General features: G+C 34.2%; 4 protein-coding genes across 6 annotated transcripts; 1 reads left to right on the top strand and 3 right to left on the bottom strand.

Annotated features, from left to right (window-relative positions):
* Positions 1–14,827: 14,827 nt before the first annotated feature.
* On the bottom strand, positions 14,828–15,974 carry LOC107895173 (uncharacterized). Its single transcript, XM_016820432.2, has 2 exons — positions 15,217–15,974; positions 14,828–15,140 (listed from the first exon to the last, which is right to left on the bottom strand). The coding sequence occupies exons 1-2, from the start codon at positions 15,504–15,506 to the stop codon at positions 15,107–15,109; spliced, it is 324 nt and encodes a 107-aa protein (XP_016675921.1). The 5' UTR covers positions 15,507–15,974; the 3' UTR covers positions 14,828–15,106.
* A 21,982-nt stretch (positions 15,975–37,956) lies between these two features.
* Positions 37,957–42,964, top strand: LOC107895215 (65-kDa microtubule-associated protein 1). 3 transcript variants are annotated; one of them, XM_016820477.2, is made up of 11 exons: positions 37,957–38,139; positions 39,156–39,224; positions 39,323–39,417; positions 39,519–39,722; positions 39,826–40,080; positions 40,158–40,373; positions 40,604–40,759; positions 40,840–41,151; positions 41,630–41,717; positions 42,153–42,301; positions 42,440–42,964. In XM_016820477.2, the coding sequence occupies exons 3-11, from the start codon at positions 39,346–39,348 to the stop codon at positions 42,728–42,730; spliced, it is 1,743 nt and encodes a 580-aa protein (XP_016675966.1). In that variant the 5' UTR covers positions 37,957–38,139; positions 39,156–39,224; positions 39,323–39,345; the 3' UTR covers positions 42,731–42,964. The 3 variants fall into 3 exon arrangements, with proteins under 3 accessions (XP_016675966.1, XP_016675968.1, XP_016675967.1); XM_016820479.2 differs by having other exon boundaries at positions 37,986–38,139; positions 39,328–39,417; XM_016820478.2 differs by having other exon boundaries at positions 38,002–38,428.
* A 15-nt stretch (positions 42,965–42,979) lies between these two features.
* Positions 42,980–46,983, bottom strand: LOC107894377 (putative BPI/LBP family protein At1g04970). The gene is given in 8 exon segments (XM_016819657.2): positions 42,980–43,225; positions 43,565–43,748; positions 43,964–44,089; positions 44,221–44,466; positions 44,966–45,317; positions 45,644–45,783; positions 46,318–46,463; positions 46,466–46,983. Coding segments are annotated over 8 exon segments (1,518 nt in total). The 5' UTR covers positions 46,740–46,983; the 3' UTR covers positions 42,980–43,175.
* A 12,498-nt stretch (positions 46,984–59,481) lies between these two features.
* On the bottom strand, positions 59,482–62,728 carry LOC107895216 (serine/threonine-protein phosphatase PP-X isozyme 2). Its single transcript, XM_016820482.2, has 8 exons — positions 62,402–62,728; positions 61,448–61,600; positions 61,309–61,371; positions 61,146–61,231; positions 60,668–60,743; positions 60,319–60,587; positions 60,166–60,244; positions 59,482–59,936 (listed from the first exon to the last, which is right to left on the bottom strand). The coding sequence occupies exons 1-8, from the start codon at positions 62,540–62,542 to the stop codon at positions 59,886–59,888; spliced, it is 918 nt and encodes a 305-aa protein (XP_016675971.1). The 5' UTR covers positions 62,543–62,728; the 3' UTR covers positions 59,482–59,885.
* Between the last annotated feature and the right edge of the window lie 9,361 nt (positions 62,729–72,089).

The raw sequence follows: 72,089 nt of genomic DNA, 5'->3' as shown, positions 1-72,089 counted from the left end.
CTATGCTAAATTTTGTTAATGTGTTCATTTGATTTTCGGGAGTATATATAGGGGAAAAGTTAAGCACGTGTGGGCCCCACCACAACCATTTGCGCCTCTGAGGTAGGCACATTCATTTGCGCCTCTAAGAAAGGCTCAATTAGTCGCGCCTCTCAAGTAGGCGCAACCTGTATTCGTATTTATATTGTGACAGCCCTAATGTGACCCTAGTCGGGAAGTGGTTTCGGGACGACAAAACCGAGTCATAAAAATAATTAGCTGTCATATTTGATGCTTATTATATGTATAAATGCATGTGTGAAAATTTAATATTTGAATTTTTTTAATTGTAGGTGAATTTTAGTAAATAGGACTTATGTGAGAAAATTTAGAAATGTGCTAGGCAAATGTAAAGTGGCCTATTAATGCATGTTATAGAAATGATGGGTTTGCATGTCAAATTGCCCCAAAATTTGAGCTAGTGGCCGGCCATGCTATGGGTCATAGCATATTTTAAGCATGGTGTGTTAATGTTTCATGTTGGAAAGAATAAAATAAAAGAGTTAGTAATAAAATAAGGGATGAAGGGTGAAGAAAAGAAAAGAAAAGGTATCACCTTGTTCTTCTTAGCCGTACAAGAAGAAGAAAAAGAGGGGGCATTCGGCCTTTGAATGAAGAGAAGGTTAGTAAATTTTGTTAATCTTTCTTTTGAAATCTTAGTTTGTTCAGGTTAATCATCATGTTTTTCTTACCTAGCCATACTAAAATTTTGAATTTAGAGGGTTGGATGGAACTTTCGGTTATGGTATGTGTGAGAAGAACTTGATTTTTTTTCTTTCTTACCCTTAAGTTTTGATGGATAAAGAAACAAAAAGATTGTTGATGAAAGAAATTAATCTTGTTAAAACTTTAAACTAATAACACCCATGTGTGTGATAGCCGAACATAGACTTTGTTTAAAGTCTTGATCAAAGGCCGGTTAAGTGTTTTGAAATGGATATCTAAGGTGTTAAATAATAAAACTCTTGATGACTTGGGTTAAATAGGATTCGGTCATCTTAGGTTAATATTAAGGTAAGGAGCTTATACTAGTGATAGCCGAATTAAAGAATGCTTGATGTTATGAGTAAATGTTGTTCATGTTATTTGGATGAGAAATGGTAGTTAGGTGAAGTAGAGTCTAGCAAATGAGCACATATGTGCATTAGTTGCTAAATGGAGAAAAATCGGCTAACAAGTGTGTACTAAGGCCGAATATGACTTGGAATATTATTGAGTGATGTATGTGTTTTGAATTGATGGAATGGAGAGGATGCTTTAATTATGTTATGAACAATTATATGTTAAACTAAGGTTTGCTAAGCTGGCTATTAAGGTGAAGTGCAAATGTTAGTATTTGATTACTAGTGTATATATATGTGTATTCGCCGAGTTTTGAACTTGAAACAAAATGGTATTTAGTCAATACAAGTAACCATATTTGTGGAATGTATTAAGTAAATAATCGGCCTCAACATAGACATGCATATTCGGCCACATGAATGAATACATAGATTGATGTTGTACGTTCGGCTATAGGTAAGCATATTGATGGCCTTATCTTGACTTAGAAAATCGGTTAAAGGAGAATATTGGCTAAAATGTTGAATTTGATTCATGATTTCATACATATATGACTCTAATGCCTAATATATATATGGGCTAAGTACCTTAAATTCCTCCTTGATGTTCAAAATGATTAAATCAATTTATTTGTTAAATTAAGCTTAAGAGCAAAGGGGGACTAAATCCGATAAAGGAAAGGAAAAGGTGATCGAATAGCCGTTGAAATCATTCGACAGCATCCGAGGTAAGTTTTCGAGTAATAGAACTTAGATTATGACTCGATTAGATCATGTTATATAGCGAATCAAAACCATGCTCTTTGTATGTGGCTATTGAGCCGAAAATGGTAATGGTAGATAAGTGCCTTGTGTCTGAGTTCTAGTATTGATAACGAAATAAAAATGTGTTATGACTTGTGGACATATGTGCATGATTATTCGGATGATAACCGGGCTAAGACCCGAAGGCATTTGTGCGAGTTGCTATATCCGGGCTAAGACCCGAAGGCATTTGTGCGAGTTGCTATATCCGGGCTAAGACCCGAAGGCATTTGTGCGAGTTGCTGTAACCGGGCTAAGACCCGAAGGCATTTGTGCGAGTTGTTATATCCGGCTAAATCCCAAAGATACTTGGGTTTGGAAGTGAGCGATCGTACTGTAATAATTTCAATTAATACGCTCATAAAATCCAAACGATAAGGTATATTTCGTACATGCATCGGAAAAGTCGATTCGTTTTAAATAGTATCCGTTAAATTGATCAACGAATTTTCAGCCTTTAGATAGGTTTGATACCTTGTGTATGAATATGTTGGTTGAAGTGTAAAGTAAGTATGATTATGAAAATGTGCATATATGAATGTTATACCTTAGCCGAAACTAATTTCATTATTCAAAACTTACTAAGCATTAAATGCTTATTCCGTTTCTTTGATTCTCTGTTTCATAGATTTTGGTTCGTCAGCTATCGGACTCGGGATTGTCGAAGTCGAAGTCGTCCACACTATCAAAGCCCTTTTGGTACACTTTTGGTTGAACTCTGAAAATGGCATGTATAGGACTACCCTTTTAGTTGTTGGTCATGTACCCTTTGGTTTTGTATAAATTTGGATAGCCATGCGAAAATGGCTTATATATACTTTGAGTATAGCATTATAATCGTTTTGTATGTTGTTCATTGAGAGGTATGGAAATGTTTTGTAACGATTAGCCATTGGAATGGTTAATCATGATCATTTTGGTGCTTTGTATGACAAATTCTAGTTGATTCATGGAAAACCATGAAATAGGTAAAGTTTACCTTAAAAACAGATGCTGACAGCAGCAGTGGTGTGGATTTGAAAATCACTAAAAATAGTAGGAATGGAATTAAATAATGAATAAATTATGTAATCGAACCTTGATGAATCTACTTTCATATGGAAGAAACGAAACGATCATATGAGTCGTATTTTAAGAGATATTTAAGTTTTCATGGAACAGGGCCAGAGCGATTTCTAGATCCCCTGATCTAACTTTGGAAATTCACTATAAATTAACCAGAGATTAGAGGTCATGCCATATATGTATAGATTCCTTTTTGAGTCTAGTTTTGTTAGAAACAAACGGCATAAATAATGAAGCCCTGTACAGGAAGATATATAAGTCGTAATGCATGAAGGTCAGAACAGTCAAACCCTGAAACAGGAGAGACTTTAACTAATAAACTGTACTAATTGGCTTGACCAATAATTCTATAAACAAATTTGTAGATGGACATATGAGTCTAGTTTCAGGTAAAATTTACGAAACTGGTTTTCGAGTTTTGGAACTCAAGATATGATTGTTAAGGTAACAGCGACGCAGTTAGCCAGCTTGTCTGGAAATTTTTAAAATGGACTGTGAAAATAAATGAAATAAGTCCGTAAATACCTCGTGTTCGACTCTAGCAACGGTCTCGGGTACGGGGTTTTACAATTTTATTGGTATCATAGCTACGGTTTAGTCGATTCTAGGACTACCGTAATACGTTTGGGTCTAGCTATACATGCCATTATGTGATTATTTGATAGTGTGGTGATTTCTGACAATTGAAAATGTGTTTATTTATAGTAATGGATCCCGATCCCAACCGAGCGGTAGCTGATGATCTTGAGAGTGTAGCGCCTGCTCCCGCGCAAGGGATAGCACCGGCGGACTCTCAACCTATTGCTAGTAATCCGAACGATGAAGCTAGACAAGCTTTTTATAGCGTGATGAATAATTGGTTCAACCAATACATTCGAACTAATACGGCTGTTCCACAACCTCCATTCCCGACTAATACCACCCCCGCACCTACAATACCTCCGGTAACTGACCAAATAAGGTCAAATAAGCCCCCAGTTGATAGAATCCGAAAACACAGGGCTACTGAATTTAAAACTACGGACAGCGATGATGCCGAGCAAGCTGAATTTTGGTTGGACAACACTATTCGGGTACTCGATGAACTATCTTGCACACCCGATGAATGCCTAAAGTGTACTATCTCCTTGCTACGTGATTCTGCCTACTATTGGTGGAATACGTTGATTTCTGTTGTGCCCAGAGAGCAAGTAACTTGGGAGTTTTTCCAAGCCGAGTTTCGGAAAAAGTATATCAGTCAGAGATTCATCGATCAAAAACGGAAAGAATTTCTTGAACTTAAACAAGGTTCCATGTCGGTTACTAATTATGAACGAAAGTTTGTAAGGCTTAGCCGGTATGCTCGAGAATGCATTTCTTCAGAAGCCGTGATGTGTAAACATTTTGAGGATGGACTGAACGATGATATAAAGCTGTATGTTGGCATTTTAGAAATCCGAGAATTTGTGGTACTTGTCGAGCGAGCTTGCAAAGCCGAGGAGCTCAGTATGGAGAAAAGAAAAGCTGATATGGGAGCAAAGGAGTTTCGTAAGAGATCTTCGGGAAAGCCCTTTCAACAGTCATCGAAGAAATTTAGAGATGATTTAGGCCGATCTAGAGACACTTCGGGCTTTTCTAGACGAGATCGTGATCGACCCCCTGTGAGTGCACGAGTCACTTCGGTCGCCAGTATTAGAAATGATCGTCGAGACAGAACGGAGTGCCAGTATTGTGGTAAATGGCATTTGGGGAGTTGTAGATTCCATGACCGCTCCTGTTACAAGTGCGGATCAGCTGACCACTTTATTAAAGACTGCCCGAGATTGTCTGAACAGAATGTAGATCAGAGTGGGAAACCAGGTGCTACTACTGGTCGGGGTAGACCATCTAGAAATACGGGTAATGCTAGTGGCGGTCAGAGAGGATCTAGAGATCCTACAACCAGATCTGAGGCCTGTGCTCCTGCTAGAGCTTATGCTATACGCGCACGCGAGGATGCTTCCTCGCCAGATGTTATTACCGGTACTTTTACTCTCTTTGATACTAATGTGATTGCTTTGATTGACCCTGGTTCTACTCATTCTTATATATGTGAAACCTTAGCATCCAGTAAGACTTTACCTGTTGAGCCTACTGAGTTCGTAATTCGGGTGTCAAATCCCTTGGGTCATTATGTGCTTGTCGACAAGGTGTGTAAGAAATGCCCCTTAACAATCCGAGGCTCCTGTTTTCCGGCTGACCTGATGCTTTTACCGTTTGATGAATTTGATGTTATCCTCAGTATGGATTGGTTGACCGTACATGATGCAATTGTAAATTGCAAAAGGAAAACCATTGATTTGAGGTGTGTAAATAACGAGATAATCCGAGTTGAGTCTACTGACTTGAATGGGTTGCCAGCTATAATATCATCGATGTTGGCTCAGAAATATGTAAGAAAGGGGTGTGAAGCATACCTTGCGTATGTACTTGATGACAAAGAGTTCGAAAAGAAACCTGAATCTGTGCCGGTGGTTTGTGAATACCCGAATGTTTTTCCCGAAGAATTACCGGGTTTACCACCTGTTCGGGAGGTAGAGTTTGGTATTGAGCTCGTACCTGGGACTACACTGATTTCGATAGCTCCGTATCGTATGGCACCAATCGAGTTAAAATAGTTGAAAGCTCAGTTGCAAGAGTTGACGGATAGAGGTTTCGCTCGACCTAGTTTCTCACCTTGGGGTGCACCAGTATTGTTTGTGAAAAAGAAGGACGGAACCATAAGGTTGTGCATCGACTATCGTCAGCTGAATAAGGTGACAATAAAGAATAAATACCCGATACTGCGCATTGATGATTTGTTTGATCAACTAAAGGGAGCCTCAGTGTTTTCAAAGATAGATTTGAGATCGGGTTATTATCAGTTGCGAATTCGAGACTCGGATATACCCAAAACAGCTTTCAGAACGAGATACGGTCACTACGAGTTCTTAGTGATGCCGTTTGGGCTCACTAATGCCCCTGCGGTATTTATGGATCTGATGAATCGGGTCTTCAGACAGTATCTGGACCGGTTTGTAGTTGTGTTTATTGATGACATCTTGGTCTACTCAAGAGATGAAACCGAGCATGCTGAGCACCTGAGATTAGTGTTGCAGATTTTACGAGATAAGCAGTTATATGCTAAGTTCAGTAAGTGTGAGTTCTGGTTAAGAGAGGTGAGCTTCTTGGGTCATGTGGTATCCGCATCGGGTATTCGATTTGATCCAAGCAAAATTTCAGCCATACTTAACTGGAAGCCTCTGAGAAATATTACTGAGGTTCGGAGCTTTTTGGGACTTGCCGGTTACTACCGACGATTTGTAAAAGGTTTCTCGATGATAGCCACACCAATGATGAAACTACTTCAGAAAGATGTTAAGTTTGAATGGACAGAAAAGTGTCAGAAAAGTTTCGATCAATTGAAAACTCATTTGACGGAAGCTCCAGTACTAGTGCAGCCCGAATCAGGCAAAGAGTTCGTCATTTACAGTGATGCATCCTTACTTGGGTTGGGTTGTGTATTGATGCAAGAAGGTCGAGTTGTAGCTTATGCGTCGAGGCAACTGAAGCCACATGAGAAAAATTATCCAACCCATGATCTCGAACTGGCTGCCATCGTATTCGCTTTGAAAATATGGCAACATTACTTATTTGGTGAGAAGTGCCATGTATATTCGGATCACAAAAGTCTCAAATATTTGATGACTCAAAGAGACTTGAATCTGCGACAAAGACGTTGGCTCGAGTTGTTGAAAGATTATGAGCTTGTTATTGACTATCACCCGGGAAAGGCTAATGTGGTTGCGGATGCCTTAAGTCGTAAATCATTGTTTGCTTTACGAGCGATGAGTGTACACTTGTCTGTTCTATCCGACAATGTGTTAGTAGCAGAACTAAAGGCTAGACCATTGTTGATTCATCAAATTCGTGAAGCTCAGAAAGTCAATGATGAATTAGTTGCAAAACGGGCTGAACGTGTTTTGAATATGGAATCAGAGTTTCAAATTGATGATGACGATTGTTTGAGGTTCAGAAGTCGTTTGTGTGTTCCAAGAAATTCAAAACTTATTTCGACGATTCTGAATGAAGCTCATTGTAGCCGAATGTCAATTCACCCGGGGAGTACGAAAATGTACAACGATCTGAGACGTCAGTTTTGGTGGCATGGTATGAAACGAGACATTTCCGATTTTGTTTCGAAGTGCTTAGTATGTCAGCAAGTGAAGGCGGAACATCAAGTGCCTACGGGTTTACTTCAACCGATCGTGATACCTGAATGGAAATGGGATCAAGTCACGATGGATTTTGTATCTGGGTTGCCAGTGTCGGCAAGTAAGAAAGATGCGATTTGGGTTGTTGTTGATAGACTGACTAAGTCGGCTCACTTTATCCCCGTACGCACGGATTTTTCATTGGATAAACTAGCTGAATTGTATGTTTCTCAGATTGTGAGATTACACGGGGTACCTATTTCTATTGTGTCGGATAAAGATCCGAGATTCACCTCACGATTTTGGAAGAAATTACAAGAAGCTTTGGGTACCAAGTTGCATTTTAGCACCGCTTTTCACCCCCAAACCGATGGTCAATCCGAGCAGATAATTCAGATACTTGAGGATATGTTGAGATGTTGCATCCTTGAGTTTAGTGGTTCATGGGAGCAGTATTTACCTTTGATTGAATTCGCTTACAACAATAGTTTTCAATCAAGTATTAAGATGGCACCTTACGAGGCTTTGTACGGTCGTAAATGCCGTACACCATTGTTTTGGACCGAGCTCGGTGAAAGTAAAATTTTCGGAGTTGATTTGATTAAAGATGCTGAACAGAAAGTAAAAGTAATCCGTGAAAGTCTGAAGGCAGCCACAGATCGTCAGAAGTCGTACGCGGATTTGAAACGAAAAGACATTAGGTATCAGGTGGGAGACAAACTGTTTCTTAAAGTTTCACCTTGGAAAAAGATACTCAGATTTGGCCGTAAGGGCAAATTGAGTCCGAGATTCATTGGGCCGTATGAAATCTCCGAACGAGTTGGTCCAGTTGCATATAGGTTGCTTTTACCCCCTGAACTTGAAAGGATCCACAACGTTTTTCATGTTTTGATGCTTCGACGTTACAGATCTGATCCTTCGTACATAATAAGTCCCTCCGAGGTTGAAATTCAAGCCGATATGAGTTATGAAGAAGAACCAATTCGTATCCTAGCTCGTGAAGTGAAAGAGTTGCGAAACAAAAAGGTTCCGTTAGTAAAGGTGTTATGGCTCAAACACGGAATCGAAGAAGCTACTTGGGAAACCGAGAACTCTATGAGAGAACGATACCCAAACCTATTACCGGTAAGATTTTCGGGGACGAAAATTTCTTAAGTGGGGGAGAGTTGTGACAGCCCTAATGTGACCCTAGTCGGGAAGTGGTTTCGGGACGACAAAACCGAGTCATACAAATAATTAGCTGTCATATTTGATGCTTATTATATGTATATATGCATGTGTGAAAATTTCATATTTGAATTTTGTTAATTGTAGGTGAATTTTAGTAAATAGGACTTATGTGAGAAAATTTAGAAATGTGCTAGGCAAATGTAAAGTGGCCTATTAATGCATGTTATAGAAATGATGGGTTTGCATGTCAAATTGCCCCAAAATTTGAGCTAGTGGCTGGCCATGCTATGGGTCATAGCATATTTTAAGCATGGTGTGTTAATGTTTCATGTTGGAAAGAATAAAATAAAAGAGTTAGTAATAAAATAAGGGGATGAAGGGTGAAGAAAAGAAAAAAAAGGTATCACCTTGTTCTTCTTAGCCGTACAAGAAGAAGAAAAAGAGGGGGCCGTTCGGCCTTTTGAATGAAGAGAAGGTTAGTAAATTTTGTTAATCTTTCTTTTGAAATCTTAGTTTGTTCAGGTTAATCATCATGTTTTTCTTACCTAGCCATACTAAAATTTTGAATTTAGAGGGTTGGATGGAACTTTCGGTTATGGTATGTGTGAGAAGAACTTGATTTTTTTTCTTTCTTACCCTTAAGTTTTGATGGATAAAGAAACAAAAAGATTGTTGATGAAAGAAATTAATCTTGTTAAAACTTTAAACTAATAACACCCATGTGTGTGATAGCCGAACATAGACTTTGTTTAAAGTCTTAATCAAAGGCCGGTTAAGTGTTTTGAAATGGATATCTAAGGTGTTAAATAATAAAACTCTTGATGACTTGGGTTAAATAGGATTCGGTCATCTTAGGTTAATATTAAGGTAAGGAGCTTATACTAGTGATAGCCGAATTAAAGAATGCTTGATGTTATGAGTAAATGTTGTTCATGTTATTTGGATGAGAAATGGTAGTTAGGTGAAGTAGAGTCTAGCAAATGAGCACATATGTGCATTAGTTGCTAAATGGAGAAAAATCGGCTAACAAGTGTGTACTAAGGCCGAATATGACTTGGAATATTATTGAGTGATGTATGTGTTTTGAATTGATGGAATGGAGAGGATGCTTTAATTGTGTTATGAACAATTATATGTTAAACTAAGGTTTGCTAAGCTGGCTATTAAGGTGAAGTGCAAATGTTAGTATTTGATTACTAGTGTATATATATGTGTATTCGCCGAGTTTTGAACTTGAAACAAAATGGTATTTAGTCAATACAAGTAACCATATTTGTGGAATGTATTAAGTAAATAATCGGCCTCAACATAGACATGCATATTCGGCCATATGAATGAATACATAGATTGATGTTGTACGTTCGGCTATAGGTAAGCATATTGATGGCCTTATCTTGACTTAGAAAATCGGCTAAAGGAGAATATTGGCTAAAATGTTGAATTTGATTCATGATTTCATACATATATGACTCTAATGCCTAATATATATATGGGCTAAGTACCTTAAATTCCTCCTTGATGTTCAAAATGATTAAATCAATTTATTTGTTAAATTAAGCTTAAGAGCAAAGGGGGACTAAATCCGATAAAGGAAAGGAAAAGGTGATCGAATAGCCGTTGAAATCGTTCAACAGCATCCGAGGTAAGTTTTCGAGTAATAGAACTTAGATTATGACTCGATTAGATCATGTTATATAGCGAATCAAAACCATGCTCTTTGTATGTGGCTATTGAGCCGAAAATGGTAATGGTAGATAAGTGCCTTGTGTCTGAGTTCTAGTATTGATAACGAAATAAAAATGTGTTATGATTTGTGGACATATGTGCATGATTATTCGGATGATAACCGGGCTAAGACCCGAAGGCATTTGTGCGAGTTGCTATATCCGGGCTAAGACCCGAAGGCATTTGTGCGAGTTGCTGTAACCGGGCTAAGACCCGAAGGCATTTGTGCGAGTTGTTATATCCGGCTAAATCCCAAAGATACTTGGGTTTGGAAGTGAGCGATCGTGCTGTAATAATTTCAATTAATACGCTCATAAAATCCAAACGATAAGGTATATTTCGTACATGCATCGGAAAAGTCGATTCGTTTTAAATAGTATCCGTTAAATTGATCAACGAATTTTCAGCCTTTAGATAGGTTTGATACCTTGTGTATGAATATGTTGGTTGAAGTGTAAAGTAAGTATGATTATGAAAATGTGCATATATGAATGTTATACCTTAGCCGAAACTAATTTCATTATTCAAAACTTACTAAGCATTAAATGCTTATTCCGTTTCTTTGATTCTCTGTTTCATAGATTTTGGTTCATCAGCTATCGGACTCGGGATTGTCGAAGTCGAAGTCGTCCACACTATCAAATCCCTTTTGGTACACTTTTGGTTGAACTCTGAAAATGGCATGTATAGGACTACCCTTTTAGTTGTTGGTCATGTACCCTTTGGTTTTGTATAAATTTGGATAGCCATGCGAAAATGGCTTATATATACTTTGAGTATAGCATTATAATCGTTTTGTATGTTGTTCATTGAGAGGTATGGAAATGTTTGGTAACGATTAGCGATTGGAATGGTTAATCATGATCATTTTGGTGCTTTGTATGACAAATTCTAGTTGATTCATGGAAAACCATGAAATAGGTAAAGTTTACCTTAAAAACAGATGCTGACAGCAGCAGTGGTGTGGATTTGAAAAATCACTAAAAATAGTAGGAATGGGATTAAATAGTGAATAAATTATGTAATCGAACGTTGATGAATCTACTTTCATATGGAAGAAACGAAACGATCATATGAGTCGTATTTTAAGAGATATTTAAGTTTTCGTGGAACAGGGCGAGAGTGATTTCTGGATCCCCTGATCTGACTTTGGAAATTCACTATAAATTAACCAGAGATAATTATAGGTCATTCCATATATGTATAGATTCCTTTTTGAGTCTAGTTTTGTTAGAAACAAACGGCATAAGTAATGAAGCCCTGTACAGGAAGATATATAAGTCGTAATGCATGAAGGTCAGAGAAGTCAAACCCTAAAACAGAGGAGACTTTAACTAATAAACTATACTAATTGGCTCAACAAAAAATTCTAGAAAAAGTTTTTAGATGGAAGTATGAGTCTAGTTTCAGGTAAAATTTACGAAACTGGTTTTCGAGTTTTGGAACTCAAGATATGATTGTTAAGGTAACAGCGACGCAGTTAGCCAGCTTGTCTGGAAATTTTTAAAATGGACTATGAAAATAAATGAAATAAGTCCGTAAATACCTCGTGTTCGACTCCAGCAACGGTCTCGGATACGGGGTGTTACATATATGCGGGTCATACTAACCCGAAAATAAAAAAATAATATTTTATTTAAAAAAAACAAAAAAAATTAATATAAAATAATCATTTGCGCTTGTCAGATAGGCGCGAATGAAAAAAACACCCTATTTTTGTATATAATTGAGCTGACAACCTATTTTGATAAATAATTTTTTTTAATTTATTTTAGTAAAAAACCCAACTTCTACTGATACTTGGAGACTCTTCTATCGAAACTTTAGCACTTGTACCGGTAGACTTGTATCGATAATTCGGAACCCTTCTACTGATACAAGTAAGTTAGTGACATTTTTTGCTTCCCTGCACCTTCTACCGATATAACTATCAACACAAATCAAACCCTTTGAAACCCTTAGACATTTATCGATCCATTAGGCTCCAACTGTCACATTTTCAAAGACTTCTATTGACACAAGTCTGCAGTCTGCAAGTAATACTCGAATTTATTGGAGCAACAGACTTTAATTTGCTCTCAATATCTCTAAAGTTGTTAGAAGCCATAAATACAAGTCAATAGCTCCATATTGAAGACAAGAAACAAGTTTGTAAAGTCAATTGTACAAAAATCCAATCTTTTCTTTGTTCTTCGTACGCACACTTGGGTAATAATCTCTTTCATTCTTCCAAGTGTTATTTTGTTATTAACTGGACTTTATCATTGTAATATCTTCCTTTAAAAAGTGTTTTTAATCTTTATTCTTTTTTATCATGCTTGTAAGAGTTTACTTAAGGGGAGTGGCTCTATCTTGCTATGGTAAGCTAAGATAGTGGAGGTACACAATCAGAGCCAAACTAGTATAAATTCTTGAGTACGCCTTATTTTTCATTTTTTTTTATATCTTTTTAATCACCAATTCACCCCTCTTAACAAGTTAGATGGAAATATACAAATAAGCAAAAACAATTTTGTGTTTCTTTAAATTGTATAAAAAATCTAATGGTGGTAAAAGATTGACATAAATCTATAACTATACCATTTAATCAAATTTGCTTTTAACCTAACAACACACACTAGAGCTTTTTTTTTCTTTGTACTGTTGGTGAATTACCCAAAAACAAAAGCCAAAATCAGGCAAAGTCAAATTAGTTGAAGGAAGATTCTCATATTGGTGGAAACCATTTCTGAAATATATAATAAAAATATTTTACAATCAAAATTTTCTGTGGTGTCCTCTTCTCAGATTTTCATTTATTCAAATGAAAAATTGGTCTATCATTATCTTTCATATATTTTTTAAAGAATTTTTAACAAAAAGAAAAAGACATAGACATATAAAGGGGCTCATTAAACTAAATAAAAGACTAGAAGAGGCTGTCAACACCCAAATTGTTCTTATGTGATGTTCCATCAATTCTACATTGTGGGTTGACTACTCAAATAGGAAGGAAGGCAAGACTTTTTAGAAAAACAAGAAAAAGTTAAATGGAAAAGAAAGGGATTTTATAACTTATCAACATTGGACTTCAAATTTTTTACAGTATGTGAATAGTGATATTTATAAAAGTAGAATTTTAAAGAAAATTTCAAGAAATGGAAACCATCTCTGACAGCCATTGAGAGACATTCCATTCATCAAAACATGTTCATTAAAAAGTTCTCAAAATTTAAGTTGTGCTGATGATTTGATTATTTAAGGATTAAATATAAAATTAGTATTTAAATTTATTCATTTTTTTTAAATTGATATTTTTTGTTTTTCTTTTTTTGTTTCAGATTAGTTAACATTGTCATATCATTAAAAAATAAATGATATTAGAGAAAAATATTAATTTAGTTGATGAAAAAATTTCGAGTATCAATTTTAGATAAAAAAAATTTTAAATACCAATTAAAGAAAAGCAGATAAATTCAAGTACCAATTTTATATTTAAACTATTATTTATTTATAGAATTAGTACCCTCTTGTTGTTAAGTTGCGGATATTAAATAGCTTGTACTATGCTTTATGTTCTTTAAGAATCTTTTTCTAAACTATATAATCAAGTTTAGACTTTTTTTTATTCAAATTTTTTATTTTTCAAGTACATGACTAAACATTCAAGTCATACTCATATCCAATGTATATCAGTATATTCTTTTCATTTGTTCATAACTTTTTTTTATGGTTGAAGAAAATCATTAAATTTAATTTTGTTATATGCAACATGGATGATGATCAACCAAAGGGCAAATATATGGTAAGAATATATCTCAATGGCCATTTTCAATATGAGCTGAAGATTGTATACGTGAATGGCACAAGTAATAGTTTTCAAGTAGATCCTGAGATGCTATCTCTTTCTATTATATAAGGCTCTGTTAGAGATTTGGGGTATGTTGACGTGCCATTCATTTACCACTGACTTTACCCACAGTTTCATGTTGGTTAATGATGGTTACTGTGTAACTGACTTGATAGACGTTTTGGTTAAATGGGGCACTGTAGATCTGTATTTAGACCATGCTATTGATGTTCCGAAGCTGTTGGATGACAATCTTTTTAGTCCTTAAGAGGTGAAAACCTAGGAGGTAATATTGATGTTAACAATGTTGAGATTGAACTTGTGAGGCATGAGGAATGTGTATATCATGAAAAGCCTGGTAAATCCACTATTGTTGAGAGAGTATATGAGGTTGATGATGAAGATGATAACGCTGAAAGAGTGACCAATATAGAATCCGTAGACACTTTATTATTTGATGTTGTGTGTTTGAGTGAAAATGAAGATGAGGAGATTCGAGGAGTCAAATCAAAATTGAAGCAATACAAACAGAAAAAAACAAGTAATATAGGAAATGATTTGGAGGACTTGTATTCTCCAAATGCTATTGTGAATGATGGTGTTGAAACTGCCAGGATCGAAGGTCATTTAAAGGTTAGTGATGGTGTTCTGAATGATGGTTTTAGTAAAGGCATGGACTCTGATGATCCTGGAGATTATGATAGTGATGTGCAATCTGATGACGAGTTTTCCGTTAGGAGGAGTGTTGGACAGAAGTATGATGCTAATTGTATCTTGCCAATATGGGAACTAGGTATGAGGTTTAAGAGCAATAAAAAATTTAAAGAGGCAGTTACGAAATATGCATTTGCAAAGGGTGTTTGCAAAGAGTCAGGGTAGGTTGCGTTGGTAGTTGTCCACGGAGGTTGTTTGCAAGCTACTACTCTAGAGAACATGGCTTCTGTATTAAGACATACCATCACGAACATAGGTGTTTTAGGAGCAATAAGATTTCTCTGTTGTCTGCAGATTATATCACCAAGCATTTCATACATAAAATTTTGTCCCAACTAGGATTAAAGATTAGACAACTAAAGGAGTTATGTAGGGAAGAGTTGAAAGCTTATTCCACAATAAGCCTCTCGCCCTTAGCACCAAGTCACTGAGATGCAGGAGAAGACGCGTCTCATGGAAGAATAGCTTCTAGCCCAGCAGCGCCAGTTTCAAGAGCAACAAGAGAGCCAACGCCTGTTGGATCTGCAGAATGCTCATAACGAGCAATTAATTACAGAACTGCGAGCAACCAAGGATGCTACTAAGGATTCCAACTTACCCCCTCATCTGCATCTGAAAGGTTCGGCTCAGTCCACTGTTCGCAAGAATTAGAAGGACAATAACGATGATGAAGATATGGAAGAAGTTCAACCCACCAACCGTTCGGATCAGGGGACCCGTAACAAAGTAGCTTTCTTTGAGGAGCAAATAGCAACCCTCAAGTTGGAGTTGCTGCAAGAAGTCAAGGGTTCCAAGACTAACAAAGCCTCGGTTTTGACCCACAACCTCTCTGCCTCCTTCAAATTCCCCAAACTCTCTTACAATGGGGTGGGAGATCCGGAAGATCATCTTTCTCACTGCAATTACATGAATACCCGTGGGGCTTCCGATGCTGTCAAGTGCAGAGCTTCCCCATGACTCTATCCAACACTGCCCGACAGCGGTACTTGTCGCTTCCTCAAGGGTCCATTCGTAGCTTTGATCAGTTGGATAATTTATTCATGAGTAGATTTTAGGCCAACAAGATACGCCAACAGTCCTCAGCATATCCCATGTCCATCCGGTAGCGAGAAAATGAATCCCTCCGCGATTTTATGAAGAGATTTAATGCAACAACCATGATTATGAAGGGTGTGTCCGATGACTTAGCCATCCAAACCTTCATGAGATCACATGTGAGTTCCTTTGATTCCACATTATTAACAACCCCTTGTATAAACTGTGTCACTAATATGAGATGGTCCATCGCTTCATGAAGGGGGATCAGATGCACATTGGTCAAGCTAAACTTCGGCCCCTGTGACCTACAACTTCAACTTTTCAAGGTGCTCTTCTCCCCCCCGTCGATACCAACTTTTCAAGAGGTGAGACATAGTCTATTTATAATAAATCAAATACAAAATATTTATATTGTTTTGTTTTGTATTTTTAAAATGTTTAAATTTTATAACAAATTTAGTAAATATTTTAATTGATTATAATAGAAACTATAAATATTATAAATTATAAATTTTTATGTAATTTTGGTTTTACTTTTTTAATTATTGTATTTTTAAAATGATACAAATTTTGTAATAAATTTTTAAAAAGTAATAATAATATATTCTACTTCATACATAGAAACTTGTACATTGTATATGATAAGAAACTAATATTATATACAATACTGTGAGTATTCGGTACAGTTAATCTAAATTGAAAAGTAAAGACAATGTTGAATCTAAATGAAACGTTTAAAAAACATTTATGTTTTGCGGATGACATCCTCAAACAATTAAATCATATATTCAACCATTAATGAGGAGATATTATTGTAAATTTTGAATGACATAAAATAAGGACAAGAAACATGTGATGGGTTTAGGTGGTCCAATGCAACCAAAAATATCAAAGTATATATATTAAGCCCCATAACATATAGTCTTCATTATCATTACTCTCCCTTTCTCATAACATACAACTTATTAATGGTGAAAAGATGAAAATGCTTCCTGTTCCGTCACATGTTTCTGTCAATCATTGGTCCAATATCCAAATTTATAGTCAAACTTTGCTTTTTCAAATCCGACTTTTTTTAATATAAATAACTCAAAAACAATAAAAAATTTTACGAAAATAGCATGAGATATAAATTATTATTGTCCGATGCCTATAAAAAATTACCTCAACCATTACATAATTATTCAATTTTATAATAAAATAAATAAAATATACTTGACCTGGTTCGTGTTTCTCATAAATTTTGTTTCGAAAAAATACATGAAAGACAGACTCCTATATTTAATTTATTATATATTTAATAACTATAAAATAATTAAGTTATTTTTTATTGGTTTCGTATACTCCATGTACAACAATGCAAAATATTATACAAAACATGTGATTTTGATAATTAATTTGTAAGTCATGTTATTTTCATAATTTTTTTTATTTTTGTGTTATTTATATAAAAACCCCAAATCCTTAAACTAGTTATGAAATTTTAATTAAAAATGTTTTTAAATATTTTTGTTTCATAAAAATAACATTTGGATAAAGTTAGATTTTTTTTAAGTTAAAAAAGATAAATAATTGTTCTTTGTAAGTTAAAGGTGATATCTAAAAGTAAAAAACATGATAGGTTTTTTTTAGATAATTGAGGGAATAAGATTTGTTGGAGACGAATCTAAACTCTTATGTTTAAAATATAATATTTTTACAATTAGAATAAAAACTATATAGATATATTTTATTTTTAGATTCGTTCGGTTAATATTTACTCAAATCCACTTTGAATGAAGAAAAAAAAAGCCATTTTTGATTTTTTTTTCAGAAAATGTAAGAAATTAAAGAACACATATTTTGTTAAAATTTTGAAAAATATATTACTTTTTATTTTAAAAAATTAATTTTTATTTTCTATTTTTTAAAAATTCATAAAACGCATTTTTCACTTATTTTTCTTATAATAGAAATAAAAAATAAAAAATAAACTATTCTTACATTATATGGACTTGAATCAGGGTAACAGTTTTTACATTTAAAAATTATTAAATAATATTTTTACTTTATACGAGTTTGAACTAACATGAGCTTTTAACTTTAAATTCAAATAATAAAATAACCCATATAAATATAAAAATATTTTAAATAATTTTTAAATATCAAATCTTTTATGTAGTTAATTTAAATCTATATAAATGTAATAAATTTTTTAAAAAAAATTATAAGAAAATAGATGCTAAACATATATTCGTTATTTAAAACAAAATCGTTTTTCAATTTTATAAAATAATAAAAAAATCATTTTCTCAAAATAAAATAAAAAAGATTTCAGAATCAGAAGCAAAGTTTGAATCTATAACTATCTTCCCACTTTCAACTGTTTGTTTTCCCTATATCTTAATTTTGCATGCAAAGTTTGAAAAAGTTACAATATAATGATTATTGTCTTTATACCCACTTAAAACCATGGGCAAAAAAGATACCTAATCTACTTCACAAGCTACATGAACACACATTAAATTAAACTAGTCAAAACCTTACCTAAAAAATGTTTTGTTCTTCAAAAAAGTCTTTAATACAAGTTTCATTTAGAACAATCTTTACAACTCCCACTTCTCCATCTTGTTTTTTCTATGAAATTGGGATTAGACAAATAATGATATAATTATCCTACCTAAAACATACACAATGAAAATTTTATGCCACCTAAAAGTGTTTTAATAATATATTATTTGTATGAAATATTCTATACCTTACTTAGTGATCTTGGAAATTTAATTCCATCATCTTTACAGCTTTATTTTAAGCTAGAAAAGAAAAGATTTAATATGGTCATATGGGAAGGTAGTGAGTGAGGCTAAAAGGGAAAAAAAATATTGGGATTTTTTAGGAAAATATAGCCATATGGGGAGACAAATCAAAGTATGTAACAACAGAAAATATTAAGACAATTAAAGAAGGCCTATGAGAGTTTTAATTATGATGGCAATATCTAAGAACTGAAGTTATTAATAAATAGCAACACCTTTTTGCATGGTGATGATGCTTTACTATTTGTGTAAGATTGAGACTTGTTTGATTCTTGATGCCCATCTAACAACAACCCATTACCTTTGCCTTCGCTTTGTTGTTTTCTCGCCATTTTTCATTTGCCCTCTTTCTTCAACTTAACTACCAAATATGCCCATCTTTATTTCCTTTTCTTTAGGATTTTTTTTTATAATAATTCATTACATCTATTGCTTAGATTCGCTTTATGTTATAAAAATTATTTTTATTTAAATTTAATTATAAATATTAAAATAAAAAATTATCTTTTTTAAATAATAAAATCATAATTCAAATTAGTTAAGATAAACTCGAATAAAAATGTAAACAAATTCTACCGGTTTTCATCCGATAACAAAGCCAAATATACCAATTGTGGGGTCCGTAAAAAGAAAAAAATAAAAAAATTTACTTATAATTTTTATTACAATTTTTCAAATTTGGGCAATTGATATGTCCCATAGCCTATTTTTTAATTGCCGTGTACGAACCCTCCTAATTAGGTGCTATTTTACCTTGTTGTCTAGCATGAAGACTAAATTTCATGTTTTTCATTACTAATTCGTCAACTTACAATTACTTTGTAACAACTCGATATTTGACCCAATCATTGAAACCAAGCTATAAGATGCAACATTCGTTGTTGGAGTAACTACAATCAACAATATACAAGTAAATCATGTACTTTAAACATTGTGTTATCATTTTCGAGTCTTATACAAGCTTACAAAAGCTCTTTTGTTAATCTAGGGTAGAAATGGATCGAATTGAAAAGATTACAAAACTTTGGATTGACATTGCAACTTTGAGGATTTTCTCATCGCGGCATGAGTCTCTAACTAGGGTTCATCATGACTTCAAGCTACGTCAGTGCAAAGTGAACCCTGCTCTGTTTCTCGTCGCAATGTCAGGGGTTTTATCGTTAGGACATGACAACCTATTCCTTCGAAAATTAGCTTATTACAAGTTTAGGTGACCTGAAAACACATATATTTAGTCCCATGCAACCAAAACATCAACTTACAAAATGATACTAAGTGAAAATGTGACAAAATGGTAGACTCCAAAAATATTACCTATCAAAACTAGCTTCAATCATTTATACTTCAAAAACCAACCAAAAACTCACTAAAATGCATAATCTTAAACCTTAAGACTCCAAACCAACTATATGAACATCTTTAAACATAATTTCTAAACATTTGCATACAATCGTTTCATATACAACTTAACCATTTGAAACATTTAACTAAAAGTCCCTAAGTATATACCACAAAACCAAAACGAATGAACTATACAAACTTTGTTGAGTCGAAAACGTAGGTACTATATTATATTATTAATCTATTTCATTACCTTTTTAAATTTTCCAATTTCAAATATAATGTTAAGCCTGATGAAACCCTAATTAAACGAACTCGGATACACAGGTAAACTACACCACACCAGAGCACCGAAGTGCAAAGCTCATAGGAATCAAATGTGTTCTTATATACATATGCATCCCTCCACCACACCAGGGTCTTCGTAGAGACATATAATACTCGATAATTCGTAGCAAATATTGAATCCCGATATAATCTGTAATGATCTCCGTATAATCACATACCCCGCACAAGCACATATAAAACCCTGTTGATATGTTAATCGTATCCTAACTTTTTACTAAGTTTACATAGGCATCAATTATTTATATATATAAGCATTTCCATAATTGTAATCATCTTACTCGCATATTCATACTTTGTGTTTGGTCACTATGTATTTTCGTACCCTATACATTATTCTATCGAATAACAATTATTTTGCAATTTAGTACATATATCGTTTCTCGGTCAAATTCACAATCACAATCCCATTTCATCATCAAACACACATATTTCATACTATAAAATATATTTCGACCCCTTCCCCGAAAAAATTTCTAACTTCACCCTTGTTTTGGAGTTGTAATACTTGGCAACTTGTTGGGCTTTTGCTACTAGTTTTGTCTCAACATAATCTCTTGTTTCCTCTAGTAGGTTTAGGCTTGCTCTAAAAGATTCATTATTTTGTTGATTGTCAAAATAGGGTACCTTAGAAGTGCTTAGACCTATCTTAGCAGGGAACATTTGGCCCAAACATGAGGTTGAAGGGAGTCTTACCAATGCTCGTGTGAAAGGTTGTTCTTAGCATTTATAAGGTTCTTACTAGCTATTCCAAACATGCTCCATTCACGTCATCAGCCTTCTTCTTTGAGGCTTGTAGTATCTTTTTGTTGGTCTTCTCTATTTGACCATTGGCTTGTGTTATCACTGAGATTTGAGCAAGAAAAATATGAAGATTATTACAAAAATATTGAATATTTCCTTAAAATTGGGGATTATTCAAGGTGTTAATGGGTCAGGCTTAGGTATAATATTAACATACTTTATATTTTTCCAAGCGCAGCGCGACGTGAAATATGGGTTTAACGTGAAATATGGGTTTAAAATTTTACCCAAGCCTACCATCTTTGTAAATAGCTAACCCAAGCCTAGTATAGGCTTGTTAATATTATTTTTTAAAAATATATATTTATATCAGTTTTAATTTAATATTTAATATATTTTTCTTATATAATTTTTATATATAGTCATCTTAACATTTTTTAATGTTTACATAAGAGAAATTATTTGGTACACTATCAATGAAGTTTTTAGACTTCATAAGCAATGTTAGGAGGTTGAAAAGTGTCTTATAGAGGTAGTAAAATACTAAAAAATAAATATTTTTTAAAAAAGGGACACATGCCAATTTTTTAAAGCTATTTGTGGAAAAAAAAGTATGTTGCGAGTGTACTAAATACTAACCCATTTACATAATAGTAGTATTATATATTTAAACTTTAGCTGTTATAAATTATGTACTGCATAAAAATAACATAATAGAAAATATTACAAACTTAAAAAAATAAAATGGTACATGCTGAGCTTGGGCCTCGAACGTTCAAGCTCAAGACTAGCCTATATTTTAAACTAGCCTAATTTTTTGCCCAAGTCCATTTTTCAAGCATAATATTTTTGTCCAAACCTTCCCAAATTTCAGGCAAGCCTTGGGGCTTGTATGGGTAGCCCAACCCATGAACAGGGTTAGGAGTTATCCGAATTATTAAGTTGTTGCATAATTGGGTTGTTTTGTGTACTCCAACAATCTCATTGTTATATTTCATTAAAGGAAATGAGCTTGAAAAGCAACTTTGCTTTTGAAACTTTTGCTCTAGTAATTTGCTAAATATTGACCCTTTTTAACTTGACTAGCAAACCTGCAACAAGTTTGTGATACTTGGTTAAGGTAGGCTCTCTAACCTTATATTCTTCCTAAATTTTCTTGGCCATAAGCTGAGAGTAGATATATATCTGTAAGTTTCTTACTCTTATTTTTCGGGCTAGTTACAACCTTACCATAAATCTTCATACTTTGTTGTATTATTGGAAGCATTGAAAGCGAATGTCAAGCAAATTATCATACATTCTTCTCTAGTTTAATAAAAAAAAACTTACACCAAACCCATTCGTCCCAAATGATCAATCAACATAATAGTTCCTTTAGTAGAGAGGTTTCATTGGCTACGATGATTTGTTGTTTATTCTATTAGGTATGAACTTCACTTGTGCTCTCCTTTAGTTGGGTCTGTTGATAGGTTTTTTCGGTTATTCTTAAGAAAAAAAATATTCTATTATGAAGTTTGCTAGGGCTTGGGTCTTAATCACCCTCTACGACAACAATTCTAAGCCCAATTTGCTTAATTCCATACTCTATTTCACTATTCGTCTAGAAGAGTCAACCTTATTCAATATATCTCTCAAGGGTTGATATGATTATATATAGGGTGGGCCTAGAAATATCTACAAAGCTTTATCGTTGTGACTACCAAAGTAAGGGTTATTTTCTTTATTCTTATGTAGTTCAGTTCGCCACCTTGCAAGGCCTTATTAACATAGTAGACAAGGTTTTGGTGGGCTACCTCTTTCTTGACTAAAATTGATGCTCTTGTCTCTTCTGATGCAACAAGATAATGATGTAGTGTCACACTTGATTATCTCTTATGTCCTAAAATTTAAGGAAAGATAGGAATTAGTTGAATGGATTGGCGAATTGGCGTGCTTCACTAGGAAATTCAAAAATTTTAATGGCTGAATTGTGAATAGTTAGATCTTAATTCTGGTTTAGTTAGTTTGGAACTAGCTATCTCCTTATTAAGAGATAATATAATTAGCAATGAATGGCTAAATCGGACCAAGGAGACCATGCAAAATTTTGATATATATATATATATATGCGTGGAAAGGAAATAATTCTCTTGAATTAACTAGTAACCTCCCTCTCATCTGCAACATCTTCTTTGGTTACTCTGAAGAGGAAGAAAAAAAATTCAAGAAGGCTTTGCATGAGGCAATAAACGTGAGGTTCGAGTTTGGGAAGAAGAGAACTTGATAAGCTGGTAAGCCTTTAAGCCTCTCTATACTTGTGGATTAGAGGAAAAGGAAGTGATAATTCTTAAAAAGTTTCTGTATAATTATGGATTCTGGGTTTTAAGGTTGAATACTTTTGTATTAACAGACAAATGGTTGTCATGCTTAGCTGTCAAGATGAAGGAGGATCTAGCGTTTGGACAAGCTAAGCTGACGAAGATAAAGGAATTCGGGTGAGTTTTTGTACTCTACTCTTAGGTGGTTGACGAATGTGTGTTGTGATTATTCTGAGTTATTTGAATATATTGTTGTGAGTGAGTATATTGTGGATGCATAACTTTGTATAAGTATGATTGTTGAATGATAACTGGTAATCACATGGTGATCGAGTAATTGGTGTACTGTGTATCTATAAAAAGTACCTCACTTGTGTGTGTAATGCATGTTTATATTATATGTAGAGTATAGAGGAAATTTACCTTGACAGGGTAGATGAAGTTAGGAATAATAGGCGAAATGGAGGAATGTGTGGATTGTTAAAGGAATACAAGGGAGTTTGGTAGGGACATGGAATGTTATTGATTGGCTCGCTAAAGCGATACCGTGATGACAATTTATCGACTTTAGTGAGTGATACCACGATGACGATATTCTACAAGTCATTCGGGGTAATACCATGGAGCCCGTCAGGACATTAAACATAGGTTCATAATGTGTAAGACCATAGTTAGACAATGACAACACATGGAGTCCACCAAGACATTAAACATGGGTTCATAATGTGTAAGACCATAATTAGGCTATGGCAACATATGGAGTCCGCCAGGACATTAAACATGGGGTCATAAAATGTAAGACCTTAGTTAGGTTATGGAGTCAGATAAAATACCAAAATGTTAATCCAAGAAGTTGACAGGATAAGAAGAGGGAGATCAACGTATAACATCGAGCGGATAGTAGCATAATCGAATGAATACGACATGTCTAAGAACATAGGTAAACGAGATAGTCAAAGAATCCACCAAATTGTTTTGGAAAAAGGAATTAGTATATGCGATTCCTGACAATGCTGGAGAAATAGAACGGATAACTTATTCGAGGTAAGAAGCATATGCTGGTATAAGTTTGTCAATGCCTGGCGAGTAAACTGGTATTTGGGGGTGATAATGAGAAGATTAGAGGAACCTAAACCTAAGAGTCTGCGAGTAAAAAGGCAGGCAGAGACAGGTAAGTTCACCAAGGTCCACTTGGAGGTGATGATCACCTAAAAAGTTTAACTGGTAGAGTCTACCAGAGGTCTACAACAAGAAAGGATTTATGACTAGAACTACTTAACGCGGGATAATCCACAAGGGCTATCAGTCGAGGAAGTTAGCCAAGGGCTATGCTGGGCGAACAGTCTGTTGAAAAGTAACGGAAGAGACAGTTGTTGAGAGCTATCCATTAAATTCAACTTCTCAGAAGATTGGACTAAGAGCGAATAACACCTTAGGGCTACTGTGAAAAAATAAAATAAAATAAAAGACACACAGATTTTTAGGTGGAAACCCTTTCGGGAAAAAATCACGGGCAGAGGAGAAGAAAATTCACTATGTCGAATTCCAATTATTTACAAAAGGAATAAACTATGTCTATTTATAGGCTTGTAAATCCATATTCTAGTAAAACTAAAATACCTTATTCTAATCAATATAAAATAGATGGAGTTTAATAAGGTTTAAAAAACCTTATTCTAAAATAAAATAAAAGAAGTGTAATTCTATATGGATTTTACTTTTATTTTATTTTACCACTGTAGTTTATTTAAATAAGGATTTGGGTCATTTAATTCTAACAATCTCCACCTTGACACGAATTCTCAATGAACAAGTTCTTCATCGCAAACTCTCAACAAATAAGTTCTCCACCTCTTTCATAAAATCGTTTAAGGGTTTAACTTCAACAATGGACATCAACCAAGTCTAAGCAATGCTCAAACTTGGTTATAGGAAGTGACTTAGTCATCATATCTGCAAGATTTTCATGAGTACTAATGTTGCTCACAACAATATCACCACGAGCAATAATATCACGAACAAAATGATACCAAACATTAATGTGTCTTGTTCTCTCATGAAACATTTGATCTTTTGTAAGGAGAATTGCACTCTGACTGTCACAAAATACTATACTAATTTGAAGGTCTTCATTGAGTTTACTAAAGAGTCCCTTCAACCAGATAGCTTCTTTACAAGCCTCAGTAATTGCTATGTACTCAGCTTCAGTGGTAGACAAAGCGACTGTAGTTTGCAAAGTGGCTTTCCAACCGATTGCACAACCTCCGATTGTAAAAACATAACCTGTGAGAGATCTTCTTCTATCAAGGTCTCCAGTAAAATCAGCATCAACAAACCCAATGACTCCATCTCTAGTTCTTCCAAACTGTAAGCAGAAATCAGTAGTACCTCGTAAGTATCTTAAAATCCACTAAACTATTTTCCAGTGTTCTTTACCGAGATTCGTCATGTATCTGCTAACTGCACTGACTGCATATGATAAATCTGGACGTGAACAAATCATAGCATACATGAGAGATCCCACTGCACTAGAGTATGGAACATGTGACATGTACTCAAACTCATCATCTGATTATGGAGAGAAAGCCGATAAAAGTCTGAAATAGGCTGCTAAATGAGTACTAACAGGCTTAGCACTCTACATATTGAACTTGCAAAGAACTTTCTCAATGTACCCATTCTGACTTGGTACAATTTACTTGCTTTTCTATCTCTGAGAATCTCCATACCAAGTATCTTCTTTGCTGGTCCCAAATTTTTCATATCAAATTCTTCACTTAGTTGGGCTTTAACCTTTCTTATCTCTCCTTTATTTGTTGCTACTATTAACATGTCATCAACATAAAGAAGTATATACACGAAAGAACCATTACTGTTTTTCTTAAAGTAAACACAACTGTCAAAACTACTTCTTTTGAAATCGTGAGAAGTCATAAAGGAATCAAACTTCTTGTACCATTGTCTTGGTGACTGTTTCAAACTGTAAAGAGACTTTTTCAACAAGAAAACGTAGTACTCTTTTTCTGATACTGTAAAACCATCTGGTTGTTACATGTAAATGTCCTCCTCAAGTTCTCCATGCAAAAATACAGTTTTTACATCGAACTGCTCAAGCTCCAAATCATACATGGCTACAATACCAAGCAAAGCTCGAATCGAACTATGCTTCACAACTAGGGAGAACACATCTGTGAAGTTCACTCCTAGAATTTGACTGTAACCCTTTGCAACAAACCTTGCTTTATATCTGGGTTCTTTACAACGAACAGCCTTTTTACCTTTAAGAAGTTTCACAAGATCTCATGTTCTGTTTTTGTGGAGTGATTCCATCTCCTTTTTCATAGCAAACACCCACTTTTCTGAGTATTCACAGGTAACTGCCTCAGAATAATTAGATGGCTCTTGATTCGCATTTATATCTTCAGCCACATTTAAAGCATAAGCAACTAGATCAGCCTCGACATACTTCTTTAGAGGTTTAATTTCTCTTCTGGTTCTGTTTTTGGCGATAGAGTATTACGGTGAAGAAGCAACTCTATTCTCAATTTTTTGTACTGGCTTGAAGAGTCGACTCTGTATTAATCTGATGCTCCACTTGCTTTTGATTTTCTTTATTGGAAGAGTCTTTAAGAGATAAGTTAGGTAGCATAGCAGTCTCATCAAAAACAACATCTCTGCTAATTACAACTTTTCTATTTTCAGGACACCATAATTTATACCCTTTTACACAAGCTTTATAAACAAGAAAAACACATTTAATGGATATTGGTTCCAATTTTCCATTATCAACCTGAGCATACGCAGTACACCCAAAGATCTTTAAATCAAAATAATTAGTAGGATTACCAGACCATACCTCTTATGGAGTCTTTTTTTCAATGGCAACAAATGGAGATCGGTTGATCAAAAAACATGCAGTAGAGGCTCCTTCGGCCCAAAACGACTTTGGTAAGTTGGCATTTGACAACATACATCGAACCTTCTCCAAGATCATTTTGTTCATTCGTTCTGCAATGCCGTTTTGTTGTGGAGTATGACAAACTGTCAAGTGTCTCACGAACCCTTCTTACTTGCACAGTTTATTAAACTCATCAAAACAAAACTCTAAGCCATTATATGTGCAGAGGTATTTTATTTGCTTTCCTGTCTGTTTTTCAATCATAGTTTTCCAAGACTTAAATGCGGAAAACACATCATTTTTCTGCTTCAGGAAGAATGCCCAAACTTTTCTGGAAAAATCATCAATAAAAGTTAGCATATAATTAGTTCCACCTCTCGAAGGCACTCTGGATAGCCCCCACAGATCAGAATGAATATATTCCAATGTTCCCTTCGTGTTATGGATTCCTTTGATGAATCGAACTCTCTTTTGCTTCCCAAAAACATAGTGCTCACAAAAATTCAGTTTGCAAATTCCTTGTCCATCAAGAAGTCCTTTTTTGCTCAATTCTGCCATGCCATTCTCACTCATATGCCTTAGGCGCATATGCCAAAGTTTAGTAATATCATAATCTGCCAAGGAAGAGGAAGCGACAGTTGCATCACCAGTAACAGTAGAACCCTGTAAAACATATAAATTGGCAGCCTTTCTCTTTCCTTTCATCACGACAAAGGAACCTTTAGAAATCTTTAAAACCCTACTTTTAGCTATGTATCTCTACCCTTTTAAATCAAGAGTACTTAATGAAATTAAATTTCTCTTTAATTCTGGAACATGTCGTACATCCCTAAGTGTTCTGACAACTCCATCAAACATCTTAACTTTAATTGTTTCAACACCTACGATTTTACGCATCAAAATAACACCTTCAGACACTATTTCGTAAGTTGTAAACCAATCTCGATTAGAACTCATATGGAAAGTGTAGCCTGAATCAAGTATCCATTCCTCGCTTACTTTAGAATCATTAACAGAAGCGACTTGAAGTTTGCCATCGCTGTAGTCTTCTACAACATCAGCTTCACCGAAATTTTCTGGTTGTTTTCCCTTTTGATTCGCAGCCTCTCTTTTAATCTTGTTCTATAGCTTATAGCACTTAGATTTAATGTGCCCTTTCTTCTTGCAGAAGTTACAAGTTTTACCTCTGTTTGAAGACTTCGATCTACCCTTAGATTTACCGCGAGAATTTCATTCCTGTGTCCTTCCACGATTATCATTAGCATTCCGATCTTGTCTCCCACGAACAATGAGACCCTTTCCCTGAGAGTCGGATTTAACCACAAGATGTTTCATCTTATCATACAAGGTCAAAGAATCATAAACCTCATCAATTGTGAGAGACTCGAGGCTATATAAAATCGTGTCTCTAAAGGTTGAATAAGACGGGGGCAACGAACAAAGTAGAATCAACCCTAGATCTTCCTTATCATACTGAACCTCCATGGCCTCCAAGTTTGAGAGAATTTCTTTAAACACTGTTAAGTTTTCGTGTACAGACGCACCTTTAATTTCTTTAAACACTGTTAAGTTTTCGTGTACAGACGCACCTTTCTCCAAACGATGAGCATAAAGACGCTACTTCATATGCAACTTGCTTGTTAGAGTTTTCGACATACATATTTGTTCTAGCCCCTTCCATAATGCAATGGCGGTCTTCTCTTTCATTACATCTTACAAAATTTTGTTAGAAAAATACAGATATAATTTTGTTAACGTCTTTCCATCCTTACGCTTCTTCTCTTCATCTGTTAATGTCGAAGACATCTTATCTATCCCTAGCAGGGCATTCTCCAGATCCATCTGCGCAAGAACTGCTTGCATCTTAATCTGTACAACGCAAATCTGGTGTTGCAATCCAACAGTGGAATTTCATACTTCAAAGACACCATTACCGTGATCGAGGTAAACAACTCGGATGCTCTGATACCAATTTATGAAAAAATAAAATAAAATAAAGAACACACAGATTTTTACATAGAAACCCTTTCGAGAAAAAAACTACGGGCAGAGGAGAAGAAAATTCACTATGTCGAATTCAAATTATTTACAAGAGGAATAAATTATGTTTATTTATAGACTTGTAAAGCCATATTCTAGTAAGACTAAAACACCTTATTCAAATCAATATAAAATAGATGGAGTTTAATAAGGTTTAAAAAACCTTATTCTAAAATAAAATAAAAGAAGTGTAGTTCTATATGGATTTTACTTTTATTTTATTTCACCACTGTATTTTATTTAAATAAGGATTCGGGTCATTTAATTCTAATAGCTACATTGTAAGGTACAAATCTGTCAGGAAAATGATGCGCCTATTTAGTCAGCTTATTATCAAGTTAGAACTATGAATTTGGACTAGAGAAAATATCCTCGCATAAGGACGAATCACGTTAGGACTAAGGAAAAAGGAGATGTTCGTTTGAGTAAGACGGTAGATCCTAAGTTTAGTCTAGAATTGGATGAACGGATCAGGGTAAGGATCCAAAATCAATGTGAACATAAATGAACAACAGCCAATGGTGGTTAACGAACTTTGTAACCAAGTGTATAGTTAAACTGTAAAAGTTAAGCTTGCTAAATAGAAAATGAATCTGGAATGAGGTGAAATCAGGCCAAGATCATGGGTAACCATTTTCGTAAAAAGATGCATTTACGTCTAAAGTAATTGATAAACCCACCAATGGTGAACATCATGAAAGGGCAATGCTTTGACCATGCTGGTAAATCTGCGGAATGCCCAAGGATAGACAAGGGGTTTAAAATTTATGTCTCTTTATTTTATTTCCTGTCAAACATGAAAATATTTTCGTCACACTGTTCCACAAAACCTCACTAAGTTCATTTGAACTTACGAATTTACTGTTTGTTTGCAAGGTAAATGTTTTGATTCGAAAACTGAGTGAAGGGCCTAAGCTAGACTCTGCCAAATTTAAGGGATTGGTGTGAAAGTCGTTCATGTGTATAGAGGGGCATCCCTAGAGGCCACGCCTCAGGGTTTAAGTTGATTATATTTGTATTCGAATCTTAACTTTAAATTTGTAATTAATTGTTGGAAGCAAAGTTGTAAGAATTTATCACTAGGTCTATATGAGTTTTGTTAACAATTAGATTTTGAAATTTGAAATTGTCTAAGCATGTAATTAAATTAGAATCAGAACTATCATTAAGTTATTGGGTTATTGTATTATCCAGTACCCAAACCTAGCGGTCGGGTTGAGTATAGGGTGTTACATGTAGTCTCCTGATGAGCAAATATATATATGTATGTATATTTACATATTTTAGGCCTTAATTCACTCACATTTACATTGTTCTTAAGTGATTTTAAGTTAGTTTTTAGTCAATAGGTCTATTTTCAATTAGTTATTATAAGTAAGTTTTAGATTACTTTTATTATGTTATTTTTAATGTTTTTTAATTATTTAGAATAAATAATATTTTTCAAGATCTTCTTATAAGAATTATATTGAGTTTGAGAAAGGAAAAGTATATTCGGAAGAGGTGAAGTGAGGAAAATGAAGAAATCACAATCTACCTAAGAAGGTTGTGATGTGGATTCTTCGAGTCACGTGTCATTTTATGTACTTTAGAATTAATACATGAACACAAATAAGAAAATTAAATCGTGATTAGTCCTAAATCGAGTTTTACTCCTATTTCTATCAATCATCTTTGTGAAGTGGCAAGTAATAAGGGGTTGAACTTAGATAGTCCTTCAATTATTCAAATGATCTTTAATAAGCCTTAGTCCATTTGAACAATGCTTTGAGTGTAACACCCCCAACACCTGACCAGACGACCAACCAACGGGGATGTTACACGAAACTAAATTCTAACTTGAAGTGTTATCATGTGCATACAAACCATTTGTAGAATATTATACAATATTCGAAATTCAATAAAATCTAGCCAAAAAAAATACTTCACATATTAGAACGAGATATACTCCAAGAAAAAAAAAGAGAAGAAATCCATCTCTTATATCATCCATGACATTTAAAAATAATACATTATTTTCATAGTTAAAAAACAAAACAAGTATGAGCATAAGAACTTGAGTCTACAGGTTGCCCTAATATGTACATGCTACAAGTGAAAGAAAACAGGCTTACAACAGTTCTAAGGATTTGGGCTTAGTCCTCCCTCCATGTCTCAAAATAGCTTCTATACCTGAAAAGACAAAAACAAAGAAATGAAGTTCAATAAAAACTTAATGAGTGTTGGAAAAAATCTAGTTTGAAAATGATTTTCTTGCACAACAGAAAATTAAAATTTTGAAAAGCGACTCGATTTGTGATATTTATAGCAATAGACCTTAGAAAGAAACCGTACCTATGTTTTTGGATAAGTGGATCCTTATTTTTTTGGCTTTCAAGCAAATGATCTTCTCCACTATTCTCGTACCACAAACTGCTTCGAGTGTGGGCTCGAACCAATTGAATCAAAATAAAGAACTAGAAAAAGTTTTCTTTTTCTTTTGGGGTGAAAACAAAAATTCTCTCTTCTTTAATAAAAACCAGTAGAATTGCTATTCTGGAAAAATATATTTAATAGTTGAGAATAAATTCTCTTTATTATTTGACAGAGTAACAATCTCTTAAAGTTGAGTAAATAGCTCTACTGGTGCTATCTATTTAAAGAGAGAGAAGTAAAATCCTTGTTTAATTGTAGAGATTTATTTCAAATAGAAAAATAACTTCTCAGTCCAACTAAAAGAGGGGGGATAATAGGGTGTGTTTCTGCTAATATGTATTATGATGGGGATTCAAGCCTCTTATTGTATTAGGCCCAATTATATGTGTTTTCTAGACATTTAACCTAACACTTTATAATTTAATCCAACCTAATACATATTTTTTTTCTATTTTCATAATAAACATTAATTTTCTAATTAAATAATATTCTCATCTCAATTTTACCCCCGATAAAATTATGAAGATTTTACCCATGGTAAAATCTCCAAGAAAATATATTTAATATTTCACAACTCAACTTGTTTACTATAACCGAACAGTTTATTTTTATTTTTGGGGCATTAAAACTGCTCAAAAATATAAACTCATTTTTCTGACCATTTTTTAGTAATCCATGTACATTTGCAAATGAAGCATTTTTCATTTTCATTTTTATTTTCATTTTCATTTCTATTTTTAGAAAACCACATTCATTTCCAAATGATTCCATTTCTCCATTTCAAAGAAAACCATAATCATTTCTGAATGTTTTCCATTTCTTTATTTTTATTCATTCTGTTTATTTTCAATTCATCACTCAATTCATTTCTAGTTTCAATGAGCTAGCGAAAGGACCAATTGGACATATGTAATTAGGGCTCAAATGATTTATAATTAAGTTCCAAATTTTTGCCTATTAATTATAAACTCATTTAGTCACAATGTCATTCCACTATAGCATCGTGACTGAGTTCTCCTAATGACATACCATTACGAAAGCATCTACTCAAAACTCATTCAATGATCTTGTCATAAGTGTGTTACCCTCATAGGATATCCTTAATCTCTTTGGGTAATATTTGCTCTCCCAATATGATATTATTTTATCTTATAGTAACCATTACATCTTTCTTCATGAAAAATAGAGATCAAGTCATTCATGACAAAGACGAATGATCTGTGACCATGTTTACTTTTCATCAACCATGTAATGCCAATGAGAGGATATCATTTACCCATATCTCGAGCTACGAATTCCACTGTTGTGAATGATGCTACGTACTGCAGAAGTCGTACACCCAACACACCAGTTTTTGGTTCTTTATCTATTTGAACTCAGGCTTTTACTTACTTCAAAGTGTACTAGTCATGCATACATAGTTTGCTATCCACTCAAGATTTAGGTATGTCACACTATGACCGTCACAAGTGAATAAGTCTATAAATGAATTTAAGATCTATTCTACTTGGTCATGTCTGATATACTGTTAGTACAGTCAGTCACATCAATGTCTCTATCTTCTACGAGTTATTCACCCCGATGCCTAAGATAATGCATCTCCCTTATTGAACTTGATAGATGGGTATTAGTCTTTCAATTGGTTTGCTAATTTTCAATTAGGCTAAGAAAATGTTTAGGTTCATCTACTAATACAAGTTGTCTTTTCATATTACGATCCAACCACATGATACTACTTAGTAATAGTTAAACATTAGACAACCAATGAGCAACATTTGCTTCCATTTTGCTTTGTGTACGAAACCATTTGACAATAATACAAAGCATATTAATTGTAATTAATGAATTTATTTTATTAACCAATCTATTTGAAAAAATTACAAGTTTACAAAGGAATATACTACACTCAGGGCACCGAGTCCAATAATGAGCTCATTAACATAACCTGCCTAACATGATATTATAGTATGATTACTCCACTACACTGGCTAGTCTAGGTATTTGCCACAGTTGGATCATGGACAAGTCTGCACATTGATATTGCACGCTCATTGTCATTATTTGCATATTGGTACAATTCATATGTTAGCATAGCTTGCATGGGATTTAACTTGTACACATAAGCGGTTCGCACAACCAATATTTTACACTATACAGTAAGTTCGCATGACATATACTCGTATGATAATAGGCTTACACATGTAGAAAAATCGCGCATATAAACATCCCGCACATGACGGTTAAGTTTGCAAACATACTTATTGCTATAGCCTTGTGTATAAACATGTTTTGGATAGTCTTGGATAACCTACAAATAGACTATAGCAATCTGACTTAGTGGACAATCTTGTATACTGTCATAGCAAAAAGACTTGGTGGATAGTCCCACGGACTATCAAAGCACAAAGACATGGTGGACTCATACATGTGGATTCATACTTGGTGGACTCGTATATGTGGATTCATACTTGGTGGACTCATACACGAGGATTCATACTTGGTGAACTCATACATAAGGACTCATACTTACAATTAGTTCCTGCGGACTCTTGCTTGAAAGATAGCCCTACGGACTCTTGCATGAAAGATGGTCCTTGTGAACTCTTGCTTGAAAGATAGTCTCTACGGACTCCTGCTTGAAAGATAGTCATTGCAGAATCTTGCATAAAAGATAGTCCTTGCAGACTCTTGCTTGAAAGATAGTCCCTACGAACTTTTGCATGAAAGATAGTCTCTGCGAACTTTTGCTTAAAAGATAAAGATAGTCCTTGCAGGCTCTTGCATGAAAGATAATCCCTACGGACTATTGCTTGAAAGATAATCCCTGCGGACTCTTGTATTAATGATAGTCTCTATGGACTCTTGCTTGAAAGATAGTCCCCGTAGACTTTTGCATGAAAGATAGTCCCTACGGACTGTCATAACTTACGTATGCCCATGGCCATAGGACTTGCATACATACATGAGGCTTAAAGTCATAAACTCCTTAGAGTCTCATACTTGTAACTTGAGCATGCTTAGCCATTCTCCATACCATCCACCCGAACCTCTGCAAAGCCAAATAACATAGGGCACAAAGTACACAACATGGCATCCTTCATTCTTTCATCTCCAGTTATCACATACCTCCCATGCTCCGCAGACAAATCATTCACATCAAAATGTCACTTATCTAACATTCAACAAGTTCACACATTTAACTAGTCATATTGTTTACTAGCACAAATAGAACATACCAATCATTCCACCACAATCACTTAATAAACATCTCATCAATATCACAAGCTTATGCTCACAACCAGACATGCATATACATACCAACACTTAACATACATCATCTTACAATGATCTCACAACAGAGCCACATTTCAACATCAGTAGAGCATGCAACATAATTTTCCAAGAACCACAATCCAAATCGCCACACTGAAACATGCAAGACAAAAATTGAAGGTTTGAGTTCAGGAACTCATCGACAGAATACCAGGAAGTTGAATCATTCCCCATACAATTAAATTTTCCTTTGATGCTTGGACCTCCTCCTTCGCTTTAATAACTAAACATAATTAGCTAGTTATAATAAAAAACGAAAGCATGCACGAATAACATAATTGTAGTACAATAACATGCAGATCCATTTCCAAAGTTAAATAAGGCTTCATTCTTCAAAATCTACAGTCGTCTTTTTACCAAAAATATAAAATCTTTCTTTCATTTATCCATAAACGACTATACAGAAGATAAAGAAAGATTAGCAATTCACAAATTTGATAATTTATCTAGCTAGATCATAAATCTCTATCTATATGTAGAACGATTTCTCCACACTTCTCTATTTATTGCCCGAAACAACCAAAGAAGAGAATGGAGGAAAAGAAGAACGAGAAAATGAATGAATAAGAAGAATGTCCCCCGATTCTTTCTCATATTCCTAAATCTTCACTGTCCACCACCTCCTCACATAACACACACAAAAGAAATTTAAAATCATAATCATGATATCTTCCATTCATTAACCATCTTGCTCTAGTGCAAGGAAATATAGTCAAATTTTGACTAAGCTAGTTCCTTCCCAATTAATTCCCAACCGGCCACACCAAGATTCAATAATTAAGTCTAATGCCCGCTTTAACCTAAAAATTTACAATTTAGTCCAAATATAATGTTGTAGGATCAAATTGGAAATTTTAAGTAAAACAGGGTCATTGATTCAATTGTGACTAAGTAATGGTTAGAAATTTGGGTGTGACATTGAGGGCTTTGAAGAAGGGTAAGCACTAATCTCCCATCTTCAATACAAATTTTTTAAGCGTTATTATCTTGTTTTTTAATCTTTATATTTCTTTTGTATTCTTTAGAGGAGTAAGATATAGAGTGGCTTGAATTTTCTCAATGTTTGCTTGTATGTCTTTGTTGGATATCATAAATCCTAAGAACTTTCCATCTCTTATGCCAAAAGCACACTTGGCAAGATTCAATCTTATATTATGTGCCTTCAATACGGTGAATACCTTATGCAAGTCTTGTATATGTTGATCCATGAATACGCTCTTAATCAACATGTTGTCAACATAAACTTGACACTGTATCAAGTCTAGGATTTAAAGAACTTATTGGCTATGCGTTGAAAGTAGTGTTAGTGTTCTTTAGTCCAAAAGACATAACTTTGTAACAAAAAAAAATTATCCTCTATGATGAAAATTTCTCCTAATAATATTTTATCATCATTATTTGATTATAACTGAAAATTTAATCCAAAATGCATCAATGAATTCATATGCTTGTGTCTTGTTGATGCATCTACTAACATATTTATACGAGGGATATGGAAATTGTTTTGGGTAGACTTTTTTAGGTTGGTGAAACCTACATACATTCTCCATTTATGGTTGGACTTTTTTTTTTACCACAACTTTGTTAAAGATCCAATCTAGATAGGTAACTTATTGATAAAGTCAGTTGCTAAGAATTTTCTACTTATTGTATGATTGCCTCAATAGTAATATGCGCAAATATACTCTCTTTTTGTTATTTGAAATTAAAATTTTCACAAAGATGATTGTTTTAATATAAATATCTATATTAAAACTTGCAAGGCCTTTTTAATAGATACTAATGAATTTTAAATATAATATCATTAAATGTAAACTAAAGTTTAGTTTTACTAAAAAAATTAAAAAGGCAAAAGACTCGTGCAGAAATCACATGTTAAAATTGCAGTACTTTTATTTTTAATTAGATTTATATTTTATTGATTAAAAGGATAAAATTGTTTAAAATTTCAGATTTTGAACTAAATAGAATGTTTTTTTTATATAGATAACACCCAAATTAATTACAGTATTATTTCAAAATCATCATGCATTAAACGACTATATATCCTTAATTGATTAAGAATGTCTTTCGGGGATTCTTGGAAAACTATTGGGAAGTAAGGGTATGCTTTCATCCTTCTTGCTAACATATGTGTAACTACATTGACTTCTTGATGATCACCCTCCATTATCTTCTACAAAGCTCAAGAATTCTCGAAGGGATGTCCGTTTATAGTTGCCCACACAATCTAACGAAAATGGTTTCCATAGCTTGTGCACAATCAGTTTCGACCATAATATTCACCAATTATTCTCCCATGCCATAAGTAATCCATCATAGATTGCCTAGAGTTATTTTAACCTAAATAGAATGTTAAAGACTCCGTGAACAAACCAACATTTTTCATTTTTCATTTTTTTTTTACAATCAAAACTTACATTACAATCTAAAAGAGGGTAGATGTTAACACCAAAACTTAAATCATGTACCTTAAAATTCTAACACAAATCTTTTAATCACTTACTCTTCTAATGAAGCATTTGGTTCGCTGAATCTTCCATTATGGCCCATAATGTTACATTTCGGAATGAGATTACAATGTTTGGATTCTTAACATTTAGGTCATCTCATAATCTCATATTCCTGAAAAGTGTTAAGATGTTGTAATATAGGGTGTAATTTCATTGCAACCTCTTTCTTAGTTTATCTAAGATTTTAGGTGGAATCATATGATAAAATCGATATAAATAAATTATTATAAATAATTATAAATCATATAAAGAAATTATTATAATTAGATTCAAATTAAATTCATATGATAAAATTAATGTATAATAAAAATAAGTTATTATAATTTTATGAAAATTTTAACACTAAAAATATTGAACTTGTAGAAAAACCTATATGAAAGACAATTCAATAAAATTTGCTTTCAAATAATCTTATATTCTAAACCCAAGGGGTTTGAGATGTATTTTCACATTGTTTGGTCACTGTAATTTTTAGTCCCAAAAGTCAGAAAGAGACGAACAAGTAAAATATTTAAAGGATTAGAAGCTGACAGTGTCATCTTCGTAAATAACACAAGAAAGACGGGTACTTAACGATCAGAATAATTTATCAAGACAATTAGATATGTTATAGGGCCCCACAGCCCGCATTTATCGTTTCTGTTCTCTGCATCAAAATCAAAGCTTCCTCACTCTCACAAACTCCACTCTCTGCAAAGATCAAAAGCTTTAGATCTGAAGTAAAGTAAAAGCCCAGAAATCTTTGCTTAAAATAAGATCTGGGTATGGCTTATTTACTCTTCTCCTCAGTTTCATTGTTCTCTCTCCTGCATTTTCAGCTTTGTTTACTCTTGTTTTGATCTTTATGTGAACAAAGTATGCTTTTCTTTTTTGGTTGTAGTTGGGTTTAAGAAAGATCTGAGGTTATCTTGTAGTTGGTTTCATGAAGTGTGTTTTAGTGATATTGAGCTTGAGTGTTTTTAGTATGTTTAGTGAATTTTGAGAAAGAAATGAAATTGTGAAGCTGGGTCGTTTTTGTTCAAGGCCGGTTGCCTGGCTTCGGTCAATCAAGGTACGGGTTTCATTGTTTGTTGAGGAATGTGAGGTAAATAACCTAAAAACTTGTTTTAAAAATGTTGATGGTTTGGCCAGTGTGTTTCAAATTTCTAATAAATTTTGTTTTATGTTACATTTGGCTAACATATTGGAAGCTCAATAGATCAAAACTGATATCTCTATCATACTTAAGGCTTTGTTTACATTGGTTCTTGATCTGAGATACAAAAATATTCATGTTTTTTTTCCTTGTAAATTCCCATCAGATTCATTTTTTATTGGTTTTGGATTAAGATATTCAAGAGAACTTTCCCTTGCTTCTTGCAAGAAGTCGTTGAGCATTCCTTTGTCCTTCTTGTAAATTTCAATGTTTGAGCAAGAGCAACCAAATTTTCTGCAAGTTTACTTGATTGATCAATTGCACTTTGGTCCAATATGTATGATAAGTCTTTTCTTTTTACTTCTTTTGTACTATAATCTGAACTCAGTGATACTTCCTACTAGCCTGCTTATTGCAATTTCCGAAGACAAACTTCAGAAACATTGTCTAGTGTGCTTACTAAATACCATGGTTGCATCTTCATTTTTTTTACTGCCTAAGATATTCTTTTATATCATTTCAATATTCCAATCCCTTACCAATTCATATCTTTTTACATTTCAAGTTTATCTTGTTTATTGCCATGAGATTCTTCAGTTAATCTAATTCTTGATACTTCTCCAAACTTAATGATATTCCATAGGTTGCGACTTCTGCTGCTAGGTGTATGTCATTTAGTCTGGTAAAGTGCTGTTTCTAGCTGGTCAAGAAGGTATATACTCATAATTCTCTAGTTCTGGATTGTTCTTTCCTTTTAAATTGCAAGATTTAAAATAAATGTCTTAATGTCTATTAAATGCTCTGGTGTAGGCTAGGTTGAAGTGGTCGAGTAAATGGCAGTAATGGATGCACAAAACCCTCTTCTAGGAGAAACCACTTGTGGCACTTTACTGCAGAAACTGCAAGTAATGTGGCTTCTAACTTGTTCTCTCCCATAAATTCTTTGTTTCTGGTGCATATCTGAATGTAGAAATATAGGAGGTAAAATGTTCTGCATTGATTGAAGGAAATATGGGATGAAGTTGGTGAAAGTGATGAAGAGAGAGACAAGATGCTTCTTCAGATAGAGCAAGAGTGCTTGGATGTGTATAAAAGGAAGGTTGAGCAGGCTGCAAAATCAAGAGCAGAACTTCTTGTGACCTTGTCAGATGCCAAACTAGAACTTTCCACACTTGTATCAGCTCTTGGAGACAAAAGTTTTCTTGGTGTTGTGAGTAATCACTTAATATCTTGTTATAATCATATATGCTCTAGATAATAGGAAGTTATTACTCTTGGTATGCAAATCAATGTTGTTTATAAGTTTGCTGTAGGATACTGTGAAGGCATCGGGGACAATCAAGGAGCAACTTGCTGCTATAGCACCAGCGCTTGAACAGCTGTGGAAACAGAAAGAGGAGAGAGTTAAGGAGTTTTCTGATGTACAATCACAGATTCAGAAGATATGTGGGGAAATTACTGGGAGTGCCAATGAGCAGGCTGGTGCTCCTGCAGTGGATGAGTCCGACTTGTCCCTAAAGAAGTTGAATGAGTATCAAGTAAAGCTCCAAGAACTTCAAAAGGAGAAGGTAAATTCATTGTCTTACGTATTCTGGCATCAAGTCTTTACATGCATCAATGCCACTAACTTCTCATTGCATTGCAGAGTGATCGGCTGCATAAAGTCCTTGAATTTGTTGGCACTGTGCATGATCTTTGTGCTGTACTTGGAATGGACTTCTTTAGTACTATAACTGAAGTTCATCCAAGCTTAGATGATAAAACATGTGTGCAGTCAAAAAGCATAAGCAATGATACACTATTAAGGTTGGCTGAGACAGTCTCAGCTTTACATGAAGATAAGAAGCAGAGGCTTCATAAGGTATTTCTATTGAATGTAGTAGTTCTTTTTTTCTTTTTTTTTTCTTCTTCTTTTCTGGTGAAAATGTACTCCCCATTTCTCTTCTTGATACGTTAGCATCAGACACAGATATATGACCAGATTGGCACATCTTTATTACGGACATAAATATGAGCTTTGTAATATATTCAACTTTTATACTTCTATTCCAATAGTTTAAAATATGAAATCAGCATGTTCCTCTTTGACAGCTTCAAGAGTTAGCAACTAAGCTAACAGATCTGTGGAATTTGATGGACACTCCTGAAGAAGAAAGGAGATTATTCGACCATGTTACCTGCAACATCTCTGCATCAGTTGATGAAGTGACTGTTCCTGGTGCTCTTGCTCTGGATCTGATTGAACAAGTAATCAAGTTTCTTAGTTGCTTGTTTAGGTATGAGTGAGAAGAGTTGCTAACTTGTCTTTATTTTCTATTGTCCTGAAGGCAGAGGTAGAAGTTGAAAGGCTTGATCAGCTAAAGTCAAGCAGAATGAAGGAACTTGCTTTCAAAAGGCAAGTGGAGCTTGAGGAGATATTTGCCCATGCTCATATAGACATAGATCCAGAGGCTGCTAGGGAGAAAATTATGGCTCTGATTGATTCCGGGAATGTTGAGCCTGCTGAGTTACTAGCTGACATGGATAATCAGATAGCAAAAGCGAAAGAAGAAGCCCTTAGCAGGAAAGAAATATTGGATAGGGTTGAAAAATGGATGTCAGCTTGTGAAGAAGAAAGTTGGCTTGATGACTATAATCGGGTACTTATCTCTTCTTCAACCTCGTTTTCTCTTTGGCTTCTTGCTCTGATTTCTCTCTCCCTTTTTGGCGGGACTGGTGAGTGTATTGATTTGCAATATTGCATTGAAGATACCAGGAACAACTCTGATAATGTGGCCATGATATTTTTGCGCAACCTTGTTATCCTAACATGATCTAATTGAGAACATGGCCTGGAGTGCTGTGGTTTGATATATACCCTTAATGGTGTTCCTTGAATCCATCAACTTATTTATTCCGATATTGCCTGATAAAAGTTTTGGATTTGACATTTATGAGTGACTGCTAGCTCCTCAGCATGTTTAAGATGTATACCCCTGTACCTCTATGTAGGGAAAAGTACTATCATGGTACTACAGATGCAGATTTGATGGTGATCTTCCCTGCAAATGCTCTTAGCTTATTACCTGTAACTGACGCTGAGTATTTGGTTCCACTAATATTTTCCTGCTGGAACAGGATGATAACAGATACAATGCAAGCAGGGGGGCACATTTAAACCTCAAGCGTGCTGAGAAAGCTCGTATTCTGGTAAACAAAATTCCAGGTAGGACCATATAGAGTCATATGTCCATATTAATCTCCCTGAACCATCGTTAGGAATTCAATTTCTGGTCATGAAGTTCCTTTCAATCTACTTTATCCGCTGCTGAGTTGATAAATTTTGTTATCTTCAGCTCTACTGATTTAGAATTAGTAATCAAACTAAAATTTTAAATCTCATTTGATTTGGAAGAAATTTATTGTGTATATACGACAAGGATGGTCACCACTCACCATCGCTAATGCACCTATTTCAAGAGAGTAAATAAAATGATCTCCTGAAACTAATAAGTTCTAGTTTCCAGCCATCCATGGCATATTTGTCTTTAACATCTACGTGGTAGAGGAGAACTTATATGATGCTACAACTCTAGATCTGCTTAGCATGCATGTATAGCCTGACATTTTCTGTATTAATTGCCTTTATTGGCCTGTTTAGGTATGGTTGACACTTTGGTTGCCAAAACTCGAGCTTGGGAGGAAGATCGTGGCATATCATTTAAGTACGATGGTGTTCCGCTCCTTGCCATGCTAGATGAATATGCTATGCTCAGGCAAGAAAGGGAAGAAGAGAAAAGGAGGCTTAGGGTAAATTTTCTATTCATTATCAGTTCCAACTATTTTTAAACTTCAAGCATGAACCTAGATTTAGACATGAAGAAGGTGAACTTAAATGGTCTCTCGTTGTACTAAATGCGGTAACTGGTAAACCTATAAAACCTACAGGATCAGAAGAAGTTCGGTGAGCAGCAAAACACAGAACAAGAACCCATATTCGGTTCAAGGTCAACCCCAGCTCGACCGGCTAGTACAAAGAAGGTGGTGGGACCTCGGACCAATGGAACCCCCAGCAGACGCTTGTCTTTAAGTGCCAGTCAAAATGGAAGCAGATCTGCAGCTAAAGAAGGGAAGCGGGACAGCATGAGGCTGGCAGCTCCTGCCAACTTTGTTGCCATAACAAAGGAGGATGCCGCCCCCCATGTTTCTGGAACCGATAGATCACCAGCATCACCCTAATAATAAATAAATTTAGTGGTTTACACCCTTTGTCTTGTGACTAGTGTTATTACCTGATATTGTTTACTATATCGAAGAGCTGTTGTAGCAATATAGTGTGTGAGTAGAGAGTATACTGTTATTAGTGTGTAACATTGTGATATTTGACATTTTAAAGCTGGTTTTCTATTCATGTTGTCCCATGAGCCGATACAGTAAACTCTATTTATAATAATAACATTCACTTTTCATCTATAATAGCAACAATTCTTTACTAAATTAATTCTTATATCAACTCCTTGTCCCAATACAATATAAATCTCACTAATTAATACTATTAATTAATATTATTAATGTGTTATAATTTGAATCACAAATACTATTATAAATCTCTAACAACCACTTCAATGAGACCGGATCTTGCATTTTCAAGCTGATTCTTGACTCATGCTTCATCATCATTGCTTTAGCCAGATTTGTAAGGAGTCCAGGAAAAAAGGGATAAAAACAATGTTTCTGGCAAAAGGTAGAAGGTAGGGATTAGTATATTAGATATAAAAACTCCCAACCCAGAATCCAAATTTGATCGATGGCAGTAGGTGAGACAAACCCCCCATCTTTTATTGCCTTAAGACTCTTGACACTGTATTTAAATAAGAAACAAATCATTTTTACTTCTCCCAATCTCTTTGAAATTTACAAACCGAAAAAGCTAAAAAGCTTCAACTCAAGTATAAACTATGTACTATGTAATATACTTTCGGGGCTTTCACTTGTACATAATTTTAGGTATATAACAGTAGTTAATTTTAGCATGATCATCAAGCATTCAAGCTGTTGCTAAAAAATTTATACCTGGTCGAGAGATCATATCCTCTGTGTAGCTCAAATCACTACGAACCATAACCTTCGAATTGAGTTGGACAATTTCAGCATTCTGAAGTGTAAAACCATGGGGAAGCGGCAAAGGGAACCCATTTCTAAGATGTAAGTTCAGATCTGGCATGAAGAAGTTTTCGAGGACTGTTGACATTGCAGCCTAAAACAATATTCACCGCACTTTTCATTAGATGCATAAAAATGATCTTGCTCGGAATGGTTTGAATATGATTCATTAATAGTGCTTCCATGCATGTTTATACTTAATGAAGTATCGAATGCATATAATTTGGCAACTATTTTTATGTCTAAGTTGTATCAGAAACACAAATGCAAACACTAATGGATTGAAAAGAGGCTTGAAATGGATAATACCTGAAGGAGATGCATGTTAAGATTACCAATATTACTCCATGCCAAAGATGATGTGAAGTTGGTTAGCTTAATGCCACCAGTAAGATTGTTCCTATGAATTTCTGCAGAACATGATGCACTTATCACCTGCATATAATTATTACAATCGTTACCATTCAAAAGCTTGTAAAAAGATCAAAACAGAAACTGGCTTCCCGAGTTAAGAGAGGATATGAATAAATGAATTAAAAGACGATAATCATATCAACTAAGCATACCAATGAGATGCAAGCGATGGAGACGACTTCACTGGAATCTAAGACCTCGAAAGTCAAATCTGCATAAATAGTGGTGTCCACGTCATGATCTGCAATTCGTATGACTGGTGGAGAAGTCACCGTTACATGAAGCTTCATATCATCATTTGGATATTGCTCATACAATTGAGGTATAATATATCTCCATCCAGCAGTGTTCGTCAGTGACTCAGGTATTTTGTTGAGAGTCCAATGCATATGATCTGCCTGACCACCAAAAGAACATATATGCATAACTATCAAATTGACATTAAGGAGTGCTTGATTGGGTGGAAAAGTGAAGGATGGGAGGAGGAAGTGAAAAAGTGAAAAGAAAAGCGAGAGGAAAGAAAATAGAAGGGTTGATAATTTCACATCCTAATGCATAAAAACCAATCCTTCCAAATTGGAATCAGAAGAGGAGAGAAAATAGAAGAGAACTGTATGTTAGTTCAAATTATACATTTTCCTTTTATGGTTCAACTCTACCAAGCAATGAAGGGAAAGAAAATTGCTTGTTCTTTCTATTTTTCCGTCTTTCCTACCAACCAAGTACACTATGAAAAGAAAATTTATATTTTCATCCTGCTAGTTTTCCACCCCTTCGGAAAGCCTAAATTACATTTTAGATGCAATTTTCTGCAATCTCAATATAACCTTCAATCAAACCGAAGTTAACTCTAGGAAATTTGAGGATGATTGCAGGTTTCATACTGTGGAAACTTACATGGAAGTATACTGATGCAGCAGATTGAAAAACTTTTTCATGCAATGAGATTTCAACCATCTTTGCTAAACCATTGCAGGAAAGGAAATTCTGTGCTCTTTTACTGTAATAGTTTGAAACTGAAATTTCATCTGCTCCGTTGAATAAACCATTAATTTCAAGCTCTACGGAAGAATTAGTTAACAAAGGGTCATCCATGAAAGTCACATTCAATGCAACAACACTATTAACTTGCAGTTGTTTTGGAAGCGACTGCAACAATGAGTCAAGCTTTATTATTCCTTCTTTGATCTTCTTGATAATCGCATCTTCAACTTCAGACATGATTTTCCCTCGGAAAGCATCAATGATCCTGGATGATAAGTTGAATAAATACAATAAGTATCATAACAGGAAAGATACGGATCTCAAGCAGAATCTAAAGAACAAAATGGTAAACCTAAAAGATTCATGTATGTGATTTTTAACTGATGCATAATTTAGTTTTGTAGAATACTATTAACAAGCTATAAAAAAAATCCTTTGTTTAATGACAGAATAATGACTGATTCTATGTATTTGGAGGGTCCTTGAAGGATCATATCCCCATTCTTACGTCTGAACGTATGTGGGACGTGGATGCTTCAATAAAAATGAGTTGGATTAGCATTGTTGTCCGAATAGGCAACGATAGCATACCCTTGATAAAGCCAAGAAGCTCCACCATCTACATTTATGGAGATATCTTTCACATGACATTCATATTCCGATAATAATAGCTTGAGAGTTCCTTCTTCGTTTATAACAGCCGCTTTAAGCCACACCACCATGCCTAGAACCTATGAACCAGCAAATATAAACATCAAGTCTACAAACCATCCTAACAATCAAAATTTTAAATAGACGTTAGTTTGTTACTGGTTCTTTTAATATACTTATTATTTGATAAATACCAAACTATGACAAGGCAAAGGTTAACATAATGGATAAGCACAAGGTTCTTTGATGCAAGATGATATGAACCAAAACCAGTACCATATAAAGAGGGGCTTAATAATGGGCATATGCATCTCAAATAACCATGAAAAAACTATGTAAATTTCCCAACTATAAAACTTCAAAACACTATAACATGGACAGGTTAAAACATACAAATTATAAATTATTCAAGCAGAACCGTCTTTCGAGCTTAACAAAAGTGAAACAACTATGGGAATTTTGTTAAATTTTTCAAAAGTTTTTTCACCTTTGAAAGATTATATCTCTGTACTCATGAATATTTAAACAAAAATGAAAAGTGAAAGCCAAAACAGAACCAAATCAACAGTATCAATTACTTTGTTCTTTCAAAGTTCCCAACTGTTATCCCATACCTCAACAGTGGCAGTTCCTTGATCAGAAATAGTGACTATCCATGTTTTGTAAGAATACTTCCACTTCATATTCAAATTAGCAGTAGCACCAGAAGCAACTAAAACAATACCGGAGTCTCCAGTTGCAATCGATGAAAAGGAAAATCGACACTGTAAATTACGATATCAGAAAGACCCATACGAACTTTCCCAACAACCGGGATTTTTGCAGACTTTTCGATATCAGACAGTTGAAGTGGAATTATAGAAGAAACAGCTTTCTCAATCAGCAAATCTTTAGCAAAATCAAGACCTTTAGTGGATATAACAGCAGATATGTATCCTTTTTGGTTGGATTCAAGTTGGGTATTTGCAGGAATGAGCAGGAATGAGAAAAATATGAAGCGTATCGCATTTTCCATGGATTTGGAAGAGATCTCCATATGGGGAGAAATGGTTTTAAGAGGATAAGAAACCTAAAGCTTGCTCAAAGGATTTTAATAAACTTAGAATTGCTTATATGATTGGGATTTTTCTCCTAGTGACAGAGAACTGGGGATTACTTCCAAAAGATGAAGCTATGAAAGAAACAGGTGGAATAATGAGCAGTGATGTATATGAAGCCGGTTGATTAAATCGGTTTGGAATTTTGTTCATTATTTTGATGTGTAAGAAGATTTGACCAAACAATGCTGTTTCTATCTAACAGCGTACATCTTGTTAAGATAATCATACAAGCATCCAACCCCAATATTGGCATCAATTACAAGTACAATATTTTCACTTTTTTCCCTGAAGAAACAAACCCACGGTACTTGGCTTACATGTTAAAAGACATACTGTTTTTAGAGATAAAGGTTGTTTCCCTATGGAGGGAATGAAAATATGAAAAATAAATAAGGATAAATTGTACTATCAGTCACTCAATTTTAGTGTAGTTGACAAAACAGTTATTAAGTTTTATTTCAATCACACAATTTTAAAAAAATAATAAAACAGTCACTAACATTATTAAAAAGTGACAAATTAGTTACTTATTAACATTTTCCAGGCTTAACGGGATAGCTGACGTGACCAGTTAACTAGCTGATGTAATCAATTAACTTGCCATGTTGGACCAGTAATCAAAGGTCAAAGAAGAAAAGAAAAGATGATTGGTCCTTCTCTGCTTTCTTCTTTTTCTTCTCATCGTTCTCCTCATCTTCTTCTCCCTCAACCTCTTTCTCTTTATGCTTTTTTTATTTTTTCTTGTTCTTCTCTCCTTTCTCTTCATCTCCTTCCTCCCTTAACCTCATCTTTTATCATCTCTTGAATTTGAGTCTTTTTCTTTCAATCTAATATGGGTTGTTGCTCGACAAAAACCAAAGGGTCAAACCCACAACAGAACAATGACTACAAATCAGGAGCCACAACAATAGTTGCTAAACAACCCCAAGCCACCCGCATCCTTGAAAAACCAAGCACTCTAGCACCATTAAAGTCAGTGGTTCCAATCAAACATGAACAGACGATAAGATTTAAAGAAAAATAAAGGACTAATAAATATAAATTTCAAAGCATTAGATGACATAACATGGTACTGATTCAGATTTCAGTTTCTATAGGAGTAGGTCCATAATACAAAAAACCAAATGGATATTCAAAAGAAAAATGAACTCAACATTACACATTTGAAGTTCAATGGCAAACAATATAAATGGAGGTAAATAAGTAGGGCTTGATTATATTGCTGCATGAAACTTAGTTCATATATATGGGGATCTCACTTTTTCTTGGCAGCCACTTCAGCCTTGATCTGCAATGTGGGCAAAGTCACAAATAATAGATAAAATAAATTCAAGAAAAAACAGTTGAAAAAACAAACACCCCAATTACCTTCTTTACACCTCTGACTTTTTTAGCCTTGTTTTTCCTTTTCTTCATCTGTTTCTAGACTTTTCAAGCTTGGTATCAAGTCCGTTCTATCATCAGAAGAAAAAAAAACTTTAGAATCAATACACAAACTACATATGTGCATTAGCACATGAACTCAACTTGTGCGGCGGAGGGCGTTGGCCATGGAGGTGCCGGTCCCGTGGAAGCGTAGTCGTCTTTAAGTTCCTAGATTTTGACCGTTGGGAATCGTTGATACGAAGCTCTTTCCATTTTCTCTTTTTCTTCTTCTTCTTCTTTTTCTCTTCTTTTTCTATTGCCAGGGCTCTTAAATGAGTTTAAGGTTAAAAAGGATTGTTAAAATGATAGCTAAGCCACCATTAAATGCCATGTCATTTTTCCGTTCCGTCTGTAACGGAAAATAGTTAAAAGGACTATTTTGTTATTTTTTTAAAAATCTAGATGACTGTTATGTCAGCTACCCCAAAGTTGAGTGACTATTGGTGTAATTTACCTAATAATTAAAATTTGAGGGTTGTTAATTTAGAAGCAAATTGATGGAAAAAAAATTGAATGTCCTTCCAAATTGGAAAGACAAAAAACAAAGAAAATGAAAAAAATGTGTATAGTAGATAAAAATTATGTATTTTTTAAATATTTTATTTTTTTTCTATTTTTCAATTTTAAGAAACATACTTATGGAAAGAAAATTCATGTTTTTCATCTTCTGATTTTTTATCCCTTCAATTTTCTTTTCACTCTATCAAGCAAAGATTAAGTATCGGGATGACAAAAAAATCCAAATCCTACAGGTTTCGATCCGATCAGTTAAGGTTTTTTCTTTTTGAAAATAGGGTTCAGGTCATGTCGGGTTTGAGGTAAATTCGCTCCACCTCATGATATTTATAAAAATGCCCCTAATATATATACATATATTAAGTTTTTACTTTAAATAAAAGTATAAACTCAAAAAAAAACATATTTGCTTCAAAATAAAACAATTAAATTAAAGTCGAGCAGAAGCAATGTGGAGTTGGGTTTTCTACTAAATTTCAAGTTCGAATTTGGGCGAATTTTTTTTTTAAAAAGTTAATGTCAAATCATGTTAAAAACGAATTGATCAAGTTTGAAGTTTACATCAGGACAGACGAAAATCCTCCTCGTTACCCTCCTACCCAAGCATCTTTTTGTGTCATCCCAAAATAGAGTGTAGACTTGTTTCTTGGGTCATCCCACATAACTAACAATTTGCCTCATCTGTTACGCTCCTCCGACAGCGTTTGTTGTTTGTAATCATTAAATAAGAGCCAAATGAAGAGATGAATGTTAACATTAATGGGAGACAACATTAATGGCAAACAATACAAAGTGGTGCAAGTTTAGCACCCTAAAGTTGACTTTGAAAAAGTGGCATGGGATAATTTTTTTTTGGTCCTTGAGATAATGGGCTATTTATTGTTTAGTCCTTAAACCTCAACTATAAATAGGCCTTCTCATTTCTCATTTCAATTCATCCCAACCAATCTTTCTCTCTTAGTTTTCTCTCTTCTCCCATTTGAGAATTCTTAAGGAATTCTATTTGTTTGTAATACTTTGGAGATAGTAAAGTTATCATCTGGTGTTAGTGCCCGAGGACGTAGGTATAATTTACCGAACCTCGTTAAATCTCTTGTGTTCTTTCTTGTCTTATTTTTCTTTCAATATTTGAGGGTATAATAGTAGTATTTAATTGTGCTATTAAATTACTATAGAAGGGATATTCTGTCTAAGGAAAGACTTGGTATTTAAGAGATCCATGTGATCCACCTCTCTTCCCTGGGAATTGAACTTTGTGTGATTTTTTAGTACAATAATTTACACGCTTCCGACCCTATTGGAACAACAAGTGGTATCAAGAGCCGAAGGTTAATCGTAGTATGCTCTGTGGTTGCAGTTTGAACTGATCTTCCACATCAGAAAAGATTTCCTTAGGTATATTGAAAGATTATGGAGAAAACGGTCGGTGTAGGAGCTTCAACATCGTCCATGTGGACAAGACCGACAATTGCAAATGCAAGATTGGCCGTGGAGATCTTTGATGGCACGGGCCATTTTGGTATGTGGCAAAGTGAGGTTCTAGATGCCCTTTTTCAGCAGGGTCTAGACATTGCCATTGATGAAGAGAAACCAGATGATGTACAGGAGAAAGATTGGAAGGCGATCAATCGGTTGGCATGTAGCACAATTCGATCATGCCTTTCTCGAGAGCAGAGGTATGCTTTTTCAAAGGAGACTTCTGCAAATAAGTTGTGGGTGGCACTTGAAGAAAATTTTTTGAAGAAAAACAGTCAAAATAAGCTCCACTTGAAGAAAAGACTGTTTCGCTTCACATACGTCCCAAGTACCACAATGAATGATCACATCACCAAATTTAATCAGTTAGTCACTGATTTGCTGAATATGGATGAGACATTCAAAGATGAAGATTTGGCTTTGATGCTATTGGGGTCACTTCCTGAGGAGTTTGAGTTCCTAGAAACTACTCTACTTCATGGCAGGAGTGATATATCTCTGAGCGAAGTCTGTGCGGCCTTATACAGTTATGAACAGAGAAAGAAGGACAAACAGAAAAACTCAATCAGAGATACAGAAGCTTTAGTAGTCCGAGGTCGTTCATACACTCGGAAGAAAACTCAAAAGGGGAGATCAAAGTCAAAGTCCAGACTCGGGAAAGATGAATGTGCTTTTTGTCATGAGAAAGGCCACTGGAAGAAAAATTGTCCAAAGCTGAAGAATAAGGGAAAAGCTGCTGTAGATGCTTGTGTTGCTAAGCATGATACTAGTGACTCTGAACTATCACTGGTTGCATCATCGTCGTCGTTCCATTCAGATGAGTGGATATTGGATTCGGGTTGTACCTATCATATGTCCCCTAACCGGGAGTGGTTCTCTGATTTAGTAGAACTAAATGGAGGAGTTGTTTATATGGGCAATGACAATGCTTGTAAAACTGTTGGGATAGGTTCAATCCAATTAAAGAATAAAGATGGATCAACCAGAGTTCTGACTGAGGTTCGGTACGTGCCCAGTTTGAAGAAAAATCTCATCTCATTGGGAGCCTTGGAATCCAATGGTTCAGTTGTTACTATGAGAGATGGGGTTTTGAAAGTGACATCTGGCGCACTTGTGATATTGAAGGGCATCAGGAAAAATAACTTGTATTACTACCAAGGTAGTACAGTTATTGGAGCAGTCGCTGCAGCTTCCGGTAACAAAGACTTGGACTCAATGCAGTTGTGGCATATGAAGTTGGGACATGCCAGCGAAAAATCCTTGCAAATTTTGGCAAAGCAAGGATTGTTGAAAGGTGCAAAGGCTTGCAAATTAAAATTTTGTGAGCACTGTGTTCTGGGAAAGCAAAAGAGAGTGAAATTCGGCACTGCTATCCATAATACAAAAGGTATTTTGGAATATATTCACTCAGATGTGTGGGGGCCTTCCAAAACACCTTCGTTGGGAGGAAAACACTACTTTGTTACTTTTGTTGATGACTTTTCCAGAAGAGTTTGGGTGTATACCATGAAAACTAAAGATGAAGTGCTTGGAGTTTTTCTTAAATGGAAAACTATGATCGAAAACCAGACTAGCAAGAAAATCAAGCGTCTTAGGACGGACAATGGAGGGGAATATAAAAGTGATCCGTTCTTCGATGTGTGCCAAGAGTATGGTATTGTTCGACACTTCACAGTTAGGGATACACCACAACAGAATGGAGTGGCAGAGCGTATGAATCGAACATTGCTGGAGAAAGTTCGATGTATGTAGTCCAATGCTGGGTTGGGCAAGCAATTTTGGGCTGAGGCTGTGACATACGCTGGCCATCTTGTTAATCGTTTGCCATCATCTGCATTAGAAAGAAAAACTCCTATGGAGGTATGGTCTGGAAAACCGGCTACAGATTATGATTCCTTACATGTGTTTGGAACCACTGCATATTACCATGTGAAGGAGTCAAAGTTAGATCCGAGGGCAAAGAAAGCTCTCTTTATGGGAATCACTTCTGGAGTGAAGGGATTTCGACTTTGGTGCTTAAGCACAAAGAAAATGATCTGTAGCAGAGATGTTACCTTTGATGAATCTGCCACATTGAAAAAGGTAGCAGATAAAGATATTCAGACGAGCAATACTCCACAGCAGGTGGAATGTACTCCAAAACAGGTGGAGTTTGAGCAGATGGGGATTTGCCCAGTTAATAAGTCTAATTCTCCAGCCACAATGGAGGAATTAGAGGTTGAAGAGGTTCTGACCCAAGAACCACTAAGTACACCAGAACCAGTTGCAGTTGCAAGGCCACGGAGAGAAATTCGTAAACCTGTTCGATTTACTGATATGGTGGCCTACGCCCTTCCCGTTGTTGATGATATTCCTATCACTTATCAAGAAGCAATGCAAAGCTTAGAAAGTGATAAATGGAAAAGCGCCATGGATGAAGAAATGCAGTCTCTCCGGAAGAACAATACTTGGGAGTTGGCGCAATTACCAAAAGGTAAAAGGGCAATCGGATGCAAGTGGGTATTCGCAAAGAAAGATGGATCTCCTAGCAAGAAGGATATTCGCTACAAGGCAAGATTGGTAGCTAAAGGCTACGCTCAGAAGGAGGGAATTGACTACAATGATGTATTTTCCCCTGTTGTGAAGCATTCCTCCATTAGAATTTTGTTGGCCTTGGTAGCACAGTTGAATTTGGAGCTAGCTCAACTTGATGTTAAGACAGCTTTCTTGCATGGTGAGTTAGAAGAGGAGATCTATATGACTCAGCCCGAAGGATACACAGATGCTGGTGGTAGAAATTGGGTTTGTAAGCTGAACAAATCGCTATATGGATTGAAGCAATCCCCGAGGCAGTGGTACAAGCGATTTGATAGCTTTATGAGAAGGCAGAAGTACACAAAAAGCAAATATGACAATTGTGTATATTTGCAGAAGCTGCATGACGGATCTTTCATTTATCTACTCTTGTATGTTGATGATATGTTAATCGCTTCGAAGAGCCAAAATGAGATAGATAAGCTGAAGGCTCAGTTGAATCAAGAGTTCGAGATGAAAGATCTAGGTGAGGCCAAGAAGATTCTCGGTATGGAGATAAGTAGAGATAGACTGAGAGGCAAGCTCTGTTTAAATCAGAAGCAATATCTGAAAAAGGTATTACAATGTTTTGGTGTAAATGAAAACACAAAACATGTAAGTACCCCACTTGCTTCTCATTTGAAACTTAGTGCTCAATTATCTCCGAAAACTGAAGAAGAAAGAGAATATATGGCGAAAGTCCCATATGCTAATGCAGTTGGGAGTTTGATGTATGCGATGGTGTGTACGAGGCCTGACATTTCACAAGCTGTTGGAGTTGTGAGCAGGTATATGCATGATCCTGGAAAAGGACATTGGCAAGCTGTGAAATGGATTCTACGGTATCTTCGAAAAACTGTAGATGTTGGTTTAATTTTTGAACAGGATGAAGCACTTGGTCAGTTTGTAGTTGGATATGTTGATTCCGACTTTGCTGGTGATTTAGATAAACGTCGTTCAACTACGGGGTATCTGTTTACTCTTGCGAAAGCCCCAGTGAGTTGGAAGTCTACCTTACAGTCTACAGTAGCTGTGTCTACTACAGAGGCAGAATATATGGCAGTTACAGAAGCTGTTAAGGAGGCTATTTGGCTTAATGGATTGTTGAAAGACTTAGGAGTTGTTCAAAGTCACATAAGTTTATATTGTGACAGTCAGAGCGCTATTCATTTAGCGAAAAATCAAGTCTATCATTCAAGAACCAAGCATATCGACGTAAGATATCACTTTGTGCGGGAAGTCTTTGAAAAAGGAAAAATTCTACTTCAGAAGATTCCGACAGCAGATAATCCCGCAGATATGATGACCAAGGTGGTAACAACAATCAAGTTTAATCATTGTTTGAACTTGATTAACATCCTGAGAATTTGAGCACCTTCAGGTGTATGGCGCTCGAGAGTGCATTTGTAGGCACTACAAAAGATAGCTTTATCGAATTTGGGGAGTTGAAGGAAGTGTGTGAAGATGTGATTATCCTAATCAAATCTTCAAGGTGGAGATTGTTAACATTAATGGGAGACAACATTAATGGCAAACAATACAAAGTGGTGCAAGTTTAGCACCCTAAAGTTGACTTTGAAAAAGTGGCATGGGATAATTTTTTTTTGGTCCTTGAGATAATGGGCTATTTATTGTTTAGTCCTTAAACCTCAACTATAAATAGGCCTTCTCATTTCTCATTTCAATTCATCCCAACCAATCTTTCTCTCTTAGTTTTCTCTCTTCTCCCATTTGAGAATTCTTAAGGAATTCTATTTGTTTGTAATACTTTGGAGATAGTAAAGTTATCATCTGGTGTTAGTGCCCGAGGACGTAGGTATAATTTACCGAACCTCGTTAAATCTCTTGTGTTCTTTCTTGTCTTATTTTTCTTTCAATATTTGAGGGTATAATAGTAGTATTTAATTGTGCTATTAAATTACTATAGAAGGGATATTCTGTCTAAGGAAAGACTTGGTATTTAAGAGATCCATGTGATCCACCTCTCTTCCCTGGGAATTGAACTTTGTGTGATTTTTTAGTACAATAATTTACACGCTTCCGACCCTATTGGAACAACAATGAACTCGTTGCAGACCTTTATATCTCCAAATGATTTTCCATGCTTCATCTTTTGGATTCCATTTTTCTTGTGTGTAGTGCCTATAAGCATCCGAGACTGAAAGTTGGCCAAATGTTGACCATCGCAATATGGATCGGTCAGACATTGGTGGGCAAGTGCCAGCAATTTTTAATACAATCGTTGAAGGTAGCAAACAAATAGCCACTTCCAATTACCCATTTCATCTGTACCCCATCATGATCAATTCGATGCTGCCATAGTGAGTCCAAGTCAAGGAGCCATGTGTCCAAGCAAAACCGAACTGAGCCACTATCTCCCAAGGACCAACGTATGTTTGTTTTTAATTCTTTCCGAACTTTTGAGATAGAGCGGTATAGGAACAATTTGATCGTTCAATACTTTCTCGACTAAGATAATCAACTTTGAACTCCAATCTCAAGACGTTGACCCAATAAGCAAATTGATTCGATATTAATTGGAAGCCCAGTTTGAACAATGATAAGTTTTGGTCCCTTACTTGTCTCAGTTTGAGACCACCATTGTCTATCAGCATGCAACCTTAATTCCATCCGCTAAGAGCTGGCTTTTGCTTCTCAATCGTAGGACTCCCCGACAAGCTTCTCAATTTTGAAACATTTACATTCAAGAATGAGTAGTAATTTTAAATTATTTTGTATTATCACTCTGGTATAGATAATTTTCGAGAAATCATACATTAAGACATAAGTATACTTATCAATAACAAATCGAAAAATTTCATTTTGAACTCTTCTATAAAATAAAAGAACTCCAATATATCAACCAAGATACTGTAGTGTTTATAATCCTAGCTTTACACTGATAACCTATGTGATACCATTCTTAATGTTTTCTAAAAAAAAAAATAGAAAAAAGATTATACAAAAAATATGCGAGATATTCGACCTTCTGTTTGAAAGCTTGATCTATCTCTTGTTCTCAACGTCTTGGTTAATACAATAAACTAGCCTTTCCATACCCACAAATGAAGAAGGATCTTCTTGTCAAATTGCTCCCGACGGTTTGAAGACCCCAATCATCCCTTCATTCCATACAATTTGCATTTCGAATGCATAATAAGGTCAATCATTTTCTTCTAAATACTTGCACTTGATAGAATTTTTAACAAAATCTCATTGGATTTTGTTATAGGTTTTTTTTTTGATCTAATTTAATAGTTATTCATGTACATATATGTATAGTATGAATAACCTCATGTGCTACAAATATTGGGTCATTAATTTCTGTGATTAAAATAGTGACAATACTATTAAAAGACTTTGTCCTTTCTAAGAGCTTTGAAGAGAGAACTCCTCATTGATGATATTAGAACATAGTAAAATGACAAATTCATTGGATAGTTTCGGGAACTTGCCTTTTATAGTAAAATTTCCATAAATTATCCCCTCACCTATATATAGCTTGGTAAAAAAGTTCATAGGTTTCTGTTTGAGTCACTCCTTACCAAAGTACCAGTTTTCATTCAACACCTCAATTCTATTATCTCTCATTCTAGTCGATAATATTTATGCTTCGTTATAAGGAAAAAGTTTATTCATTACATATGTTACAATAGTTAGTACAAATTTAAACTTGAAATTAGAAAGATAAGCAAAAACTTTTATAAAAAAATAAACCAAATTTTTTTTCTCTTTACTAAAATAAGTTACGGGAGTGGCTAAATATCACCAATTGAATTAGTTTATTACCAACTCATATGTAAAAAATGATTACTCCTACCAAAGGTAGCATTAGTGCAAACTTGATTATGAGCCAAGTTAGGGTAAGACCGATGTGAAATTTTATGCCCATTTTTTTAGATTCGACCAAAAAAATGAGTCTAAAATTCTGTCAAAGCCTGACTCATATTAAAAATGCTAAATTTGAGCCCAACTTGGCCCGCCCGTATTAATTCTTTTTAGATTATTTTTTATATAAAAAAAATTTTAAAAATATAATACATCTAATACACTAAAAATATTAAAATAAATATTTCTCAACAAATTAAAAATACATTAAAAAAATTTTATATTTAAATAACACTAAAATAATTACAATTTAGCAAGCATATGCCTCTAAAATAGTAACAAAATTAATAATAAAATAAAAGTTATATAATATTCAAACAATAACAATAAAATAATAGTAAAATAGCAACAAAATTGTAGCAAAATAACAACGAAACAACAAAAAAGCAATAGCAAAACTACAAATTCGGGTCGGGTCAGGTCAGGCCAAACCTGGGCCAAAAAAATCTTATCCAAGGCTCGGCCCGTTTAGAAAACAGCCATTATTTTTTTTGTCTAAGCCTATTTTTCCAACCTACATTTTTACTCAAACCCTCACACTTTTTAAATAAACTATAAAATCTAAACAAGTGACTCAACCCATGATAATATCTACTATTGTAGTTTATTAACCATTCACATCTAGCCTTTTATTGCCACAATAGCTGTTCATAACTCAATCTACTCGAGTTCCTCTCTAAGCTCGATTTTTACTTTTTTCATTTACTAGATTTAAAATTGTGTAGGGCTCGTTAGCTTGATATAATTTTTTTTCTTCCGATCAAAAATATTCCCACTCAACTCCTTGTTCCAGCTTTTATATAGTTCTCCAACGTTTGTGGCATATTACTATGATCTCTCCAATTAGACGCCAAGAATCATGTAGCTAACCCACAAAGAAACAAAGTGGTCTTATTGTCTGGTGTTTGTTCTCTTTAGACATTTTAATCAAGATTAGCATGTGGTATGATTTGAGTTTAGGAAGGCGAATCACTGTGGTGAATAGGGTTATATTTACAAGGATGGTTAATAATTTCATTTCTTAAATAAATAAAAAAATAAGTAAAGTAAATATGATCGGAGATTTTCATAAAACTGAAAATTAAAATAAATTTAAAGCTTAGCAAAGAAAATAAATTTAATTATCTTATTCTGTAAAACTATAATGACTACTTAATTTAATTTTCACTTTGAACTTCAGTTATTTAATTACAATCAATTAAATAATAATTTAAATTAATTACTAAGTCATCTCTTGGTTCATGTGAGAAAATGCATTCATTATGAATAGTGATACATGTAACTTAATTTTTTATTCGTCATTTTCATTCATTCAACAAATCAATTCAAATGCAATCTGTAAAGGGTTGTGTTGAGCTAGTCGAAAAACCGATTGGACATATTTGCTTTAGGGCTCAAATAATTTGTATTTAAGTTCTGATTCCTCGTCTTTTAATTACAACATTATTTAGTCATGAAATTAATTCACTAAAAGTATCATAACTGAACTCTCATTTATTATATACCATTACAAAGCAATTTATGATATGCTTGTCCAATGATTTCGTCATAATTGTGTTGCCCTCATAGGATACTTATCTCTTTGGGTTAGATTAGTTCACCTTATATGATCTTGTTTTATCTAATGATAACTATTACATCTTCCCTTTTGTGAAAAAATCTATTATTAACACATAGTAATAAAATCATTCGTCTTAAACAAATGACTCATGGCCCCATGCAATGCCAATGAAAGTATATTATTCATCCTTTATCGAGCTATGAGTTTCACTGTTGTAAGTAAAGTTATGTCATACATACATCGTATACCCAACATACCAACTTTCGATTTTATTACCAATTGAACTCTGACTTTCAATATATTAAAGTATACAAGTTACACATACATAGTCAGTTACTTACTCAGGATTAATGTAATAGTCAGTTACTTACTCAGGATTAATGTAAGTCACGCTATGAATGTCACAACTAAATAAATTCATAAACGAATTTAGGGTAAATTCAATTTGGGTCCTATATAATGTATTGTCAGTTTAGATAATCACATATACTCTATCTTTCTAGGAATCATCCGTTTCAATACTCAAGATAAACTATCCTCCCACTTAGACTTGATAAATAATATAATAGCCTCTTGAATTAAGTTTCTTAATTTTAATTATTTAGGCTATAAACTATTTAGATTACTTACTAATACAAGTTGTATTCTTACATCTTGATCACCGGTACATCAAATGGCTCATCTCCGACGTCAAGTGGATCATCATCCCGCCGCCAAACTTTCTTATCAACTCTCCAACCTTCCATTGGTATTGTTTAAATATAAAATTTTATATGTTCTTTATTCTTCGCAAAACAGTAAAGCGATAACATAGAATTATTTTTAAAAAATCCTTTTCAATTACGTTTTTTAATCAAATTACAATATTAAACTAATCATCAATTTATTCCTAGCAAACATTCTTGATAATTTGTTATTTCATATTTCCATGGTGATAAGGTCTATGTATGAGTGCAGAATTAATAGATTGCCTGTTGCTTGTTCTGAAGGGACACCGCACTCCATTGTTACTTGGTAGACTGTCCATTGAAAACATACACCAATTCTAGGAGAGATTCAGAAACTACAACATCAACGTATTCTTTAGATATTCCAGTCAAGTCTGAATGGCAATTCAAATGCCAATTGACTGATCATCGGCAGACTGAATAACAAAAATGGAGAAAAAAGAAGATGCACATTCATCCAGGGTCTTGTACATATGAAACAAAGAAACATGGTAGTGCTCAACAAATAAGCTTATGTGGCCAAAGATTTGGTGAAACAAAACCAAATTGAGAAATTCTCATATAAGAATCATAGTTGCAACAACTCACTCTCCGACTGTTCCTAATCGAATTCTCGCTTCAGAATCAATGTCTCTACTCTTTCTCCCTCTTACCCTCTCTTACTCTTCCAGCACTAAAATTACAACGTAATATGCCGTGGACTCGGTAGCACAGAACAGCTACTTAACACAATACAATTACAACAAGCACACATTCGTCAAAGGCAAGCCCAACAATTACAAACTGAAAGTGCAACTCTCGATAATCATCGAGCAGCCTATCCATTGAATATCATTCTGCCACTATAGGTGGAACATATGCGTCGAGTGACTGAAATCCTCTCGTTGATCAATTTAAGTGTAATAAACTAGAAAAGGTAAGGCTTCACATCTGTTTCATAGAAAGTAATCGGGAGCAGGCTTTTTGGCGGGAGTACCTCTTGATTCCTGTATTGATAATGAACTTCAGTAAGCCATACTACTAATCTACTTATCCAACAGTGCAAGCATAGTGAGAAGAAAAACTTTGATTAGACACCACTTATTACAGCGGTCAGTAATATGGCACAGATTGTAACATCTTTCATGACAAAAACAAAAAAGAATTCTGAATAGTTTTATGCTATCTTTTTTTCTTTTTTCTTGCATTTGGAATCAATTGCAAGTTAGTACCAACCTGAGGTGCTGCGTCAAACACGCGAAACTGCTTGTTAAGATTTTCATCCAGCTCGAGAATTGCAGCAACATTACCACATCTGTGCAACATGAAAGAACCTGTAAGCTGCAGCATAATGGAAATGGAAATGGAAATCTCAAGTTGATAAATTACCTATAACAGTAATTGGGAGCGGACCAGACTGTAACTATCTGGTTATTAAACATCCATTTGTATCCTTCCATAACCAATTGATGTGCACGGCATATATAGTCAATGTTGTTTGTGTGGTTGAACGAAGTGACAACACTGCCGCCAAACAGGAAACCAGCACCACGGGGACTCAAACCCCATCCATCAACAATATCCTCAGGGTCAGACCACAACAGGTCACACATGGCACCATCATGTGGTACTTCTTGCTTCCGATCAATTGTTCGAATCTGTAAGAGATTGTATTAGTACTGCAAACATAAAGCTTCTGGAAGAAAATTACCAAATAATTCAAGATTGCTTCTTAGACCTGATCCAAAGTTGATATTGCAGGAGAGAGACCACCATGGACGCTAAAGATTTTGTTCTCGATAAGAGCTGAAAGACTAGCATACAATAATCGACAAGATAAAAGATCATCAGAAAAAGACAATATACATATTCAAAAAAGAATATAGGTTGTGCAGCATGTAACTTAAAAGGACCGAAAGAAAGGGCATTGTAAGCTGAGAACCAAAGGGACTTAATCCAGACAACAAATATGGAACAGTAAAATTTTTTAAATTCGATTTAACTGATTATTTATAAGCAACTAAATAGCTCCCTCCATAATTCTTTAGTGGCACAAAACTGATCATTTTATAACAAGACATCAAAGATACAGTATGAAACCAATCCTATAAAAAGGAACTATATTGCCACTTGATAATACTGAAACATCACTGCCCCTTGCAACTGCAGCTGTCCTTGATAATTTATACATTCTAATAATGGAAAAACAGGCAAACCTTAAGTAATCAAAGATTTCAGTGCAATATCTCCAAACATTCACCGAGCCATATTTACGCAGGCATTCGTCATAGAATCCATATACCTGTCAAGAAATAGCAGTAATTGAATACTCTGAAAACACAATAATCTAATACAGAGGTCAAAATAAAATTGTTGAACCTGTGTGATCTGACGGCTTTCATGGTTCCCTCTAATGAGTGTTATGCGATCCGGATATCTGACCTGATGACACTCAAATTATCAGATGAAGAAAATTTCAACAAACCTTTCTGAAAGAACATGGTGATCTATAGTTTACCTTCAAGGCCAATAGAAGGAGAAAGGTTTCCACGGAGTAAAACCCTCTGTCAACAAAATCTCCAAGAAACAAATAATTTGTCTTAGGGCAATCACCTCCTACTTTAAAAAGCTCTTTCATATCATAAAACTGCCCGTGGATATCACCACATATCTATGCAAAAAATCAATAGTAATATAAGTTTTCTGAATGCATAAGGTTAGCATCCAGATTAAAAACAGATTCACAATTTCTATAAACTATTTCCAGGTAGCTATATTCCCAGCCCAAGCTTTTCCCCGAATAACAATGTCCTAATCCTCCATTGTACATATGTACAAACATCGTATACCATAGACTTACATTAATCCGGCAAAACACCCTGCAAAAGTTCACGAGGAAGGAAAGGATAGTATTTACATTTAAGAGAGTCAAAACAACCTAATGCCCCTAGAAGTACTGTTCCATTGATATAAAAACTCGTCACCACCGTATATATTTTCTAACTTGGCCAAACTTTAAGGACCCTAAATCCTACTTCCATCATTTGACTTCCACCCTTGTTTAATTCTCCAATAGATAAACACTTTTTTTTCTTTGGTTCCTTTTAACCAAATCCAATCATTCTAACAGAACCCCTCCCAGCTTCTAGTCCCGTAGAAGAAAAAGGCCTATTTTCTTCAATCAACTCTCCTCCCCTCCAAAACCCTAGTCAATCGCATCTCATTTCTTGACCCGGATACAAATAGACATTATAATTCATACCCATAAGCACCAAGCCTTAAAATGTGAATAAAAATGAAAAAGCAAAAATCCCAATAACCAAAACAATCAGATAAACTTCTATAACTAATAAACACAAAGCTGAAACCTTTACTTTCACTAAACCAAAACACCCCCCAAAAAACCCATAGGCTAAAACAAACTACCAATATATATATATAACCCAACTTTAAGAACATGTAAAAAACTTACAGTTACAGGGGCATCGACCCTTTGAACATTACTCTCTTCAACAAGGATTTCCATGGCCTTGAGACAAAGAGCTTTCACTTCGGATTCTTTCAAGGGTTCACACTTCTTTAGCTGCTCTATTTGCCTGTCTAGGTCAGACATGGTTTGGTTTGCAGAAGACCCAATAGTTAGAGGAGGTTCAAAGGCTAAAAGCCTCCTAAATCTATGAATCTCGGGGGCCTTTCGTTAACTGAGGAGTTGGTGAAATGATTTTAGAAGGGCGGTTCGATTCCTTTTTGGAGTTTCTATTTGTTTACTTGAGGTTTTTGCTATGGTGCCACTCGTGTTTTGTTGCTTTACTAGTTTAGGTATTGTATTTAAGGTAATTTCCAAAATTTACCCAAAGTTCTTCGTCTTTTCTTTTGAAAATGTATCGTTAAGCAATGACCAATTGATGAGAATATGGAGCGACGCAAGATAACTGGTCCATATTGTCGGAAGAATTTCATTGTTGATAATTGATATTCTACTGCTCCTCTAATACATTTTTTTTTTGTTTTATGCTTCATTTCCTTTTCATTATGGGATTAGTGCCTCTTCTTTATTTCATTAATAACAAATTTTCTTCCTTTTATTATCTGTTTTTTATTCATAAACAATTTTAATTTTTTAAGTCCATTAAAAGTCTGATTAAGTCCAATTTATATTAATTTTTTAATTATTTTAATATTATATTTTAAATATCATGTTGCGACACCAATCCGACGAGACTCAATTATCAATCAAAAGTGTTTTCCGTCCGTACACTACAAATCAACATGATTAGTAGCCTCCAATTGACCTAATTTGGTTTTTAACAGGAAGACTATAAATATTAGTGCTCAGGACCTAATTAGGGGATTTCAATTCCTTAGTTAATTTTCTTGTTCTTAAATTAGGGTTTTATTTGGGGGATTTTTCTCTTCAACTTTAATTCCAATTCAATTTTAGTTTATCTTTATGTTCTTCAATATTTCTACTAGTTTATTTTTGTTCCTGCTTTGATCAATTTAACATCCACATATTCCTCACGGGTTTTCTTGATCGCACTTCAACGATTCATCAATGGATTTAGTTTCTCTTTTCCCTCTTTTTATTTTCGCTTTCAATTGAATGTTTGAAATGCAGTTAGGGAATTGTGCATCTAGAATGGTCATGAACTAAAAACCTAGGGATATTGATGAGCAAAACTAAGAGTGATTAGCTAAAGGTTTAGGGTTTACTTGGAATTAGTTGGATTGGGTTAAGTGCAATTAAACCCTAGGGTTGACAACCATAGGAAGTAATTAAGTAGATAAAGTCAAAAGAATAGTCTATCGAGCACCCCTTAACTATCCCAATGTAACACCTCTAACCCCTCTCCGTCGTCGGATTAGGGTCATGGGCATTACTAATCAATCAAAACGTTTATTAACATCATGCAATGGTGTAACCTAATTATTAACAACAATATATTATACAGGGGCAAATCATGCCAACCTAATAATTTCATAATAATGTGCTAAACTTGGTCTTCCACTGTCTATACTCTTAACACTATTTATCCCCTCTTGAAAGCTAGAGGTTGGATACATAACAAGACTATTCTAATTACTAGTATCAGAGTATTGAACCATACTCCGACTACTACTATTACTACATTCAATGCTATTAGTAGAATGACCTACTTCACCTAATTCAGGTTTTCTATTTCATTCAAAATCAGAGTAAAAATCTTACAAACCTTAATACGAGTCTACAAGACCCTAAAATAGCCTATAAATAGACAGGGGCTAATTTGAAACAATTCTAAAAGTTTAAATAAAATTTCAAAAAAAATCTAGAAACAGGGGTTACACGACCGTGTGGAACACTTCAAACCATGTGACTTTCGAAGTTGGGACACACGACTGTGTCTCAGCCCGTGTCTCTGCCCGTGTAACACACTAACTTGGGTCACACAGCCATGTGCCAGACCATGTGGCTTTTTACATAGGTGTGTGACTATCCTACACATCCGTGTGTTATTTCACATGCCCGTGTGTTATTTCACACTCTCATGTCCCTGGGCCGTGTACCTTTCGAATTAATCTCACGCGGTCTTGTCGCCGACCGTGTGTCAGCCCGTGTGGAAACTGCACGTATATTGTTTTTCAACATGTTCAGGGCACACGCCTGTATGTGTTGCCCGTGTGTGACACACGACCATGTGACAGATCGTATCCTAGGCCGTGTGTACCTAAATGTACCTTAAAACTCAAGTTTATCATTTCATGCTTACTTGGATACTAAGCAACTCAATTACCAACCATTTAACCTATTCAAAACACAACTAAACATGCTCAAAATATGTTAAATCAATCATTTAATATGCCCAACCAATGTACCTTAATTGGTACCACATTTTATATCTTCAAACATATCAACAAAGCATCAACCATTCAAAATTTCCATTCATACCAAATTTTCCATAATTGAACTAACTTTCAACTACTTAAATTACGAAATTTTAATCTAAACACATACCAAACATTAGGCTAAGTATCATACCAACATTGCCCAAACCATAACAATAAATATATAAAGAATTAACCATCATTTCATTAGAAAACAAAAATAGCATCACATCATAAATAACATCAACAAAAGACCCCTTAGGTACATGCCATTACAAAATAAAACATCATCACACTTGAGTTGGGGATCGTCATTGGATGTTGAGTCAGTGATAAACTGAAGGTACCTAACCGTTAACCTGTGCATAGAAAACAAAACTGTACGCTGAGTATAACTTAATGGTATTTTTATAATTCAAACAATTTAAACTTGATATGAGTAATTAAAATGCAAGAATGCAACAAGTAATGTTATGAACATATGTTTCGATTTAATAATATAATTTTGCTTATTTTTTATTCACATCCACTAGATTCCAAATGTTCAAGTACATGGCAATGGCATTTCATATAGCATTTGATAATTTCAACTCATGCAATAGCATGGTTCATCTCTTTGTTCAATACATGAATTCATTTCAATATTCATACCTATTTCGTCATTTCATGTTCCATTTCTCATCCTTGTCATCTCAATATCAACACATAAATTTTATCATTTAATTTCCCCTATTAACACGATTCGGACTTAGACGGATACGCAGATCCAACCAACACGCCAGTTTGGCATCCAGTGCCTTATCCGATAAATCTGAAGTAATAACTACACCCAGTGCTATATAAGTTGACACCCAGTGTCTCATCGATTAAACCGAAGCAAATTAGTACCTAGTGCCTCATTGACTCAAGGTCGAAGAATTCCTTAAACTTTTCTTATCCTATGGCATGCCATCTGTAACAGCCTAATTTTTAGTGGTATTAGGAATAGAGGTTTGAGATCACTAAATCCGATGAGTGAGTTGAAAATTTAATAAATTAATACCTATGAGTCAAATGTGAATATAAAAGCATTTTTGAATTAGTGAATTTGGTGATTTAAAAGAATTAATTAGGTAAATTGGGTCGAGAATGAGGTATCGAGACCTCGACTTCATAAATCGAGCCATAAATATTTTTAGAAATGTTTATGGAGTGTTGGTGAGGTAGTAATAAAATTTAGTCAGAAAATTTTGACGTTTTGGTGGTTAATTAAATAAAAAGGACTAAATTGAAAAAGATGTAAAAGTTGCTAAAAGGATTAAATAGCTCAATTTTCAAATGAGGAAGGACCTAAAGTGAAATAAGCTCAAAGGAGATATTTTGGGCAGCAATAGCTGAGAAAAATCAGGAAATGGGTGAAATAAGGGCAAAATTGGAAAATTGCCAAAATGGGCTAAATAAAAATGGGACTAAATTGGAATATCTAGAATTCTATTTATTTATCTTCATATTCATCAGCTGAAAAACAGCCATGGAGGAGGGTTCAAGCTAGTTTTCATACTCTAGCTTCATGTAAGTTTAATTCTTGCTTTCTCATTGAAATCATCATGTTTTTTATTCCATGGCTAATTTTTGAAGTTGTTATGGATGAGTGCTGGAAATATATGATGATTTGGCATGGAATTAGAGCTTTAAATTTTTTGTACTCTGATTTTATTGAAAGAATTGAATAGAAAGTGAATGTTTGGGACCTAATTATAAAAGAGTTTGAAGTTAGAGTTTTATGTGGAAATTTTGAATTTAAATAGTTATGAAATAACTTATAATGTCTAGAAAAAATATTAATTGAGAAAATTATCTTAATTGAGGGGTTAATTGAGCAAGGACTGAATTGTATGAATTGTGAAATTTGGGGCAAAATGGAAATCAACATTTTGTAATAAAACTGTTTTGGGCAGCAACAGTAGTTTAACTTTGAAAAATTACCAAAAATTTTAGAAATCGATTTAGAGAATGAATAAATATGAAATTAAATCTTATTGAGTCTAGTTTCTTATAAAAGAAATTATGTAAGCAATGGAATTATAAATCATGAGATACAATAACTTTTGTGAGACAAGGTCAGAATGATTTCGGGTTCCCCTGTTATGAATTTGGAAAATCATAAAAAATTAGATAAAAATAATTAGGGGCTTAAATTTATATTTTTATAATCCTAAATTAGTCTATTTTCAAGAGAAACAAATGAGGACATCATTCGAATTCTTTACGAGAAGATAATTAATTTTTAGTGAAGAAGGTTCGGAACTGTCAGACAGCAGAATAGGGGAGACTTCAATGAATAAAATGTATTAATTGGCCCAACCAAAAATTATGAAATTTTTATAGTAAGAATACATATGAGTCTAGTTTCTGGGAAAATTTATGGATCTTAATTTGGAGTTCTGTAGCTCAAGATAAAAATAATTCAGTTACTATGACACAGATGGACAGCTTGAATATTCACATAAGTAGATAGTGAAAATTATGGATAATGTTACCTACAAGTGTGTTGTTTATACTAAGGATGTGAATGGAGAGGAGGAGGAAGAAAATATACATATATATATGAATGATTTGTGTATAAATTGATCACATGCCCGATTATAATTGATAAATGTTGAATTAGAAATGATATAATGTTTTATTTGGAATATTTATTATAAAATTATGATTATCGTTATAATACAAAAATCGTACTTGTGAGTTTGTATAACTAAATTTTAGTGGCCATTTGTTAATTTTATGAATTTCATGATGTGTTATTTCATATGAATTGATGATAACTTCGTGAATATTGTGTGAACCACACGATCTGACCATACAGCTTGTGACCCCTTGCAATGTTGAAAAATTTTAAATATTTTCGAAAAATTTTCTGAGTTCTCAGTTAAGTCCCGATATCTATATTCTGGGCCTCGATGGCTCACATAAGGGACATTATGATTAAATTTGATTGATTTCAGGTATGAATGTTATGTGAAGTGAAATTTTTGTTAAATGATCTGTAAATTTTGGTAATACTCTGAATCCCTATTCCGACGACGGATACGGGTTAAGGGTGTTACACCATCTATATCCGACTTAGCCCGAAACAGTTAATGAGGTTTCCTTTCACTTTTTAATGCAACTAATGTTTCGATTTCATATATGTACATTAACACACATACGTCATAAATTAAATTTAGTAGCAACCATAATTTCTCAATACACATATTTTTCAATTATGTAACATTTGCTTTCATAAACAACCATCAATTTTAATATTTCAATCGAATAACAAATCTCATCTTAATGCTTATCATGACAATTATATCAATATGCAACAGTTTTTAGTTTAGTTCGGATAATAGAAATACAAATCATATATTCCGAGCTACTCGACGTCAACCTTGTCTTTTCCCTTCTTACTTGAGGATTCTGGGACGATATTTGCTACAGATTAAAATAACTATGATAGATTAATAATAAACAACTCAATTTTCATTAAATTTTAAATTTTACACCACATTTTGCTTAATCCTCAATTTAGTCCCTAAATCGAGACTAATTTTAATACCCATATTTAACCTCAAATTTTTATACTAATTTTACTCTAAGCTAAATTTAGCTCATTATTTTCAATTCTACCCCTATATTACAAAATTTTTCACAACTTAGTCGCTATTGCTCAAAATCAACAATTAACTTCACTATTTAGCCCTTTTTCATTTATATTTTTAGAATCTATCAAATTAACCCCTAATACTTAAACAATTCAACAATGAAAACATCTAAAATCTTAAAAAATATTAAAAATTATAACATGGGTCGAATAGCTCTAAGTATCAAAATTCTAAAAATATAAAAATTACAAGAAAAATAATTAAATTTACTAACCAATTGAAGTTTGAATGTTTTACACACTTAGTGCCGTCGGCCTCTTCTTCTATCCTTTTCTTTCTTTCTTTCAATTTGTTTGCATGTTAAAATAAAAGAAAGAAAATGGTTTTGGTTTTGTTTCAAAGCACTATCTATTATTATTATTATTATTATTATTAGATTCATTTTATTTATTCTTATTATTACATTCATTAATGACCGTCCACTACCATATAAATAAATGCATATTTGCTACTTTAGTCTTTTTAGTTTATTTCAATCTATAATTCAACTTGTAACTTTAACGCGATTTAGTTCTTGTATCTAAACAACTCCTAATTTCACGAAAATTACTTAACCAAAATCTAATTCACTACTAAACTAACTTCGTAAATATTTAATAAAAATATTTACGGGTTCGTTTTACGAAAATAGAGTCCCGAACCTCACTTTTTGTTACCCCTAATTATCGGGTCGTTACACCCAGTTTAAGTTGTAAGGTTGAAAGATAAGTAGATTAAGTCGACCAATTAATTTAGTTAATGCCGAAAGGTAATAATTAAGTTAATTGCTAGCTTAGTCAATAAAACCTAAATCTAAAGTTAATTACGAATAGGGAAGTGAGTTAATCTTCTACTTGCATAATTTGATTGAATTTCGATTGATATTTAGTTTATATTTTATGTAATAGCCCGGTTTTAGCTAAATAGGAACAGTGGTTACGGAACCACAATTTTGAGGTCAAAAAATTATTTTAATATTATTTTATGTGTTTACAGTATGATTGTATGTATGTGTGAAAATTTCATGAGCTAATTTTATCGTTTAATAGCTCAATTTGAGAAAACTGATTAAATCGCGTAAAATGCAAAAGTTACATTATACTTATTTAAAGTATTTAATTCCTATGGTTTATTAAATGAAAGGTCCTTATGATGTTATTAAACCATTGATAGTGGAATTTGACATAGATGGTCTTATATTAAGTGATTTTATATGTTTTATTATAAAGGTTAAAATGGTAATTAGGTTATTAAGTTAATATTAATTAAAAAAAATAAAAAAATGTTTCATAATCATCTTCCACCACCAAAATTACAAATTGAAGAAGCCATTGGAAGCTATTAGGGTTCGGCACTTTGAGGGATCAATTGGTATGTGATTTTAGCTCGGTTTTTTATGATTTTTACTTTTTTGATATCGTTGCTTTGTAATCTAGCTAGCCCATGCCTTAATTTTTGAATTTTTTAATGATTTTGTGAAGTTCCATTGATGAATAATTGAGCTTTTGAATATTTGTTGATAGTTACACAAGTTTTGTTAAGTGATTTTAGCTAAAAATGCATTTTAGGAATTTAATTGTGAAAAGTGTAAATTGGGCGGATAAGATGTGAAATAAATGAAATTTTTGGGCTTCTAGGGACTTATATGTAATTCGGCCAAGCATGAGTCTAGTTGAATTGTGTGAATTTCGTGTATTTGTGAAATAGGGACTAAATTGTAAAAATATGGAATTTTAGGGGCTAAAGTGTAAAAATGCCTAAATATGTGTTTGTGGACTGAATTGAATGAATTTATGAATAAATGATTTAATTTTGAATGTATATAGATCAAGAACGAAAGAAATCGGATTTAGATCGGGGAAAATCAAAGGTTATTATATAGTCGATCCAGTCCGTTTATCCCGAATACAAATAAGTTCATATGCAAATAAATGTCTTCAAATTGAATTATATATGTTTAATTGTCATTAAACTTCTATGAATGTTGAATGATCAAATACGAACAAGAATCGACAGGGTTACAATACCCGAAAGTCCCGTACGAACCTTAAGAATAGTTTAAGATACGAATGCCATGACATTAGGATTAACGATATGTGATTATGTGTAAGACCATGTTTAGGACATTGGCATCATTATTTGATTACGTGTAAGACCATGTCTAGGACATTGGCATCATTATTTGACTTCGTGTAAGACCATAGCTGAGCTATCGGCATAGATATGTGATAACATGTAAGACCATATCTGGGATATGGCATTGTATGAACTATATGTGATTTTCGAGTATCCTTAACAATTCCAAAAAGGTTTAACAGGAAAAGTTAAGTATTGAAAGAATGTGCGAATGAGTTAAGTGATTCCGGTACGTACGAGATTCATACAAGTATTGAAAAGGGAAGTAATTGATGAATTCACTTATGATATTGAATATGTATACATTGGGAAAGGTTTGTAAGCTTATATGTGCTTACTCATAGTTCTATTGATGGAAATAGTGTTTATTCATGTGGTAATTTTATTTGTATATGACTTACTAAGCTTTTAAAGCTTTCTTCGTATGTTCTTTCCCTATTTTATAGATCATCAAAACTATTTTGGACTCGGGGATCATCAGGAAACATCGTCACACTATCGATCAACTTGATGGTACTTTTGACGCTTTGTAAATATGGTATATGACATGTATAGGCTAGTGTTATTGTGATATGTTTTGAGTTATGAAAATTAGCCGTGAGTGTTGGCTTGTAAGTGATGTAAATTTTGGTGTGTATTTGGCCATTTGGGTTGGCTTATTTTATGAGTTTGGTAAGTGAAATATGATGTATATAAATGGCATTGTGTTTTGGCATGTTTGTCATGGATGTTGTAATGATTAATTGGTATGATTTGAGGTTTAAAATAGATGATAAGATGATGAAAATGAATAGAGAAGAGAGGTGAATTTGTTGGTAATGGCATATTGTTTTAGTACGTTTTGGATTATGATTTGAGTAGTGAAATGGGTGGATTTTAAATGGCATTATTTGTATATGAAATAGCATGTTTTGGTTGTCTATAGATGTATTGAAATGGTATGGAATGATGTGGTTTTCGTTTGCTTGAGAAAGGTGAGAAATGTGGCTTCATGTAACACTCCTAACCCGTATCCGTTGCAGGACTAAGGTTAAGAGGCATTACCGGACAAATCGAAACATTGAGCATTCATTTCACAATCATCATAGCATCATAGGTCATACATCAATACAGAGTCCCTTACATAGGTCAATGAGACCTTAAACATGCTTTAGAAAAGAGTCGGGACTAAATCGAACGCATACAAAATTTTTCAAAACTTGAACATTTTTCGAAGTTATAAAGGTCACACGCCCGTGTAAACAGGCCATGTTCCTCACACGGCATTAAACACGCCTATGTGTCTAGGCCGTGGCAAAACAGGGCATATATACTCACTTGTCCACATGGCCACAAGACACGCCCGCGTGCCAGGCCGTGTGAAAATTAAGGAGGATATTGTCTTGGGTCACACGGCTAGCCACACGCCCGTGTGTCTAACCCGTGCTCGAAACTGAATTGGCCACACGGCTTGACACACGCCCATGTGTGCGACCGTGTGGTCTGCCCAGACTCATT

This window comes from Gossypium hirsutum, chromosome A13 (genome assembly GCF_007990345.1).
Source record: "Gossypium hirsutum isolate 1008001.06 chromosome A13, Gossypium_hirsutum_v2.1, whole genome shotgun sequence".
Lineage (NCBI taxonomy): Eukaryota > Viridiplantae > Streptophyta > Magnoliopsida > Malvales > Malvaceae > Gossypium > Gossypium hirsutum.
The sequence above is the reverse complement of the archived record's forward strand: the minus strand, read 5'-3'. Positions and strand labels throughout refer to the sequence as shown.

What these genes read in the sequence shown, in the direction of transcription:
- LOC107895173 (XM_016820432.2), bottom strand. Translation starts at nt 15,506, where the DNA reads ATGATCTTCCGGATCTCCCACCCCATTGTAAGAGAGTTTGGGGAATTT. An exon ending in TTTCAGATGCAGATGAGGGG is followed by an intron (nt 15,141 to 15,216) that starts GTAAGTTGGAAT and finishes AGCATTCTGCAG; the next exon opens with ATCCAACAGGCGTTGGCTCT.
- LOC107895215 (XM_016820477.2), top strand. Translation starts at nt 39,346, where the DNA reads ATGGCAGTAATGGATGCACAAAACCCTCTTCTAGGAGAAACCACTTGT. An exon ending in CTCTGGATCTGATTGAACAA is followed by an intron (nt 40,760 to 40,839) that starts GTAATCAAGTTT and finishes ATTGTCCTGAAG; the next exon opens with GCAGAGGTAGAAGTTGAAAG. An exon ending in TCTGGTAAACAAAATTCCAG is followed by an intron (nt 41,718 to 42,152) that starts GTAGGACCATAT and finishes TGGCCTGTTTAG; the next exon opens with GTATGGTTGACACTTTGGTT.
- LOC107895216 (XM_016820482.2), bottom strand. Translation starts at nt 62,542, where the DNA reads ATGTCTGACCTAGACAGGCAAATAGAGCAGCTAAAGAAGTGTGAACCC. An exon ending in CAATATCAACTTTGGATCAG is followed by an intron (nt 60,588 to 60,667) that starts GTCTAAGAAGCA and finishes AATCTCTTACAG; the next exon opens with ATTCGAACAATTGATCGGAA. An exon ending in TGTTTGACGCAGCACCTCAG is followed by an intron (nt 59,937 to 60,165) that starts GTTGGTACTAAC and finishes TTATCAATACAG; the next exon opens with GAATCAAGAGGTACTCCCGC.